Source organism: Miscanthus floridulus, chromosome 8, assembly GCF_019320115.1.
Source record: "Miscanthus floridulus cultivar M001 chromosome 8, ASM1932011v1, whole genome shotgun sequence".
NCBI lineage: Eukaryota > Viridiplantae > Streptophyta > Magnoliopsida > Poales > Poaceae > Miscanthus > Miscanthus floridulus.
The window spans coordinates 225,884,226-225,953,552 of record NC_089587.1 but is presented as its reverse complement, the minus strand read 5'-3'; the positions used below and the strand labels follow the sequence as shown (position 1 = coordinate 225,953,552).

General features: G+C 44.2%; 2 protein-coding genes and 3 pseudogenes across 8 annotated transcripts; 3 read left to right on the top strand and 2 right to left on the bottom strand.

Annotated features, from left to right (window-relative positions):
* The first annotated feature begins 24,897 nt into the window (after positions 1 to 24,897).
* Positions 24,898 to 27,791, top strand: LOC136475207 (uncharacterized; annotated as a pseudogene).
* Positions 27,792 to 29,827: 2,036 nt separating this feature from the next.
* On the bottom strand, positions 29,828 to 35,621 carry LOC136475206 (probable V-type proton ATPase subunit H). The gene is made up of 12 exons (XM_066472756.1): positions 35,410 to 35,621; positions 34,805 to 34,870; positions 33,636 to 33,761; positions 32,996 to 33,098; positions 32,821 to 32,891; positions 32,482 to 32,549; positions 32,293 to 32,410; positions 32,024 to 32,185; positions 31,737 to 31,862; positions 31,533 to 31,658; positions 30,444 to 30,623; positions 29,828 to 30,280 (listed from the first exon to the last, which is right to left on the bottom strand). The coding sequence occupies exons 1-12, from the start codon at positions 35,422 to 35,424 to the stop codon at positions 30,032 to 30,034; spliced, it is 1,410 nt and encodes a 469-aa protein (XP_066328853.1). The 5' UTR covers positions 35,425 to 35,621; the 3' UTR covers positions 29,828 to 30,031.
* Positions 35,622 to 42,031: 6,410 nt separating this feature from the next.
* On the bottom strand, positions 42,032 to 45,242 carry LOC136475204 (coronatine-insensitive protein homolog 1b-like). Of its 7 annotated transcripts, none has more exons than XR_010763124.1 (4): positions 43,658 to 44,498; positions 42,938 to 43,046; positions 42,783 to 42,849; positions 42,032 to 42,579 (listed from the first exon to the last, which is right to left on the bottom strand). XR_010763124.1 is itself a non-coding variant. In XM_066472754.1 (4 exons), the coding sequence occupies exons 1-4, from the start codon at positions 45,030 to 45,032 to the stop codon at positions 42,400 to 42,402; spliced, it is 387 nt and encodes a 128-aa protein (XP_066328851.1). In that variant the 5' UTR covers positions 45,033 to 45,198; the 3' UTR covers positions 42,032 to 42,399. The 7 variants fall into 7 exon arrangements, 2 of the variants coding, with proteins under 2 accessions (XP_066328851.1, XP_066328852.1); XR_010763123.1 differs by lacking the exon at positions 43,658 to 44,498 and adding an exon at positions 43,137 to 43,567; XM_066472754.1 differs by lacking the exon at positions 43,658 to 44,498 and adding an exon at positions 45,002 to 45,198.
* Positions 45,230 to 62,274, top strand: LOC136470740 (CBS domain-containing protein CBSX5-like; annotated as a pseudogene).
* A 2,918-nt stretch (positions 62,275 to 65,192) lies between these two features.
* Positions 65,193 to 67,267, top strand: LOC136470739 (uncharacterized; annotated as a pseudogene).
* Positions 67,268 to 69,327: the final 2,060 nt, after the last annotated feature.

The following is a 69,327-nucleotide window of genomic DNA, read 5'->3' as shown; positions in this document are numbered from 1 at the left end:
CCTTGCAATGTATTGAGTCTAGGACTCAGGGGCGGGGGTTTGGAGTCCCAGTTTGGACGGGGACCTAGACCTTATGACAGGAGGGTAGTGGGTTGGTCCTGCTTGTGCCTGGGGTACAAGCGGAGCGTGTGTTTTCATGGTACTCAGCTGGGGGCATTGATTCGTGAATTGTCGGCGTTCCGGTACGACTTGTCTAAACTCTAGTATTGTAGTAAGAACTGGAAGATGAAAGATGGTAAAAGAAAATCTAATTGCTTACCACCTGCTTGAAAGTAGCATAGGTGCTTACATAGAATGATTAGTTAATGAACTAATACACTGCTAATAAAAATTGAATATAAGGACGCACTTTTAGTAATGCTCCTGTAGATGCAATAAACCCACAAGCCAAATAGCATTGCATATCCTTGGAGTCTTTTCTTTCCTCCTATTGGGTAAGTTTTGCAGAGTACAATTGAGTACTCAAGGTTTTATTTCCCCTGTTGCAGGTGACAGGTGGATGCTAGAGCTGACCTTTGTGTGTGGATTCCTCCTGGTGGGCTCAAAGAGGATTTTCTTTACGTTGTGATCATAGTTTTTATTTATAACTCTCACTAAATGTTTTTTTTCTAAATATAAGTTTTATAATCTATCGTCGTAGTTAGATATCACTGCTTCATCATGCCATGAATAGATATTTATTTCCGCTGTAATTCTGATCACGTGTTTATATTCCGCTGTTCAATTAAATTATTCATAACTTTGATAATATGATTACATTCCGTTGTATAACAATAAATATTATACTCTGATGTTGTATTAAAAGTGATGTAAGAAATGGTTAAAAATGATGTAAGCTTTATTCTCTTATTTGTGATCCTGATAGAAAAATATGGATTTTTGGGTTCTCCCTTGGGGTGTGCTCGACGAAACCGCGCAATTTGGTGTCCTCCCTTGAGTACTTAGTGTCTAATGGAAGACAAGTACTCCTGGAAGGCATTAGATTAGGCGGTTCTGCCACATGGGCTCGACTCGAGGTTAGGATCAAACGAGAAGGTCGAGATGATCCTGTCCGCTTCTGAGCGGGTCAAGCAAAGGACGCTGGGGCTCATCTATGTTTTCTCCCCTGGCTCTGTTCGACACGAGGCGGCCTCGGGCCCTTCGCGGGCCAGCCTTTGAACCCCGGTCAGGTGGTTTCCTGAGTTCGGGTCAGGCGGCTCAAGCCCCCAAGCCCCATGGGGTCGGTAGGGGTCAGCCAGATTTCATGCGTCACCCCATCCTCATTTTCCGCAATCGGATGGGCTGAGCTAATGAAAGTTGGCTCGAGTGTCGCGCTCGGTGAGCTCGCTAACGGGCACGTCCGAGTGGAATCCGGGTGCGTCATCCGCTGACGGGGTCGGCATAGCCCTCATGTGGCATTCCACTACTCCTTAACCCGCCTCCCGGCAGATGCTCTGTTTGATTCGCTCAGGTGGCCCGCTGGCCTCTCCTCAATGGAGATTCTATGGGCTTGACTCGAGGTTAGGATCAAACGAGAAAGGTCTAGATGTCCCTGTCCGCTTCTGAGCGGGGTCGGGCAAGGTCGTTGGGGCTCATCTAAGTTTTTCTCCCTTGGCTCTGTTTGATGCGAGGCGGCATCGAGCCCTTCGCAGGCCGGCCTTTGAACCTCGGTCGGTCGCCGCTCATGTCAAATGAGACGACTACCGCTTTGTGATGCGGCACGAAGCGTTGTGATGCAATAATTTGCATATGCAATGCTTGGATGCATGAGATGAATGTATGAATGACTGAATGTATGAATGCATGCATGGGAATGGATGAATGAATGCTCATGTATTGGAAAAGTAAAGTGGGGGTTCGGTAAAGTTACCTCCATGGTTTTAGTGACGGGTTCGGAGAGCTCTTACCAGATATGTCCGTGTGGGGTCCAGGTCCGTCGCTCATGACAAAGTTTGTGTGACCTACATGGGACATTCCGCTGCTTCCTACCCGTCTCAGGCGTGGCCCGAGCCATCCGATCGACTTTGGGTGACCTGCTGGTCTCTCCTCGATGGAAATTCTGTAGGTGGGCCCCTCCAAACCCTTCACGAGAAGGTGGAGGCTAAAACTCAGGGCGCGGGGACAAAAACTCTGATCACGCTGGTGAGCAAAGACGCCATAGCGGTCGAGGTGTGGGTCTGTCATAGTCCGACCAGGTTGACCCAGTGTTTGTTCCTGCACACCTTACTTCTAGTTTTTTAACATGAGAAGGGGTCAGGCATAGAGAATGTCTACCGAATAGACACTCTTGCTAGCCCCCGAGCAAGACCCGACCCCTTGCCGTTGCTGGGGTCGAGGGTTCGATAGCGAAATTAATGTGCGTAAAGTAAGGTGACCCATCTGTCAGCAGCGGTCCAAGCCGTCCGACCGACCTAGGCGACCTGTCGGCCTCTCCTCGATGAAGATTACGTAGGTGGGCCCCTCCGAACCCTTCCCGAGAAGGCGGAGGCTAAATCTCGGGGTGCAGGGAACAAATTCCGATCATGCTGGTGAGCAAAACACGTCGTAGCCGCCGGGGCGTAGATTTCTTGTAGTCTGACCAATTTGACCCAGCGTTCATTTCCACACACCTTGCCTTTAGGTTTTAGCGCGAGAAAGGGGTCGGGCATCGAGAATATCTACTGAATAGACACCCTTGCCAGCCCCCGAGCGTGACCCGACCCCTTACTGTTGTTGGGGTCAGGGGCTCGATAGCGAAATTGATAAGAGAAAATGTGCGTAAATAAAGGGTGACCTGCTAGCACAGGACCTACCTTGATGGCACGAGTGATGAGTTTGGGCAGCTCTTATCGGACATGTTCGAGCGGAATCCGGGTCTGTTGTTTGTGATGGGGTCAGCATAACCTACGTGAGGCATCCTGCTCCTTCCTACCTGTCCCTCGGTAGCGGCTAAGCCGTCTGGTCGACTTGTATGATCCGCTGGGACAAGACTTACCTACGGAGACAGGGGATGAGAACATCCCACGCAAGAATTTAGCTAGGCAGATAAGCTAGGCTGTGGACTTGTAATAAATGGACAAGCTCTTGAATTCCGTTGTAGCCTAACATATTTTTAGCCCTTCTCCCCTTTCTGTATAAAAAGGTTAGCGTGTTTTGACCCTTTCCGTCGTCAAGGCCATAAAGCTCGGGGTGTGGGTGAGCAAACTCTGATCACGCTGGTGAGCAAAGGCGCTATAGCCGCCGAGGCGTAGGCTTCTCGCAGTCTGACCAGTTTTACTCAGAGTTTGTTTCCGTATCCTTAGCTTCTAGGTCTCAACGTGAGAGGGGGTCAGGCACGGAAAATGTTTGACAGGTGGATATACTCTTAGACGCGTACCAACCTCTTCGGTAGCTAAGGCCAAAAAGCTCAGGGTGCGGAAAAAAACTCTGATCACGCTGGTGAGCAAAGGCCCCGTAGCCACCGAGGCATAGGTTTCTCGCAGTCCGATCAGTTTTACTCAGCATTTGTTTTTGCAAGCTTTGCTTATGGGTCTTAACGTGAGAGAAGGTCAGATGTAGAGAATGTCTATCGGATAGATATGCTCTTATTAGCCCCCGAGTGAGGCCTGACCCCTGCCGTTGCTAGGGTCGAGCGTCACCTAAAAATTAAGGCGTTGATAACAAAACTGATAAGAGAAACTATGCATATATTAAGGGTAAAAAGTGACATAGCTGCTCGATGTTACAGGCATTGACGAAAACTTCACCATCAATGGCCTTAAGCATGTAGGCTGAAAGGACTAGGATGCCGCCTAGAGGGGGTGAATAGGCGTTTCTAAAATTAACACCTTTAAATGCGGAAATGATTAGTAAAGGGAGTTTCCAAAATGGAAACTCCAAATAAAGAGTAGTACCACCCCTCACAAGTTAGCCACAGAGTATACAAGGTATAAAGAATATATCTAGAAGCTACAACCCTGCAACACAAAGTTAGAACAGAGAATGAATATATTCAGCACTGAGCTCAAATACCGGACGTGTCCGGTATGAACGTGTTCTACAAAGTAGCCTGGCACAATTATCAATACCGGACGTGTCCGGTATACACGATTTTTGTAAAGCAGCCCCAAACTTATTTTTGTAAAGCAGCCTCAAACTTGCTCCTTTCGATTTCTATCTTCAAGCCAAACTGCAGGTACCTACAAGAGATAACAATACACACAGAGAACCTGCACAAGAGCTAGAGCAACACAAATATCGAATGAAATGCAAATTGAAACACGATATTTATTTACCGAAGTTCGGACTCATTTGAGTCCTACTCTCCATTGAGGGGGCTGCGGGTGACCCAGCAAAGGTCAGCCCTAGAGGGTACCATGAAGGTCACTCTAGCCGGAGTCTTTTCCAACTCTTTTTCCTCCTTCCACTAGATGATTCCGAGGTAGCGGAATCGACTGTTACAAACTTTCCGAGGCACACCACAATCTCTTAGGTGCTCTCCGGCGACGGCTAACCGTCTAGGACCAAAGAGTCCAAGAGTAACAAATGCGAATCACGAGATTGACAATATGCACAAGTGCTTAAGTGGTTGGATTGCTCTCTTTTTGAATTTCACTCAACCCACAATTTGATTTGGCAAATTTGATCAATCACTCACTAAGAGAGGGTTGGGAGAGTTGGCAAGACTCAAAAACATGTGTGTGTATCAGCAGAATCAGCAGCCTCCAAAGGTGGAGGCTTGGGGTTATTTATAGCCCCCTTGAAAACTAGCCGTTTTATAGCCGTTGCCATACCGGACACGTCCGGTATGACTTACACTGCCCTAACGGTAACTAAGTTACAGTGAAGTTGTGAGGCGTCGGAACTCCCGATGAATGCCGGAACTCCCGATCGTCGGAACTCTCGACTCACGTCGGAACTCCCGACCCTCAGCAATTTTGAAAACCATGTAACCGAGTTAAAGTTTATGAGGTGTCGGAACTCCCGACACATGCCGGAACTCCCGACCGTCGGAACTCCCGACTTACGTCGGAACTCCCGACGAACCAACCCGAGAACAATAATTTTACCACTGCTGGGTAAATACCGGACACGTCCGGTATTGCCAGACCAGCAAAAATAAAGTTAGCTCTTTTGTCGCTCAAATACTCAAAACTCACATGGGTTGGCTTGAGCACTTATGAAACATTATCCATCAACATGATGCATCCCTCTTAATAGTACGGCATACCTATTAAACTCAAGATAAAAGGAAAAATGAATTTATACCACTTGAGTTGACATCTTTTGAATTAATGCCGTCTTTTTCAATCTTCACCAAATAAGTGTGCCAACATGTTGATATTGATCTTTACGCTTGAGCATAGCTATCTTGAGCATGTGACTTGATTCCATTCATCAAATAGGAATAACTCCAAAATGTATCAAGTCACTTCCATCAAACACTCCAATAGTGATTTGATCCTCCACATAAACGTGGCTATCATAGCTTGATTAGTACCTCAACTAAATGCAAGTACTTCCTTCTTCACCCTAGATAGGTTCTTCGGTCGCCAAGCCGTCGCTTACCCTTCACCCTTGCTTAGTACCTCAAAGCCTTTCCTTGCTATTTTCACCATCTCAAGCCATCAAGTCACATCTTGTGTTGAATCATCTATTCATGTATTGTTATCTTTTTTTTCATTTCAATTTAGCAAGCTTCAAATATGAGACCAAACCATATGCAATCCCTTACGTCTCATTAATTAATTCTTACAAGCTTACTTTCACATAGTACATGGAAATCCCACAATAATTAAGCCTTTGCATGAATTCTATTTGCATTGTTGTCTTGTGCTTGAACTAGATTGTTTACACAACAACACATCATTTTGACTTTATTAAGTACCTGTGAGATAACCTATTACCTGTCCACACTTAGCAAACAGGTTAGTCCTTTAATCACGTTGTCATTCAATCATTCAAAACCCACTAAAGGGCTAGATGCACTTTCAATCTCCCCCTTTTTGGTGATTGATGACAACTTGATTAAAGCTTACAAAATGATATAAACATTTAAACTTTTGGGTTCAATAATTTATGAGAGGCTCCCCCTTAATATATGCTTATGATTAGAATTCACAAAATGACCTCAAATATCAATTGCACATACTAAAACATATAGGAGACCCCCCCTAAATCATTGCATCCGTGGGGTGCATGTGTGTGTGACAAAGTGAAACCGTGATGCATATGACAAGATATATCACACAAGAATAAATATAAAGGCATCACATTAAATATTTTCATTCTAGCATGCATAGTCTTTATGAAAATAAATATAACACATGTAATTCACACATAGCACTCATTACACATTTTCTCGAGTCCACAAGCCACTAATATACAAATAAAGATCATGTCTCAAGAGATACATAGATAAAGCATAAGTAAGTCTCATCTCTCACATGATACAATCTATCTTAAATCCAAGATATATCAATGAAGCTCAAAAACAAGAAACGACAGCCTACAGTACATATCTTCAGGTACAAAGATAAGCAAATGAAACTATCCTGAAGCTTTAATCAGTCTCTCTCCCCCTTTGTCATCTATCACCATAAAGGTCCAACAATGACATACTAAGGACAAAGGGGCTACAAGCTGTCACTGAAAGCTGAGATCACTCATCATCATCTTCATCTCTACCAGCATCCTCGTCATCTGAGCATGTAACACCGGCTGGACGAGAACCACCCACACCAGATGGGTCATAGCCACTAGACCCGTAGTAGCCGCCACCACCTGTGAGGTCACTCCACCAATCTAAAGCATAGTCGTCTGTAGTACTGGGACGTGGCTGAGAGTGAGTAGGCACACGAGCCTGAAGTGGTAGAGTGTTAGGGTGCTCAGGTGCCTGCTGCTGCTGTCGTTGTTGCTAAATGAACTCAACATACTCTATCATATCTGGCCTGCTACTCCTCCTTAGTCTCAGGCTCACTAGCTGCCTCATCTGATAGAGGAGACCTAGAAGGATCAAGCTCGAGCCTAGAAGTAATTTGCTTTAAGGTTCGAGTATCCTTCCTCCTAGCCTCCCTCTCCTTCTACTGCCTGGTCTAGATGTCCCGGCACATCCCAAATATGGAGCTGAAAAGCCTACGGATAGGCAAGGGAGGACTGCCATGGCATGAAGTAGAACATGAAGGAGCACGTGGTGGAGGTGAAGCTCCTGCTGCTGCACCACTCTTAGGTGCATCTGCCTCAGTTGTATGTGCTCCTCCTCCTCCTAGACCTACTGGAGGTAACCCTGTCTCAGGCAAGTCTACAACAATCTTCAGGGCCTTATGAATCTTATCATACTTGAATGTGTGCCCTATCACCTGCTCAATCATATACATGATATAAGGAGCAAAACCATAGCCCTTGAGGGGCCTCTCTCCCACACTCTTGATCTCGGACCAAATAAAGTCAAACACGCTGAAGGGCCGAGCATCAGGTGCCATCCTGTGGAGTAGGTTCCTGGAATAATTAGCAATGTTGCCCTTATCTCCACCCTTGTAGTCAATAGTCTTCCTGAACATCCTGTCCAGGTATCTATAGGTAGGGTGAAGACCTAGAACCTTCCTCACTGCTGCTCTCTCACCTCCTGGTGGATACATATAGGCAAGCTGCTCAGGGGGTAACACCTTCTCGGTGTGAATCCTATCTCTCTAGAGGTCATCCTCTGAGAAGCCAAGCTAAACAGCAAACACATCATAATCTACACTGTACCACTGGCCCTCAAGCATCTAGTGCATCCGCCTCTCATCCTCCTCAACGAACAGAGTAGCATAGAACTGAGCTACTACCTCTGTATTCTAGTCATGCTAGAACTCCATGATCTCATAAACCCTAGTGCGCTGGCAAATAGCAATGGCATGATCAACTGAGGCCTTCTGCAACTCTCTAACGTACTGCCAGTCAATCCACTGCGACCTAGCAATAACTAGGTTCCTGGTGAGAATTACACTAGAGTAGAAGTCAAGGTGAAAAGCTATCTAGAAGCGGTGATCATACTAAACCTTAGGTAAGCCTCTTGGATCAACCCTTCACTCATCTCTAGCTTTCCTGGTCATACCCTTTCCCCTGTAGTCAACTCTGGGAACATAAGAGGGCACATTGGGCAAACGTGTCTCGAGGAGACCATAATGCATCCCTTGACTAGGCTGGTGCTGAACTAGAGGAGCTAGCTCCTCCCCTCAATCTCCTGCTCCTCATCTGAGCTGTCACCATCTGATCGTCTGTGAGTGCTCTTCCTCTTTCTTTCTTTTGGACTCCACTCTGAACTCATCAGTGCTAGTGTCAGAAGAAGAGCTCCCAGACCCCTCTGCATACTGAGGTGCTGCACTAGAGGCAGCTCTGGGAGGCCTCCTGCTGCTCGGCTTGAATCCAGGATGCATCTCCTATCTTGCCTTCTTATACTTTTCTAGTGCTGGATCATGCATGTGCTTGGACCTAGGCTCCTATCGTCCACTCATGGTTGATGTCCTGTATCCAAAGATTTGCAAGAAATTTCAGATATATGCCCAAAACTTAATCTCGAATTGCGATTAGACATAGAATCTTTTATCCATGGTTTTACAATCATCTTGACATACAACTGTCAAAAAGCTTGCAAAACGTAGATACAAAAGAAGCTAAGCCTAACAAACAATTCTAGGATAGGATTGAATCAAAGGAGAGCAGAGAGCCTGCTCTGCTGGGCCATACCGGACACGTCCGGTAGCATACCGGACACGTCCGATATGGGTGCCCAGCAACCCTAACCAGGGTTCCTAGATTCAAACCATCATGAATCAATTCCAAACTTTGGGCATTGCTTCTATATCACCAATGTAGCATATTCACCGAAGGAATTTCAATATCAAGCATTAACCATGTAGATTGGACGAGGTCTGCGATTAGGGTACCTTGAGAGAACAGATGAGAAACCCAAATCCTCGGGCCTTCAATCTTGATGCAAGCCTTCTCCAATGCGATCTCCTTCTCTCTCTTTTGTTGGTGAAAGTCTCGGTCGCCCTAGGTGAGGAGAAGAGTGCCAGCAGGGTTGGTTGGAAGGAGACAGACAAGTCTAGGCCAAAGGGGTACATCTGGTTTTATAGTCCCGCTCATATCGGACACGTCCGGTAGCATACTGGACACGTTTGGTATACGCGGGCTGGCCCAAATAATTCTAAAAAGTGTTTTCTCTCTTCCAATCCCCTTTTCTGTTATTTCTAAGTCCAAAAAGGTATATAATCTTGATCCAAACCGAGTATCATCACTTTCCTTATCCAATGCCATAAAATGATTTTCTCTTTTCCAAATATTTGGCATATACAAGATTTCGCTTACTTGAGAGAGAGAGAGACATAGTAGATTGTGGACTTAAGAAAGCCATGTCATGTGTGATTAGCCAATCAAACAATCAAGAAGAGCTATAATCACCACATGACAAGGCTAGGTCACAAAGACCAAGATTCAAATAGTTTTTCAAATTCACACCACCTACACATGCTAGTTATGGGTTTTGAAAAATATCTCTCCTATATCACATAAATGCACATTCTAACATATAAAGGGCCTTAGATGCACTTATAATGTATGTATGTAAACACATACCTTTGCCTTGAGCCCACAAGAATACCACCAAGAAGATAAATAGCATGATGATCTTTATGTTGACCTCAATTGCCAAATAATCATGCTAGATAAATTTGTTAGTCCACAATGGTGAAAAATAGAAACTTAGCTCCCCCTAAATAAGTGCCTCATGTAATTTGAATGACTTTCAACAAGCACTTTATTCTATTAAGAATTTGGGAGTCAATTTTCTATTTTGAACCACAACCAAATAATTTGCCATAAGTAAATTTGAGTATAAGAGATGCTCACAATCCACTTAGATTTGGTAAACCACATGCTTCTGAATAAATTGAGGATATATGAAAATATATGGGTAAAAACTCAGTTGCTTATCCAATTAGTGTTCTGGTTCCTACACTATCGGACACGTCTGGTAGGTATACCGGACACGTCCAAAATACAAAGAACAGAAACACTCAATTTCTGTCCCTCGTCATACCAAACACGTCTGATAGTAATATCAGACACGTCCGGTAGGTGCAGGACATACACAATTAATTCGTTGCTTGTGATTCTTTGTTTAGCTCTAGTATTTATTGTAAACTTGCACCTCAACAAATGAATTGGTTTACTAGAGAGCCGTTAAAAGCATCATATGGCAAAGTAAATTTCTTTTTAATTGAATCTAATTAGCCACTTTCATTATTTCACAAATGTACCTATTTGTGAACTATAGAACACGAAACGAACAAAGTGACTATCCTAAAAGGTTTAGGTACTTGTTACCAATGGTGAGGATGAAATATATGATATGTTCATTGAATTATCTTCGGGTCAACCATATAAGGGATTATGATAAGAATTAGTTGATAGATTGAGTGAATATTGTCAAATTGCTTGCTCAACCACCCCGAAGCCTTCATATCATCACCAAGTACCTACATCATTAACCTAAGCACACTTTGGTACCCAACTCTTGTTGGGTCCTTTTGAGTTAGTCAACAAGTGCTTAGGCACCCAAATGACTTTAGCACTAGTTTGTGGTGAACACATCACCTTACTAGTGCTAACTCCATTTGTGGTCTTCCTAAGCTTATCATTATAAACATATGTGTTTGGCTTAGGAGTGTTACCATTTGGGCATTCATAGCTTAGATGCCCCTTTCTTCTACAAGCATAGCATATGCGGCCTTTGTTTGCTCTATGCTTGCTTTGCTTGTATGGACATCTATCAACCTTGTGGCCCATCTTATTGCATCCATAGCATCTTCTTGTTGCAACTTGGGCTTTCTTTCTTGCCTCTTTGTACATTTGGCATTTCTTGGTGGGATGCCCCAATTTCTTGCTCATGAGACAAGTGCTTTGTTCATCATTTTTCTTTTGGTTGGCCAACTTGTTAGATTCCTTTTGTTCGGCCGCTTCACACTTGTCGGCCCAACTCTTGTGTGGACACATAGCCCACTCATGCCCATACAATCCACAACCATAGCACATCCTTTTTTTATGTTTTTTGCTCTTGGTTGTGTTGGCCTTGCTTGAAATGTGATTCTTTTGTTGGGTTTTGGAGGAAGTAAAGTTTGAACCCTTCTCAAGCTTCTTCACCATGTTATCACGGTTATCTTGAGAATGTTGTGCTTTCTTTTTACCCTTCAATTGAATCACATCTTTCTTTAATATTTCCACCTCTTCTTTGAGCTCTATGTTTTCTATGAGATTTAGCTCAATCGAAGATTGGCTTGCTTGAGGAGCACACTCATTAGTACAAGAAATATTTAATTGAGATGGTGTACTAGTGAGTAAATGTGTAAGAGGTTGAGAAAATTTTACCGATGTGATCACAACCTCATGAGCTACCTCAAGCATGATGCTTGATTCTACTACTTCCTCATGAGAGCACTTTAGATGAACATAGTTTGCTTGTAGCACATTATACTTGCTTGATAGTCCATCTAGCCTTGCCTTGAGCTCAAGGTTTTCCTTCTCTAGTTGTGAAACACTAGAAGAGGAGTTAGTAACTAAAGCATGCTCAATTGACAATTTTTCATACCTTTCACTTAGAGCCTTTAGTTCTTCCATCTTGGAGATGAGAAACAATTCTTGCTTTTGAAGTGATTGCTCTTGTTTCTCAATCTCTTCTTTAAGCTCATCATTCTTTTCAACTATCTTCATGATGATGAACTTGTCTTTGTGGTTGAGATGATCAAGGTTGTAGTTGTCTTCAACTTCAACATCACTCTCATCTTGATCATCTACTTGTGCTTTCTCCTTTTCTTGATCTTTCTTGTTACTCTTTTTCTTGCTTTTCTTGGCCATGAGACACAAGTGATGAGTATCATGTGATACTGAGGTTGACTCATCACTTGGTCACCACCAGGCTTGAGCATTGTTGCAAACAACTGCTTGCTGGTCTGCTACCTCGGCCATACCAGACATGTCCGGTAGGCATACCGGACATGTCTGGTACATGCAGGCAGATAACAGGTCATGCACTGCTTGCACTTCTTGCTCTGGCTCGACGCTCTTGAGGTCTTGTGAGGCTTCTTTGTTGTATGATGACACAATGGACATACTTTCCATTGACTCGATCTCAAGTGCATCATCACATTTGGATTTTCCATATAAATCAAAAAGTCTAGTCCAAATGAGATGAGCACTCTCCGGAGGTGGTTGTCCATTGAAGATTGCCTCATCTTGAACCTCTACACTCAATGTACTCAAAATAATATTAATAGCTTGAGCATTGAGTTGCACGCATATCTCTTCCTCTTTTGACAAATTTTTATAGTTGCTCCAATCAACTATAGAAAGAAGTATGCTTGCATCCACAATATGCTCAACAAGAGGACTAATGTCTCTAAAAGCATTGAGTACATGTATTGATCAAGGTAGAAAGTTTGAACCATCATTTTGGAGAAGCACCGGCTCCAACTCGATAGGCGTCGACATCCTTTTTCTCACGGCGGTGAAGCTTTAGGTGAGAACCTTGCTCTGATACCAATTGAAAGGACCTAGGATGCCGCCTAGAGGGGGGTGAATAAGCATTTCTAAAATTAACACCTTTAAATGCGGAAATGATTAGTAAAGGGAGTTTCTAAAATGAAAACTCTAAATAAAGAGTAGTACCACCCCTCACAAGTTAGCCACAGAGTATACAAGTTATAAAGAATATATCTAGAAGCTACAACCCTACAACACAAAATTAGAACAGAGAATGAATATATTCAGCACTGAGCTCAAATACCGGACGTGTTCGGTAGTTATACCGGACATGTCCGGTATGAACATGTTCTACAAAGCAGCCTGGCACAGTTATCAATACCAGACGTGTCCGGTATACACGATTTCTGCAAAGCAGCCCTAAACTTGCTCCTTTTGATTTCTATCTTCAAGCCAAACTGCAGGTACCTACAAGAGGTGACAATATACATAGAGAACCTGCACAAGAGCTAGAGCAACACAAATATCGAATGAAATGCAAATTGAAACACGATATTTGTTTTACCAAAGTTCGGACTCGTTCGAGTCCTACTCTCCGTTGAGGGGGCTACGGGCGACCCAACGAAGGTCAGCCCTAGAGGGTACCACGAAGGTCACTCTAGCCGGAGTCTTTTCCAACTCTTTTTCCTCCTTCCACTAGATGATTCCGAGGTAGCGGAATCGACTGTTACAAACTTTTCGAGGCACACCACAATCTCTCAGGTGCTCTCCGGCGACGCCTAACCGTCTAGGACCGAAGAGTCCAAGAGTAACAAATGCGAATCACGAGATTGACAATATGCACAAGTGCTCAAGTGGTTGGATTGCTCTCTTTTTGAATTTCACTCAACCCACAATTTGATTTGGCAAATTTGATCAATCACTCACTAAAAGAGGGTTGGGAGAGTTGGCAAGGCTCAAAAATGTGTGTGTGTATCAGCAGAATCAGCAGCCTCCAAAGGTGGAGGCTTGGGGTTATTTATAGCCCCCTTGAAAAACTAGCCGTTTTATAGCCGTTGCCATACCGGACACGTTCGGTATGACTTACACTACCCCAACGGTAACTAAGTTACAGTGAAGTTGTGAGGCGTCGGAACTCCCGATGAATGCCGGAACTCCCGACCGTCGGAACTTCTGACTCACGTCAGAACTCTCGACCCTCAGCAATTTTGAAAACCATGTAACTGAGTTGAAGTTTGTGAGGTATTGGAACTCCCGACACATGCCGGAACTCTTGACCGTCGGAACTCCCGACTTACGTCGAAACTCTCGACGAACCAACCCGAGAACAATAATTTTACCACTGCTGGGTAAATACCGACCAGCAAAAATAAAGTTAGCTCTTTTGTCGCTCAAATACTCAAAACTCACATGGGTTGGCTTGAGCACTTATGAAACATTATCCATCAACATGATGCATCCCTCTTAATAGTACGACATACCTATTAAACTCAAGATAAAAGGAAAAATGAATTTATACCACTTGAGTTGACCTCTTTTGAATTAATGCTGTCTTTTTCAATCTTCACCAAATAAGGGTGCCAACATGTTGATATTGATCTTTACACTTGAGCATAGCTATCTTGAGCACGTGACTTGATTCCATTCATCAAATAGGAATAACTCTAAAATGTATCAAGTCACTTCCATCAAACACTCCAATAGTGATTTGATCCTCCACATAAACGTGGCCATCATAGCTTGATTAGTGCCTCAACTAAATGCAAGTACTTCCTTCTTCACCCTAGCTAGGTTCTTCGGCCGCCAAGGTGATGAGTACAGGCCCGATCTTCCGAGAGGTAGCCGGTAAGTTCGATTTGTGGAGATCTTGACGTTGGCGATCCGGCTTCAAATCAGACACGATTCAAACCCTGCAACCGTTACACCACTGCTCCGTTGGTTATCAACCAAGCACAACTTGATTGACCTTGCCAAGAAGGCTTTTCCTGCAAGCGAATCGAAGAGCACAAGCAAGAAGGTAAAACACGCAATCTGATATTGCAAATATGAATGACGCAAATATCAATAGAGGGTTCTAGAACTCGGTTCCAAAGGACTAATCGACACAGTGGAGGAGATCAAGAATGGGGGCCCTGGATCACTGTAAAAGGATTTGTCACCACAGTTACAACGAACGATTTAGTTTCTTGATGGAAAACTAAACTCTAAACAAAACCCAATTGTGTAGCAGCGGTGGCGGCTATGTTTATAGTCTAAGACTCGACCTAGGGTTGGGGACGGCCAGGGGTTGGGCGCCCACAACTTGGGCTTAAGGCCCGACACGATACATGGCCAAGTTGGCCCAAATAGGTGACGCAGCACCTTGCCGTGGTCACACAGAATGATCCACGGACCTTCTAGAGCTGGGACCAGATCCAAAATGATGGCGTCATCGTCCCCTTTCCAACACATCCAAGAACGGCCTGTTTCGACGTCGTATGAGAAAGTTATGACCGAAACAGTGACGACGTGTCTGCTGAATCCGAGGGCGACGTGGCAGCTGAGTTGGGAACGAATTGCAACTTGGAGAAGACCATGGCGTCGGTGTGTCCAGCATGGCGATGTCCTCATCAGACTCCCCTTCTCGAATTGGAGTCATCCTCGACTCCATCTTGGCGATGTCCTCATCATCCCCTCCTTCTAGAATTGGAGTCGTCCTCGACTCCATCCCATCATCAGCGAACTCCTGCAAAAGGTTAGTGACAGCAGGCAATGCACCAGACATAAAAGGTTGACAAAACATAGTATAACATGGTGCATCAGGATTATCACATAACTCAGCAGTAGCAGAAGTTGTAGCAAGAAAAGCACCTCCTTTTAACTTAATCCCATTATTTTTAGCAATGTCTGTTGGAGGTTTATTTTTAATCTCATTAGCATGTTTAATAATATCCGTAGGAGACAAAGGCAGCAATGTAATTTTCTTGTCCTTATGTATGATAGTGTATGTATTAGTTCTTCCATGGTGTAAAGCATCATTATCAAATTCCCATGGTCGACCTAACAAAATGGAACAAGCTTGCATAGGGACAACATCAAAATCAGCAGTATCATGATAAGAGCCTGTGAAAAAGCTAATGCGTGCTGATTTAGTTACCTTAGTCTTACCACTATTATTGAACCATTGAAGTTTATATGGATACGAATGTTGTCGTGTGGTCAAGCCAAGCTTGTCAACCAAATCTGAACTCACCAAGTTGTTGCAACTCCCGCCATCAATGATAGTGAGAACACGACAACCCTGCACAATGAGATACATGTGGAACAAATTGTGGCGTTGGATCTTCATCTCTTCTTCATGTCCCACACGTGTACTCAACACACGCTGCACAAGAAGGCTAGGGTAGTCCGCGGCAGCAGCCACGGAGTCAATGGTGATGGCCTCCTTGTCTTGATCGCCCTCGGTGGGATCTGCATCAATGTTAGCAGCAAGGGCTAAATCATCTTCAACATCACTAGCACTTACATATCCATCCTTGGTAGCAATGAAAGCGCGACGACTGGGGCACTCCTTCATGACATGTCCCATGCCTTTGCATCGGTGGCAAATGATTTTAGAACTGGACGAGGAGGAGCTAGTAGAAGCACTCGGAGTGGCACCTTTCTTCAGCTATGGAAACTGCACATTAGACAATTTACTTACCCCGGAAGAAAATTGAGGTGTAGATGGCTGTGGTGCAACAGGAAGCTTGGGTGTCTTCGGCTCGGAACGCTGCTGAAAATTCCTCCCATTGTTAGACCTGAAAGGCTGGTGTTGTTTGCGTCCCTGTACTTCTCGTTCTGCCTTAATAGCAAGATGATACAATTGGGAAAAATTGTGCCATTCTTTGTAATCAAGTATGTTCTGTATATCATGGTTTAAACCACCAAAAAATCTAGCACTAGCATCATTATCATCTTCATTTATACCACAACGTGCTAAACCAATAAGCAATTCTTGATAGTATGCTTCTACTCCTTTATCACCTTGTTTTAAAGTTTGTAGTTTCAAACGTAAATCACGTTGGTAATAAGGAGGAACAAAACGAGATTTCATACGTTGCTTTAAAACATTCCAAGTTTGAGGCACAGCAGCAGCATTATTGGCATTGCAAAGATCACTCCACCAGAACAAAGCAAAATTAGTAAACTCACTAGTAGCAAGTCTAACTCTATGCTCAGCAGGAACATTATGAGAATCAAATTTTTGTTGAACAGCAAGCTCCCAATCTAAATATGCCTCTAGATCAACATTACCAGCAAAAGGAGGTAGACTAAATTTAATTTTAGCAAAAGGATCATTATTACCATGATTATTACCTTCCATACCGCGACGATTGAAGTTGAGGCGGCGACGGCCACCACCGTCAGCATACGCATCTTCATCACCAAAAGCATCCGCATCTTCATCATCAACACGATAAGGTGGAGGGCGTTGCTCAAGCTGTTCAATGCGGGTGACCAGATTGTTCACGTTGCGCGTCAGCTCGGTCATAAGATTGCGTTGTTCAGTCATGAACGTTGTAAGCTCGCCCTTGGACACGCACTCATTGAAGTCCGTCGGAGTTCCTGCCATGGTTAGAAGATAGAAAAAGACAACACCAAAGTATTATCCCTATCAACTAAAAGGAAACAAGTGGTGGTGGTGGTGATGGTGGTGAAAGTGGAATGCAAAATCACAAGTGGCTTACCACCGTCTTGCCTGTATTCTTACCAACGCCAAACATGAGCAAAACCAAAGTGGCGAAGCAATCTGTTGTGGAGCGTGGGTAACAGTTGCAAGATGAACCTGTGCTGACAGAAGAATATGTGGAGCTATGGGTAGGCACACAATATGACAGCAAGGATTAGCAATTAATGAATGCAGATTAATGATTGCTCAATCTAGATCCAAAGTACAAATCATAGGTGCTGGCTAAGACGTGACGAGACGTAGCGCAACAAGGTGAAAACAAAGGATGATCGAAAGAACTCACGGAACAAGCAGCCCAGATTTCTCCTTTTTTTTCCAAAAGGCACTAATAGGAAACGAACTTTTTTACTTTTTTCACTATTTTTTATATACTTTTCTCTGAACAAGGATCACAAAAGATGCAACCACAAAAATTGGCACCTACAACTGAGGTGGGATGTGGTCTACAGAAATTCAGCACGTTCTCTGAAAAGTGTGCAAAAACTTTGACAATTTTTTTTCTATATATTCCCGATTTTTTTGGCAATTCTGATGAAACCAAACAGGGCGAAGCCGAGTTTGGGTCGGCTCTAAATGGTGTCAAGAAGCTGCTGAAAAAATTTCAGATTTTTCGGATAAACGAGCGAAAAGTTATGCCAGTTTTACCGAAGGTATCTCAAGGTATGTTTTTCGGGAGGCACAACACAGCGGCGGCAGTTAGGGCAAAGCATCCCAAAACTCTAACACCGATCACAGGATCGTCACTGTGACTAACAGCAGTAGGTATTCACCTGATGATGTAAGGAGGGCTGCGATGCAGGCAAAATAAGAGCGGCTGGCAACCTGTCTAGGGTTTGCGCGGCGGCGAGAAGTGACACAAGGCGGCTAGCGGGGCTAGTTGAGTAATGTGGTGGCTTCGACTTGTTGTTTGGGAACGGTGGATGGGATAGCGGCGGAAAACAAAAATCTCAGCAATGGGCGATTGAACTACGACCATGAACACAATCCTAAACCAGCAACAAGACTCGACCACGGACACAAACTCAACAACACGAATCTGAAACGAAATTGCAAAGGCACAAAGGGCGATAGGACAACAGAAATTGAAATATTTTTGGGCTTTTTGTAGACTCTAGGTAATGAACAAATATGAATCTAAGGCAAACGAGATTATACCTCGCGGTAAACCTGAAATCTCTGATACCAATTGATGAGTACAGGCCCGATCTTCCGAGAGGTAGCCGGTAAGTTCGATTTGTGGAGATCTCGACGTTGGCGATCTGGCTTCAAATCAGACGCAATTCGAACCCTGCAACCGTTACACCACTGCTCCGTTGGTTATCAACCAAGCATAACTTGATTGACCTTGCCAAGAAGGCTTTTCCTGCAAGCGAATCGAAGAGCACAAGCAAGAAGGTAAAACACGCAATCTGATATTGCAAATATGAATGACGCGAATATCAATAGAGGGTTCTAGAACTTGGATCCAAAGGACTAATCGACACAGTGGAGGAGATCAAGAACGGGGGCCCTGGATCACTGTAAAAGGATTTGTCACCACAGTTACAACGAACGATTCAGTTTCTTGATGGAAAACTAAACTCTAAACAAAACCCAATTGTGTAGCAGCGGCAGCGGCTGTGTTTATAGTCTAAGACTCGACCTAGGGTTGGGGACGGCCAGGGGTTGGGCGCCCACAACTTGGGCTTAAGGCCCGACACGATACATGGCCAAGTTGGCCCAAATAGGTGACGCAGCACCTTGCTGTGGTCACACAGAATGATCCACGGACCTTCTGGAGCTGGGACCAGATCCAAAACGACGGCGTCGTCGTCCCCTTTCCAACACATCCAAGAACGGCCCGTTTCGACGTCGTATGAGAAAGTTATGACCGAAACAGCGACGACGTGTCTGCTGAATCCGAGGGCGACGTGGCAGCTGAGTTGGGAACGAATTGCAACTTGGGGAAGACCATGGCGTCGGTGTGTCCAGCGTGGCGATGTCCTCATCAGACTCCCCTTCTCGAATTGGAGTCATCCTCGACTCCATCTTGGCGATGTCCTCATCACAAGGCGTCGCTTGCCCTTCACCCTTGCTTAGTACCTCAAAGCCTTTCCTTGCTATTTTCACCATCTCAAGCCATCAAGTCACATCTTGTGTTGAATCATCCATTCATGTATTGTTATCTTTTTTCATTTCAATTTAGCAAGCTTCAAATATGAGACCAAACCATATGCAATCCCTTACGTCTCATTAATTAATTCTTACAAGCTTGCTTTCACATAGTACATGGAAATCCCACAATAATTAAGCCTTTGCATGAATTTTATTTGCATTGTTGTCTTGTGCTTGAACTAGATTGTTTACACAACAACACATCATTTTGGCTTTCATTAAGTACCTGTGAGATAACCTATTACCTATCCACACTTAGCAAACAGGTTAGTCCTTTAATCACGTTGTCATTCAATCATCCAAAACCCACTAAAGGGCTAGATGCACTTTCATAGACGCCTGGTCGGAGCACCCCCACGACGACGTGTGGTCCCTCCTACGACGGAGAGAACTTGTGGTGGTTCTTATTGCTCTGGACGAAGCGGAGTAGCAGGTCCCCGACGTTGAAGGCCGACCACACACTCGACAGCTGTGGTACCGGTGCAACGCTTGCTGGTACTTGACCGAGCGAAGGAGGGCGACGTCGCGCACTTCATCTAGCTGGTCTCCTTCATGTGCTCTCCCTTATTGAAGCCCTCGGATAAGAACCGCTTTAAGAGGCCATGGTCCTTGCATAGGTGCTCGATGGGGAAAGAAGGGTTCAGGCATGGCCCTTCGAGCAGCCTCTCGAAGTGGTTTGGGGTACCCTCAGTGGGCTTCCGGCCTCCCTTACGGTCGGTAGTGGCTACGAGCGAGCCCTCGTGCCGCTGTTTGTTCTTCTTGTTGGGACGGTTGGAGGTGCCTTTGTTAGCGTCCTCGTCCCGCTTCGCCTTGCCTTTGAGGATGCGTCGGCCAAAGGCCTGAGGTCTCAACAAGTCAAGGCTTGGGCTTCGGTCCTTGCTGCTGTCATAGCATTCGCCACGATATGGGTGGTAGCCGCGGCTAGCCCCCTCCCTCACATCGCCACAAGTACGCCTGCGGGCGTCGTGGGTGTCGCGTGTGTCGCGGTGGAGGCCAAGACGCTCATGCACTGGAATCACGGTGCACGGCCTACCACCTTGATGCACATGGTGGATCGACATGTCCTCATCGGGTTGTTCTAAGGGCGCGTTACACCTGTGGGCGTCGAGGGTGTCGTGTGCGTCATGGTGGGGGCTGAGACGCTCATGCACCGGAACCGCGCTGCGCGGCCTGCACGGGAGCGCTGTCGAGGCACTCCGAATGAGGTATTCTGGAGAGAGCGGCTCTCCTCCAGCAAGCTGCGTCATGATGTTGGCGAACGAAAAAGTGAGGTGACGCAGGTCCTCATGGGACGGTCGGGGTCCTTGGAAGGTGCTGAGCTGGCGCTTTAACCTCACGTAGATGAAGCCGACGGGCTAGTCGCTCCTAGGGGCGCGGGCCTCTGGTGCGTGCAGCTGTAGCTCATCTAGTGCCTCGACGATCGCACCGAGGCTGGTGGATTGGGGAGGTTGGACGGTGGTGGAAGCCCGTACCAGCTCTCCCTCCGTCGTGATGATGAAGTTCGGATCCTCGAGGCGCACGTGTGCGCCCAGGACCCGGCTGACGTTGTGATTAGCCATCCGAGGTCTGATGTGGATGTCAAGACGCGCAAAAGGCCCCTACCTGGTCTGCCAATTGTCGGTGTTTCGAGTTGCCACTAACAAATAAATTTCTAATATTGCGCGTCTAGCTCGGATGGTGTGCTAAGAGGACTCGAGGTTTATACTGGATTGGGTAGAATGTCCCTACGTCCAGTTCGTTGCTGCTGCTTGTGTTACTAGCACTGAAAGTTCATAGTAGGGGTTACCAACGGTCGAGAGAGAGACAGGTTCCAAGTCTCGGGTGAGGGGAGCGAACAGGCACCGAGGGCTCGGTCGCTTCTCTGCTATGCGCTCATGTGTTCTTATTGGTTCGAGGTTCAAGTCCGAATCGGTGTGATGTGCTATGATGCGATCGACTCGAGTCGAGTTGAGTCGGATGTAGCGTCCGATGCACCTTGTGGGACGCCCTGCTTTCCCTTTTATAGGCCAAGGGAAAGCACGGGTTACAGTGGAGGAAGAGAAGAGAACGAGAGGAAGAAGTCCTTCAGGATTGCTGGGTCCTTCTCCTATATGTGGGTCCCGCCAACCCTGTAGATGTCAACAAGGATAGCTCTCTGTCGCGGTCCATTCCATCACTGGCGCCATGTGCAGGCGTCATTTACTGGTCATGGCGCTCCACTCCATCTTGGCGGATGTCATAGCAAACTGACGCACCTATCAATGTTCATACGGGGGTTAGGCAGAACAGTACCGATACGCCCGATGCTGTTCCTGACGTGAACCCCTAGGTATGTCCTGTCGTGGGTCATGGGCTACATTGAGGCATGCCAGTCTCTTCCCTAGCGTCGGAGCTTTGATCTAGGCCCATACGCTTGGACCTGGAGTGGTTGGCGGCGGTATGGGTCTTCGTCGGGTGAGATGGAGTCCCCGGCCTCAGGGTCAGGCGAGGCGGAGTTCCTCCCTAGAGGCCGGTCAAGGCGGAGCGTGAACCCAAGGCTCGGGCGAGGCGAAGCCCAAACCCAAGGGTCGGGTGAGGCGGAGCCAGCCCTTAGAGGTCAAGCGAGGCGGAGCCCACGGCCTTGGTGTCGGGCGAGATAGAGCCTGCCCCCAGAGGTCGGGCGAGGTGGAGTCCACCCTTAGGGGTCGGGCGAGGCAGAGCCCATTGCCTTGGTGTCAGGTGAGGTAGAGCCAACCCTTAGGGGTCGGGTGAGGCAGAGCCCGTGGCCTCGGTGTAGGGCGAGGCAGAGCCAACCCTCAGGGGTTGGGCGAGGCGGAGCATGTGGCCTCAGTGTCGGGTGAGGCGTCGCCACTCTCAGGGGTCGAGCAAGGCGGAGTCTATGGCCTTGGGGTCAAGCGAAGCAGAGTCCACCCCTAGAGGTCGGGCGAGGCGAAGTGCAGACCCATGGGTAGGGCAAGGTGAAGCGCAGACCCGAGGGTCAGGCGAGGTGGAGCCCACCCTTAGAGGCCGGGCGAGGTGGAGTGTAGACCCAAGGGTTGGGCGAGGTGGAGTGCAGACCCAAGGATCGGGCGAGGCAGAGCATACACCCGAGGGTCGAGAGAGGCGGAGCCCGCCCTTAGAGGCTGGGCGAGGTGGAGCCAAACCTTAGAGGTTGGGCAAGACGAAGCCCACTGCCTTGGTGTTGGGCGAGGCGGAGTCCTCCCTTAGAGGTTGGGCGAGGCGGAGCCCGTGGCCTCGGTGTCGGCGAGGTAGAGTCCTCCCTTAGAGGCCAAGCGAGGCAGTGCACAACCCTCAGAGGTCAGGCGAGGTGGAGCGCAGCCCTCAGAGGTTGAGCGAGGTGGAGCTTGTGCACTTAGGGGTTGGTTGGAGCTGTAGTCACGCTCTTGACTGCTCGGACGTATCAATGTTGATGGTTATTAACCCCTTCTCTTTGGGTACCCTAGTATTGGTCCCCGACAGGTAGCCTATGAGTATATCAAAATCAAGGATGGCAAAGATGTGGAAGTCCACGCAAACCTTGGTTTTCTCTATTATGATTGGCACGGCCCTAGCCATCCCACATCACTAAAAAATTAGTCCTGATGGACTTTTGAAGAGCTTGTTGGTCGAGACTAGCGGCATGTTGCCTAAAAGAGTTTTCGCTAAGAATTCTGACATGATATTTGTCCCAACCGTGGGGTTATGTAGGGCTTCTAGGATAGTTTCCCTTAACGAGCAAGGTATGGTCGTGGATGGTGAAAGAATCCGAATTGCTTCAGGAGAATGTTTCACTTCCATTAACCATTCCTTCGACGGTTCTTTGGGGGGAACTTCCTCGAGAGGATATGTAAGATTTCCATGCCTAAAGAGTTTTGAGGTATTGCCATAATCCTCGAATTGGATAGGGAACTTCGAAGGATGAATTACTCTTTCCTTCGGTGTTCGAGGTTTGGGTGATGTCTCATGAGTCGAACCTAAGGATGGTAAGGGTTTGGATTCGACTAATGAGGACTCCTCAACACTCGACATGACTTTCGTCTGGAGGGTTCTAGTTCCTATGATGGAAGAAGTGCAACTTTCTAGGAAGTTTTCAAGGAATGCTACTTGTTCTGTCATAGGTTTGTGTGTAAAACGACCTTTGGTAGTCACGTCTAGGCATATGTCAGCTTCTATGTCAATACCCAAACAAAAGAGTCACATCAATATGTTGTCGGGTAAAGACGAGTCTGGGTCAGTGTGTATTAATGTTGAGAACCTAGCCCAAACTGTACCTATAGACTCCTCACGCTGCTCAAAGTCGAGGATTGTCCATTGGTAGAGAGACAATACGGGACATAGGGGAAAATGCAAGACAAAACTTGTCTTTAAGTTCATCCCAATCCCCATTCTTACTTTCTATGACTTGTGTGTACCATTGCTTCGCCTTTCCCATGAGAGAGAAGGGAAACAATTTACACCTTAGTGTTTCCTATGTCACGCCCGAGATGCCTAGGCACGAACACATCTCCTTGAACTCGTGCAGGTGTTGGCAGGGGTTTTCGTTATCACGCCCTGAGAAGGGTTGCGCCCAAAGCCAGGGTAGAGTTCATAGCCAGATGAAAGTTTTGGTTTTGAAGGTGGCTCAGGGAACTCGCCCTTCGAAGCCATAAGGGTTGGATTTGAAGTTGGCTTCATGATGGAAAAAGTAAAAGAAATAACTATTTTTTGTAAAAAGATATAGATACGAGGATGAACTAGGTTCAAAGAAATAGCAACCGTTCCCCGACAATGGTACCAGAAATGCTTGTTGGTATTTCTTAATGCAAACAGAAATAATCTGCAAGTGCATGGAATTACAGAGCAGACCTTGAACTCTTTTGTTTGAAATCGCCCGCAACAATTTTGGATGGAAACACAATCGTTCAACAATTTTGAAATCTGCCACTGAAGTCAGATGTGACTTTTGTTGAGCAAAGTCAGCGTAACCTGCCCCAAAGCAATTAGTAAGCATCCGAGACACTTTGAAATATGACAATTTGGTGTGAGTTTTGGAAATGAACTCGACAGAATTGAACACTTCTCGTTGTCAAATAATGAACTCAGAACTCGGCTAGGGTAAGGTTGTGCCCGCACTCATGAATATACTACTTCCATCTAAAGACGATGCAATTATAGATTTGAAACGGTAAGATATCCTAAAGTTTGATAACCTACTTAGAAAATACCATCAACGTCTATGTTTTTAAAATACATCTAATACAAAAAACATATTCCATAATTAATCTTACGATACTTATTTAGTATCATAAATATTAGTACTTTTTATCGATTTATGGCGTGTTTGGATACCAAAGCTAATTGTTAGTAGCTAGCTAATTTTAGCTGAAATTAGCTCTAGTGCATCAAATAGGAGGGCTAATTTTTAGCCAAGTCTTCAAGTAATTGTTAGCCAACTAGCTTGCGAACTATAGCTAATATTTAACCTAACCAGTAAGTAGCCATGTGTATCAAACATGCCCGTAGTTAAAGTAATTATTTTTTTTGAGACTCTAAAGTTAAAGTTATGAAATTTGTATATGCTTTTGTTTTCAACAGTGGCTATACATTTGCTTGGTGGCCCGTGAGAAAGTTTAGTAGGCCACTAAACAAAAGTTGTGGAACCCAAAGCTGTCTGGATCTCAACTCTCAAGCAAACAGCCCTCGCTCTCCAGCCCAGCCCAGCCCAGCCCAGCCCTCACCGCATCAACGCCGCCACGAAGCCCAAAGCCAACCTTTGCATCCGATCCCACTCCACTCTGCAGCCCATGACCCCAGAGACCTCGATCCTCGATTCCCTTTCCTCCCTCCCGCCGGCAGCGGGAGGCACGTCGGCCATGGCGTCGCGTGCTCACCCGGTCCTCCCCAGCCTCGATGCCATGGAGCCAGAGCGGCCGCCGCCGGCACTCATCAGCGAGCTCCTCGAGGAGATCTTCCTCCGCGTCGCCTCCCCTGCGGACCTCGCCCGCGCCTCCGCGGTGTGCGTCTCCTTCCGCCGCCTCATCGCTGACCACTCCTTCCTCCGCCGGTACCGCTCCACTCACCCGCCCCTACCCCTTGGCTTAGTCAGCTCCTCTGGCTTCCAACCTGTCGAGGCGCCCCATCCCTCTGCTGCTGTCGCCCGTGCTGTCGCGTTTTCCTTCGACTACCTCCCTCGCACCACCAAATTGAACCGCTGGCATCCGTGCGATGTCCGTGACGGCCGCGTCCTCTTCTTTTGAGAAAGGCCTCGTCGGGACCTCGCGGTGTGTGACCCGTTGTCCCGGCGATACCTGCTGCTGCCTCTCATAACCGACGACCTACTCGCTTCCATCGGGATCCACAAAAGTCTTTTCCATTTCGGGGCCTCTTTTATCCCTTCGGGAGGCGTAGAGGAGGATGCATCATTCGGTGTGATCAGCTGGATACAATCCAAGTCAAGGCTGGGGGTATTTATCTTCTCTTCGGGCTCTGGCTGCTGGAGTGTCAGCACGTCTATCACTTGGGGCGATCTAGGCTTGGACCAAATTGATATGTTGATTTCAGGCCAATGTGCGTATGACTGCTTCTATTGGAAATTATACAACATGAGCACGGTGATCAAGCTCGACATGAATAGTTTGCAGTTTTGCACTGTTGACCTCCCGCCTGGCCACGATGATCGGGAAATCGTCGTTGTGGAGTCAGGGGGAAGCAAGGTTACAATGTTTAGTCTTCTGATTTTTGAAGGCACGTCTGTGGATTATTACACATTTCCACAAAATGGCAGTGAGAAGTCCCATGAGTGGCATATGAAGAGTACCATCCCCTTGCCTGCCCATTGTATTTGTGAATGCAGCATTGGTGGTCCAGCTGAAGGATACATTTTCATAGAATGCACTCCAGAAGAAGAGGATACAACATATTCAACATTTTTCTCACTTGAGATTAAGTCTTTTAATATTGAGAGCCGGTAGGACGAGTTTTCCGTCTGGCACCTATCCATATTTTGGTTTCCCACCATCTCTGTCACCAAGGAGGATTTAAGGATATGGAGTGGTATACTTTTTTATTGTAACTTTGTAAGTATTGCCTCTTGCATTTCATAGACCTGTACATTTGGGCACTGGCTGTGTGAATGAGCGATTAGTATGCAAGCACCCAGCGCAGTCCGCCTGCATTGTTGGCCTACATATGGCCTGTTGAGCATATTTTCCGTGAAAAAACTGGCTCACGAGATAGCTTAAGAGGAGCAAATAAGTCTTTGTTTATAATGACCTTGAGCCAGTTCTTCTAATGCATGTGCCAGGACTCCAGTCTTGTTCTTTGTCCAGCCTAGCTAGGGTTGGCTGCAGAAGTCAATTTGTTGGAGCAACGTCAGTTCAAAATTTTCACTTTTTGTCATTGCAAATTATTATAATTCTTACTGCGATCCATTTTGTTGTGTTCTCTGTGAGACCAAAACAAAGTGGTGTGCACCTTTGCTTTTCAGTACTACATTTGTGCAATTCAGTTAAATTTTGCCCTCCATGCTTTCAGAAGTTCAAACTACGCATTGGCCCTGAAAGTTTGAAATGCGACTATTCTTGCTGCATTTGCAGTGGTAATTTTGTAAGTTCTAACTTCATCCCTTCAGTTGCAGGACTGGATTTGAATCCTGGTCAGTGACTCAGTGGTTTAATCGGTGCCATGCTGCTTGTTTGTGGTAGTGGAGCTAGGCGATGATGATGCAGATGCCTTTAGTGTCGCACTTCTACTATATTTTCCTCGTTATTCTGTACTCTGCTGATATTGTCTGTTGAACTATGTTCAGTTCGATGTAGGTATCAAACTTGTTCTATATATTTCAAGTGTTATTACTTATCTGTGTGACTGTATCGCATGGATGACGAGACTAAGGCATGTTGTGTGCCGCTTGACAACATGGCTAAGTTTTGAGTCATTTGTAGTTTCTATACTAGTGAACAATGACGGTTTTTACGGAGGCTAACTTATCTATCCTATGTCTGTCTTAGGGAAGTCGATCAATAAGTGGATCTTTCCTTATTGTATTTATTTTATCCCCATCCACATTCAGTTGTTGTAATATACTTATTTATAATTCCAAAAAAATAAAAACCAACCAAGAAAAAGGGTGTTCCTGAAGTCGTTGTGACTTGTGTGGGGTGGCTTTAGTTGCAGCAGGCTATTTGTGTGTATCTGTGTCCCCATCCACACTATTTCAACTTTCTCATCTTTTTGTAACAGCAAACTGAAATTGATGATGTGTATTTGTGTGTTTTCTACATTAGTGCTTGCTGCAATAAGGTTGTCACCTCTCGGATAAAAACACATGCTAGTTTTTTCACCTTTTCCCTTCTGAGTCAAAACTATTTCTGAGCCATTGACATTGTGTTGAACTGAAATGTGGACAGTCCACCCTTCAAATTATGCCTTGGCACTTTAACTGTGGAAAACACTTCAGTTAAATGTTTTGGAAGCATCTGCTTTCTTCAATGGTGGTTTCTATGTTCTATAAGTTCTAACTGCATCTATTCGGTTGCAGGGCTAGTACTCATCCAGGTTGGGGGCTCTTAGGCGCCTCACTGCTGTTTTGGAGCATTGGAGCAGATGCATCCTTATGTATCTCACTTTCTCTGTTCTACAGTCCTACTAGGTGCTTTCGGTTGCCTTGGACTCTGCTGATGTCGGGCCAAATGCTGTTTGGTTTGACGCAATGGAAACGCTGCTTGTCTAAGTTGCATTATGATGTAGGAGTAAGAAGCAAGGCATCATAGACATGCGGTCTATTATCGAGTGAAACACTCCAAAAAAAAATGTACTTATCTAGGAGAGTGTGGGAGGAATAGCACAAGTATAAGATCTGGTAAGTGATGAGATTAGTGCTCCAAGTTTGTGAACAATTCCATAATGGATTTCGATAAACTTTATTACAATTGTATTACTAGGAGAACCTGCTTCGGTCGTTTTTGTTGGTGCTGTAGTCTTTTACATGTCTTCTGATCCTTTTTTTCCCCCTCAAAAACTACACTTTCCACTGCAATGTTCATCCATAATACTGCCCTCAAAAGCTATGTTGTTGGCCATCTTTTCTTTTCTCGAAAACTACAGATTGTGAACTGCAATTTTGGCCCCTGATACTTCCCTCAAAACTATTGTTGCCAACCATTTCTTCTGTGCCTAACACCAATCAATTTTTTTCTTGTGTTCTTTTGTCTTGTTCTACAAAAGAAAATGATACATGTGTACTAGTGTTGTACAACTTGAGTTCTCTGTAAAATACTTGACAAAGCTCACTGAACATCCTTTGATGGATGCCATGCTTACTTGAGTTTTCTGTTGTTGGAGCCTTTGAGGTATACCATTTCAGTTAATTAGCATGTTTATGTTAATCTGTAATGATGCACTAGTATGAATCTATAATGACCAGACATTACATTCGAAATTACAAGCTTATATGGCAATCTGTGTTAATACAACATTGTATTAACGAAAGCATGATGCACCATACACATCTTATCACTTAGATTGCACGATAACACATTGGAACAATGATATACTTCGAAAATTTATAGAACTGACACCAGTCAAGCTCCCAATGGAACAAATCATTCATATTATAGAAACACCCATGCTCGTGCCAGCACGCATCACATTTAGTTTTGATATTTAGCTGTCTTCAAATCCTCTAGGGTGGCGTGTCTCTTCCAAGTCTTCAATTGTACCATCGTCTTCTCCTTAAAGTTGAGACAGATCATAGCTTTGCAGCAAACTTCATATCTTCCATGAATTCTGCCTTCTTCAACCTCCCTCAAACGGTCAAACCTTGCCTATGACAAACAAAGTTCTTCCACAAGGAAACACAATCTATCTGACTTTTTTTTTTTTTTTGAAACACAATCTATCTGACTTAACGTGTGGAACTCTAGCTGCTCTCATCTAATATATTTTGTGCTCACTCCATTCCGAATCTAAACTATAAGTTGTTTCAGATGTCCTAAGGCAAACTTATCTGGTCATCGAACTTTACCGTATTCTTATATTTTCCACTCACTTCATTCCGAATACAAACTATAAGTCATTTTAGACTTTCCTAAGTTAAATTAAACAATTTTAATCAATTTTATAAAAAAAATACAGAAATATCTACGACATCAGACAGGATTCATCGGACACACCATACTATAAAATATACTCCCTCCGTTTCAAATTATAAAACATTTTGGCATTTCTAGATACATGGCTTTTACTATGTATCTAGACATAATTTATATCTAGATCCATAACAAAAGTTATAAATCTAGAAAAGACAAAACATCTTATAATTTTGAACAGAGAGAGTATTATGGTAACACATTTATTTGGAACAATAATACAGGATAAACTGAACGATGTGGATGGTTGTAGCGCAACAAGGCAAAATCAAGGCGCAGGATGTTCTAAAATTTAAGGAGAATGAACTGACATAAAAACCTGTGGAAGAATTGCAAACATGTAACAAGTCAGGTAATGTTGTCTAAGTAGAAGAATAATGGAATAACAAAAAAAGAGGTTTGCTAAAGTTACAAGGCAAAATTCACATAAATGAGTCAACAAGCCCATGGACACTTTATTACATCGAGCATGGTATGGCTCTGATTATTTATTATACATCGGTTTCAGGAATCAAATAACAATAGGATATACTGGACAAGAATTTTCAAGGTTTTTCGTTCTCAACAGCCATTCTGAAAAATGGCCAGGGATCTCTGGATCTAAATACAAAAGACTCAGTTTCTCTCAAGCCTGGAGGAAACTTGCATACTTTGCGCCAAGGAAGAGCCTCTGCACACACAGCAGCGCATTTTTCCTCACTTCAGTGTTCTCATGATTCATGAGCTTCATGACTTGGTCCTTGGCCTTGAGGTCTGCCACCACGATTCGACCAGATGGATGGTACTGGAGGAACTGTGAGAGGTCATAGCAGGCCACGGCAAGGGCGGTGGTGTCGCTTGATGTGTCAATGATTGTCATGAGAACTCGTAGAATCTGCCAAGTTATAGGTGCAATTTCATCACAACCACAGAGCCGAATGCTTATGAGCCTATCTAATCTAGATTGAATTGTCCAGAATAGCTTATCTATGAATTTGAGTGTTGAACTACTTAGTCCAATTGTGCAACAAGTTTATTCAAGAAAGGACAAGGCATACCTGGAAATCATTTTCTTCAAAATTGTTAATGTTCTCACGCCAGAAACTTGGATCTTTGTGCATTGGAGACCAGTCAAGATGACCAAGAAGAACTTGCTGTTTGTACTTGTCAAAGGAACTCAACTTCTTGAGGTTTTCTTTGAGTCCCACCTCTAATTGATTCAGAGCATCTAACAGATCCTGGGTGCATAAATAATAGGAAATTGCTGTTAGCACAAAAAGGTGCAAAAACATACAAGCTCAACCTGAGCACATAATAGACTAGATACATTCACTTTTTTTTTTCTCAAACGCTCAAAAGCTGTGCATCACTACATTAAAGGAGATATAGTCACATTTATTTATGCTTGCATGAAAATTCACGAGTCCCAATTTTGAAGCAGCAACTACAGGAACCTCCAACATATCTTGCAGATAAAAATGATTCTTGTGCTTCACAATGCCTGATTAACTAACTCTTTGTAATGTTACCAAGCAAACTTCTGCTGTTCAATTACCAGGGTTTCCATGGGGATATGGGAGACCATATCACACAAAAAGGTTCAGCAAACAAAGAAACTAAAAGAGGGCTCACTATGTCATTACAATTCCACTTCTATATTTCAGGTGCCTGTATTTTTGTTGTTCAGGCGGCATGTAATTTTGTCATGGTTTGACTAGAAAAAAACTGTGACTTGTCTCTTGTGAGTTGTCCTTTTAATTGTACTAATTGATTGTCTAAGATTGTTGCCTGAAAATTCAGGCACCTGAAATATAGCAACTCCATATATTTTAGCAAATTGTGTCATTTTTCCTTAGACACTTGAAAGCCCAGGTTTAAGCGATATCTTCACCTAACCCTATCTACAAAGAAAAAAAATAGGACACTAAACTAAAAATCATAGGTAAAGTGCAACCTTTTTTTTACTTACTGAACAGTAAATACAAATATTTCAGACAGGTTGGTTTTCAAGAAAGCATATGCATGCCATTTTGCGATTCCTACATTTACTTCAATCGAAACAATGATTCAGATATAAAGATTCCAACATTCGATGCATATTTTCCTGTGGAATATTAAAAAAACCAAAGGTTTGGAAAGCTCCTCACCTCATCAGTCCATGCTTGAGCTTTCAAGTTTTGTACTATTTGTGGCAATCCAAGATCGATCATCTGTGCAGCAAATGCACCCTTTGCCAGCAAATTACGGAAGGACAACACAACAACTCTGACCACCTTCAATTTTATGCATAATGTTAACATTTCTAACGTAATTACAGTGACATAATATGACATGCAAATTTAGAACATTACCTTCTCTTTAGTAGAGCCCTTGACAGCCTCTACAAGTCTTGGCATAACCCTTGTGGTGGACAAACAATCAACTGCAGCATCATAAAAGGATAAAAGCCAGATGCAGAGGCAAGTTTCATAAAGGAGCTGCACAAGAAATAACAAAAAGGGACACAGATGGGGAAGTTAGTTCTAGAGTTGAAAGATGAACAGTGTATGCCTGTTATCTGCAATCAAACAGCTAAGACCTAATGAGACACTCTTCTCCAAGATACTTCCATTCTAGATTCTTAGGGCCAAGCAATCACCTGAATCGACTGTTGTGTGGAAGCTGGGGATATCAAAGGAATGAGCAGCTTGATGCCATCAGCTTGAACAAATAATGTCCTAACATATGGTTCTCTGAGCAAAGTGGAGAGGCAATGGATAGAAGTAGGAATAGAGCAGCTCGGGTGTGTAGGATTCCTCAGCTGCAAAACATATCATAATAAAATTTCAGAACGCACAAATGGTAGTTTCAAAGCATATAACAAACAAAAAGTGGTAATGAACTAAAAAGACCATTCACATTTCTAACCTGTAAACAGAGCCAATCAACCAAACCTCTCAATACATCATGTGTTGAAGTAAGTTTGCTCTTTGAATTTGAAGCATCTCCATTTGGAAGCATGTCATTCTGAAGCTTTGGTCGTGCACTATAGTCAAAGTAGAGTAAGATCTACAAATAATTTTACATGATGAGCATTTGAATACTAGCCAAACTTACCTAATTATATCAGTCAATATCTTACAACTTTTTTCTTGTACAAACCAGTTGCCTTTCCACAACAACCTGAAAATTATAATTTTGTTAGCTAAATTTGGTAGTCAGAGAACAAGATAAACAGGCCTAGCATGGTGTGCATGAACTCTTTCTAGCATGAGGGTATTCCCGAAACAAAACAGGCTAAGGTACAGAAGGTGACTATTCTAATTATAAAGTCTTGTCATCAGGATGCGGAATGGGCAATATATGTCAATATATTTGCTGAACAACGAAATAAGCAGATTCCTTAAATTAATAAGATAAAAATAAAAGAATTAAACAAGCATAGTACACTTAACTTAAGAAAGGCTCATAAATATCTTCACCAGACAGAGATTGGTCATAAAACAGTGCTGCGCGCTTAGGATTTGCTGAAAACAAAGGTATCACCAATGTAACATAAATAAGTGATAATCTAATGGTTTAATGATGGAAGTGAATAGTTTTCATCTGAAAGAAAAAAAGGCTGGCATACTTGCAAGCATTTCATCAATGAGAGCAAGCACGTATTCCACAGTCTCTTCCTTGGAGATGCTCCGCAGGATATTCAGGAAAACTCGGACATACGCTGGCCCATCCTAAAAGAACAGAGTTTTAAGGATCTTTGTGTTATACTGTTATATAAAACTAGTTGAGTAACCAAACATTTAATAGAAATTTACACAAATAGATAAACAATGTAAAAGTAAATTCAAGTAAATATAGTACAAGGCAATATAGGCAGTAAGAGTTATTTGTGGGGAAAAGAGGAAAAGGGAAATTAGTCAACTAGATCCTGTTACAGTAAACCTATGCAAGGTTGAGTACACACCCTATTAATGCACTGAATCAATTCAGATATTGATTAAAAAAAAGAGTGCATTACAAATATGCATATCTGATAACCTCTTGTAAGCTAAAAGCATTGATCTTGAAACACCAAAAAACGTAAGGATAAGATAGTTTACTAAAGAGTAAGAAAACAGGAAGAAACCAGAAAAATTGTGATGCAAAGATGAAGACATCAATCATAACAAGATAGTAGCAAATCTGAAAGATGGAAAAAGAAGGCAGTGATACAATGGTCTTTAATCATTTTTATCCACAAATAATTTAGGTTGAGAAAGCAACTCTACCTCCTCAAGCAAAGGAGCTCGCTGACTCTCTGGTTTGTGGTCATATCGCCGTAAAAGCTGAAGGCACGTTCCGGAGATAAGCTTAGTTGACATGTAATGCTCCCATGGAATATCTCGCTTGAGAACCTTGATATACAAAACCACAATACAAAAATTAATTAAAAAGAATTATACTTTTCCTTCCTGCTAACATAATGCAACAAAAACTTCCACAATCCACTGATGCTTGCAACAATTTTATGAAATGCATCCTAGCCTAGAAAGAAGGCATGCTAATGCATGAAAACTACTATGCCAGTGCTAGAAAAGTGTAATTTTCCATAACAGCAAAAACGGACAGTCTCAGTAATTCAGCACCTAGTATCAAAATTAGCAAGACATTTTATTTACAAATTCACGACAAATTTGCTAAATGTCAGTTTATAACATTAGAACCTATAAAGCATATGATGTCAGTTGTCAGGTAACATATCAAGAGTTTCTAATTGGTTGGAAGTTAGAACATATATCCATCTCTGGACATGGATGGAAGGAAGATTTGCCCCAAGAAATATAAACATAATGTGATGCAATCGTCTGCAATTTCCAGTAGTTATTTCTAACTCTTCCCGCCAAAGTTAAAACTTCATCTGCTAACTGATACAAATATAAATGCAGCAGTAAGCAGTCACCAGCTTTATGTAAGCAGGAAACATTTTCCCTGGAAACCCAACTGCCTACAAAATCAGGTAAACAAGAACTAGATAGCCAAAGATATTTGCATGGACTGATTCACTAGCATGATAGTGTATTAGGCCCGGAGTGTGTGCATCCATCATTTTAACACAGCGAAAGGGTGGCTCTAGCAGCTGCTCTATGGACTCCGTAGATGAACACAGCAAAACGTCAGCCTAGGATGCAAGTTCCCATAAAGTAACTCTGACATGAGTGGAAATTTTGATCTACTTCAAGCAACATTGCAACAGATTTTACGGACTTTTACCCGTCCTGTCAATCAATACAGTAGAATCACAATTGGAAAAATGCATACTTCATACCACACTAAAGCCACTTAATGCGGCCCAATAAACCAGCCCGCACCCCCAGAGATTGTAAACACTAGGCACGCGGAAGCTAGCAAGCATCAACAGTTGAAACACAGAAGCGGGTAAGCAACCCCAGGCACTGACCTGCTCGGTGGTGAGCTCGGCGCGATCCATGACGGGGGCAGTCCAAGCACCATCCGCGAGCCGGCCCTGCAATTCAACCCCGGATCAGATCGGAACCCCCTTCTCTCACCGCTCGCAAATCAGGTCGACGCGACAGATAAAAAAAAGATCTGACTAGCCAACAACTGGTTGTTTTATTGGACAGAGTGATGTAATTTGGGGACAACTGCATATCTTAAACAAATATATGCCAATTTTTTCAAAAAAAATTACAATTTTTTTTCTATGAAATCTAAATACTAGAGAAATATATGTCAAATTGTTGACAAATGTCATCAAACTGTTCACAAATTTCAGAACAAATTACAAATTATTCCCAAAATTCGGTGGGATCCACCCTCCCCCAACCTTATCCCTTCTTCCCTTCCCTTCCCATCAGGGGCGGATCTAGTAAAGGGACGTGGGTGTACATGTGTACACCCAATAATTTTTGCAAAATGTTAGAAGTTAGTAGGCATCAAATAGCCAAATAGTAGGTTACAGTTTGACAACTCAATTTTTTTTAAAAAAAAATCGAAAACTCGGTTTCGCACAGCAGACAGGAAAAAGAAAAGGGGTGGGAATACCTGGTCGGCGCTCATCGCCGGCGAAGAGGTAGGCAAAGGCCTCACCACCTGGGGTAGGGCGGCGGCGGCGCCTGTGCGGGAGCTGGGTGCAGGAAGGAGCGGGGTGCAGACGGCGTCGCCTGTGCGGGAGCGGGATCCGGGGGCGTGCGTCTGCGGCACGGGAGGGGATCCGGGGGCGTCCGTGCCTCTGTGGCCGCGCTTGGTGCGGCTTTTTTCACTGCATGGGGTGTTTGGTTACAACTCCCTGTCATATTTAAACACTATTTAAAATATTAAATATAGATTAGTTATAAAACTAAGAACAGACTAATTTGCGAGATAAATCTATTAAGCCTAATTAATTCATAATTTAACAAAGTTGTGCTACAGTAAATATGTGCTAACGATGGGTTAATTAGGTTTAATAAATCCATCTCATGAATTAGGCACGGTTCCTGTAATTAGTTTTTATAATTAGATCATGTTTAGTCCTCCTAATTGGCATTCGAACCTCCGATGTCACACGGACTAAACTTAGTCCCTAAACCCAAACACCCCCTTACATTTCAGGTCCAAGACACCCGCGGGGGAGAGTTAAGACCCGCCCCCACTTCACCCGTTTCGGGTACCTCAACCCGCAAACCCGCGGGGTGAAATCTAGACCCGCCCCTGCCGGGTCTGAAACCCGTAGGGTCCAGACCCTCCCAGCTGTCATCTTTAGGTGGACGAAGGTTGGGAACGAGATGTTTTTATTAATTTGCTATATACTCCACCCTAAGTTTTTTTATATACATCTACGAGATTTTACTGGTTCGTCAGCCACATCATCCCCATCTATTTCTCTAAAATATTCGCTTTGATCATGGCAAAGGTGACCGAGTAAGACAGTTTATATTTAGTGTTGTGTTATCCTAAACGCTAAATGGTAAACAGTCGATCACCTACCGTTTAGCCTATTATTCGGGCAAAACGGGTGTTTAAACGGGAAAACGACCGTTTAAACGGTCAAAACAACCGATTAAACGGAAACGGTGTACCACCGTGTAGCGTTTAAACGGTGTATAAACGGGCTAAACGGTCGTTTAGGCGAACAGTGAGGTAACTAAAAATATATTGGTTTATTAGCCACCTTTTTATTGTAAATCTATAGACATAATAAAACAGTTGAAGCCTAGTAATAATATGGACACATCTATAAAGACTACATGATTCATGCATATCATTCTGGTTTTTTATCCTAATAAGAAGTTAAACGTCCGATTCGTCTCGTTTGCTACCTCGAGTCAGCTCGTAATCGAGGAGAAAGAATCAATAATGAAGCATGGTCAAATTATCAACATGATTTCATTGAAGACCGGAAGGTAGTATTGCCTGCTAGTGCCCCATAGTAGCAGTGGCATGTTGTTGCTCGGCGGGTAGCCATTGTGAGAGCGTAGAGGAACAAAACAAGGATAATAGTGGAGAGAATACATGAATCTTGAGTGATGATGTAGCGATAGGCGTCTCTGTACTACAAGGGATGGTAGGCGATTACATGTACTACTAGTAGTGGATGCACCATCAGAAAAAAAAACTCATCATGGATCCACATGCTGAGGACACATCATGCTTTTAGCATGCCTCGCTCATAGGGCTCAACCTTGACAGATGTGGATGCCCATCGTGTGCTTCAGTCTCACACCTATCCTAGTGATCTACATGCTATAGGCAACGAATTGAGAAGAAGAGAGGCAGCAACAACGGTAGATAGACGAGGAAGGAAGAGATGGAGGTGGAGGTGATGATGCTAAGAAAGGGAGTGAGAAAAAGAGAGATAGCCTATTATATGTGGGGCCACGCTGGTAGGTGGGTCTAAATTGCCTGAAAACCATCAAAACCAAGTTGAGAGGCCAAAATTGAATGGACTGAGAATTGGCATGACAAATTTACAAGGTTTTATAGTTTTAGGGTTAAAAATAGAAAAAACATAAGAGTTGGGAAAACAAATGAGCTCAATCCAAATAACAATAATGGATATCTGAAGTTGCACGGACCTATGAACACTGGTGCAAAATCTTAACTTCTAAAGTGTATCAGAACTTCCAATGAAAACTTTGGAACATCCAAAACTCAAAAAAGCAGCACAAGTCACTTTACAAAAAAATTGCCATAACTTTTAGCTCCAAACTCTAATTTCAATGATCTTGGACTTCTTGGAAAGCTTATTCAAAAGGCTAACCATTGAAAACAAGCTCTAAGACTAACAAGTGAAAGTGTTGTGGCATGTGTTTATATCTCATGTCAGCACTCAGATTTTGGTTGGTTTGAGCACTTGAGACTTTCAAATTGTTCATATTGCATCCCTCTTAATAGTACAACATACATATTCTCAAGATAAAAAAGACATGTATATTTCCATCACTTCAGTCTTCAATATTTTCATATGTCAATTCTTCTCAATATATCTTCATAATGGTTTTCAACAATCTTTGTCTCATTCTTCTCGAGAAAATCCACCTTAAGCTTGTAACTTTAACCATTTCAACACATTTAAGTTTAATTCAATTGCTTCAAGCCACTTCACTTGTGATATAACAAATATTTGATGCTTCACCCATAATGACTTCTTGTGGCTTGATTAGTCCTTTAGGATTAACTAGTGCTTCTTCACCTTAGCCTTAATCCCTCGATGTCAAGCCATTGTTTTCCCTTCATCTACGCTTAGCACCTCGGAAGCCCAACTTAGTAGATTCCTTCACTCATCTACCACACCTTATCAATCTTGATTTGCACAAACAATAGGCGCACATTGAAATCTCACTTCATTAGCATTGTTCTCGCTTGAACTAGATTGTTTCAACGAACTTAGTACTCAACAATGCTTATATTGAATTACTATTGCACAACTTGACCGAGCTTCACATTTGAGACTTCATTTGATACCCATCAACACACATGTCCTTTTTATGTATCCATATCATGCTTGTCAAGTTGCTTAGTTCAATGACATTTCACAATGTAGATGCAAGCCAACATAATGAGACCATATATATGCATAAGTCCATGTCTCTTCTCCTTTGTACACTTTGGTTTGCTATTTCTCCACTTATTTTTTTTCATTCATTCTTCGACCTTGATCAATACTAGTCAACCATCAATCTCTTCTTATTCATGTAAGAAAGCCATCGTTGAGATCAAATCATACCCATTTCTCTTTATCTCATTTTGCTTTATCAATTTGCTTATCTTTTCTTTATTGATATGAGTTTTATATGATGCAATGAAACCTATCCAAATTCTATCAAACTCATTAGTCATTTAATTGGTTTTTTCAAAATCCACTAGGGGGCCTAGATGCACTTTCATTGTTCTAACAGAAGGGAAAAAATATTCTTTGAATTGAAGAGGAAAAAATATCCTCATAGAATAAAAAATTAGGTGTGACCGGTTTGCTTCCACATATGCAATAGGCAACATTCACATGAGGAACTTTCTGTATAAAAGGCAAGAAAGCATAAGACGTGTTTGCCATGCTTTAAGGCTGAACCAGCGGGAACTTGCACTTTCTGTGGGAAGAAGAAACTATGTTTCATACTCTTACACACGGTGTACACATCCTGTCAGCTTCTGGGCCAAGCTCAAAATTGCCACAGGTATTAAACTCCCGGACAAGAGATCTCCTGGAAGATTCGTACTACAAGGAAGAGGACAGAGGCGTAATCCTATTTGGAATACGGTCCTTGTATAGTAGAAATGACCGTCGTCATGGGAAAACACCCATAGACCCCGATGGAATGGGTGCTAGAGGCTTGCTTCCAGCTTTCTAGCTCTAGGCATGGCGGCACTGAGAGATCAACTAATTCACCTGTGCGTTGGAAGCCACCAAAGTAGAGAGCTCTAAAGACCAATACGGATGGGACCTTCACCTTCCTATATGAGAGTTGCACAGGTGCAACAGGTGCGGTGCTGTGAGGCAGTGACGGCGGATTTCGAGCGGCTTCAGCTCAGTGGATGAACTCGGTGAGATCGACACTCTTCGCTGAAGCGGAGGCATTATGGGATGGTATTTGGCTCCACCCGGATGGAACAAGAGCTCATGTCATTGTAGAGACTGATGATTCCCTGGAAATGGCCTCGCTGTGGAAGAGCAGAGGGAACCATCGCTCGGAAATCACTGTGATCTTGGATGATGTCGGGGGATTGATGTAGTAGTAAACTCTCAAATTATTGCTCTTGAGAGCTCAAGGAAAAATCTGATTCCTAAGGTTGCAACCACTAGCTCCTTCTTTTATAAAGCTTGGTGCATTTTCTTTGGATGTGAAGCAAATGATGAAGGCCGGAAATATAGACAATATGGTTACTTTGCCAGCCAAGCTAATATTTCGAGGAGATAATTTTCAGAAAATAGAAGCAACAAAGCAAAGGTGTTTTATTCAATCTGGTTATGTGCCCTTCTCGTGAGATGATGACATCGGGTGGCGATCAAGGAGGTTAAGGAAATATATTTTGTTGCAGTCCGATCGTGCAAGTGGCTAGATTTGTTTAGAAAGCCTAAATATGTTGATTAGCATCCTTGCCGGACTATTTTATTATTTCCATGTGTGAGTTGTGTTAGTCGGATTGCCTAGCTAGCTAAGTCTGGTTTGTTTGAGTCCAGTCAGCCACGTAATGGTTCCTGCATGCATGTGTGCTGGATCGAACCATGTCTTCAGTTCGGTCGGACTAGGAGTCCTTGTGTCTGTGCCTGCCAGCACATATATGGCCTAGGGTCGGCCGTGTAAAAGACTAGATTGGAATTTTATTGAGTCTTGTTTGGTTGAGGGTTCTCCCACGAGTGCGACCTCCTCTCATCTATCTTGCCGTTCTAGATTGGATCGAGATTGAGTACGTGATCATCAGGGATTATTTCCTGGGTGCGTTTCTTCGGAATTCTTGGAGTTCCTCGTCTTCTGATCGTGTTCCTCGGAAGCACAGGTGGAAGAATTATTTTAGGGTTTAGATTGCATCATCTATTGTAAGCCGATTCCTTTATATATCATTGCTACTTCTCGTATTTGGTTTTTTACGAAGAACTGTTTGATCCGGCTGGAGTTATACCCCATATTGTTTGAGATAATATTCTTGGCCGTGGCTTCCTGTGATTGTCAGAGAAAAAAAAATCTTCTGTATTTTAATCTTTGGTTGTTGCAGTGAGCAACACTACTGGAGACGGCCTCTTTGCCGAGGGCCTGAGGCCCTCGGCAAAGGCCCATTAACCCTCGGCAAAGGCTTTGCCGAGGGCGGCCCTCGGCAAAGAGCTCTCGGGGAATTTTGAGTCGGCGAAGAGGGTTTTTGCCAAGGGCCCTTTATCGGGCACTCGGCAAAGCCTTTGCCGAGGGCTGGAGCGGCACTCGGCAAAGAAAAGCAGCCGTCACGGTACCGGCGCCTGGGACGGAGTCTTTGCCGAGGGCCGTCTCTTGGGGCCCTCGGCAAAGAATTATTCTTTTTTTTTTGAAAAATCTTTGCCGAGGGCCTCCAACCATGGCCCTCGGCAAAGAAATGTTGCAGAATTTTTCCAAAAAATCTTTGCCGAGGGCAATGGGACGGCCCTCGGCAAAGAATTATTCTTTTTTTTTGAAAAAATCTTTGCCGAGGGCTTCCCCGCAGGCCCTCGGCAAAGAATTTTATTTTTTTTAAAAAAGTCTTTGCCGAGGGCCTCCAACCATGGCCCTCGGCAAAGAAATGATTGCAGAATTTTTCCAAAAAATCTTTGCCGAGGGCAATGGGACGGCCCTCAGGCAAAGAATTATTCTTTTTTTTTTGAAAAAGTCTTTGCCGAGGGCCTCCAACCATGGCCCTCGGCAAAGAAATGTTGCAGAATTTTTGCAAAAAATCTTTGCCGAGGGCTTTCCCGTGCAGGCCCTCGGCAAAGAATTATTCTTTTTTTTTGAAAAAATCTTCGCCGAGGGCTTCCCCGCAGGCCCTCGGCAAAGAAATTTTAATTTTTTTTAAAAAAGTCTTTGCCGAGGGCCTCCAACCATGGCCCTCGGCAACGAAATGTTCCAGAATTTTTCCAATAAATCTTTGCCGAGGGCAATGGGACGGCCCTCGGCAAAGGACCCTTCTTTGCCGAGGGCCTTGGTCATTGCCCTCGGCAAAGAGGCATAAATTTAATTTTTTTTTGTTTTTTGCATTCCATCGACACAAGCATTTCATATATATACATATATATATCAACCATCACATATATATATCACACAGAACCCATTTTCTCACAATATATCACAACCATAATTGTGAACCACAAATCACAATATATTACAACGACAAGTCACATGTTCATCATCATTCACATGTTTATTACGACAAGTTCATGAAATCCAAGCACAAGTCAGAACCATAAACCACAAATATTACAATAAAGTCCAACCACATCACCTAGCACTAGTCCTCATCAAGGTAGCCTATGAGACGGTGGTGAAGGAAAGGCGGGATCACCCGGTGACGCACTACCGGGATGATTGGAACCCGCGGACAGGAGGCTGCACAAAGGAGCAGAGATTGCATGTGTGAGTAATCCGGGAAAACAGTTTTGGAACTTAGAGATTGCATCTAGTAATCTAGGAATACAAAAAGATTAGACTCAATTGAAAAAAGGTAAAGAGGCATTTCCTCTCTGCATTTCATGATCCTGCATCCAAAGTTCCAAACATCCCAAAAAGGTAAAGAGCATAAGCTCACATTGTCATGAAAGAATGCCCACTTTCCTCAATGCACAGTTTCAATCGTAGGAGTTTCACTTATTCTTTACTTATTCTTGAGGTTAATATATATACAGGTGGTAGTTTATGACTAGATACAAATGATAAGATCCATCACATCATCCATTGATGGTCATTCAGATGATCTGAAATCAGTTTCACTTGTTATTGTTCTCGAGGAAAAATCAAACATCTAAAGATTTCACATATGGGACATTTTATTTCATGTTCACAATAGAAGCATGCATCTGATTTTGAGGCCAAATGAACTTCTGCTGTGTGGCGGAGAAGCTCAAGTGGGTTCATCAGCAGGAGGTAAAATTTCAAGCGGAGAATGTAACAAACAGCTATAAGTCCATATAAGAATAACAAACATTAGGAAATTAAGCAATACCTCCTCTCCAAAAGAATCAAGGTATAGAGACGGCCAAAAGGCCAGACGAGCAGATCGCTGCAACAGGATTGTTGTTTTCTGCGTAGAAGACCATCAAAATTGAAGCATATTCACATAAGAAAGAACAGAGGACGTTATACTGGACAAAATAGTATCATGTGTAATGAGATAGGGTGGTTCTTTGTTATTTGGGGTTTCTCATGCCCCTTTTCTTCTTAATATAAAAGATATGCAGCTCTCCTGCATGTTCAAGGGAAAAAAAGTAATGAGCTAGTACGTACCCTCACTAGAAGAAATATGCCAATACCAGCACCACATTGCAATGCATGATTCTGGCATTTACCAGTCCTACAAACAAATAAAATTAGGACAGGCGTTTGATAAATTATGGCACAACACAAGGTAATAGGAACTTTTACAAGCAAAGTTCTATCACCTGCAGCATGCATGGTTTCCAACTAGGCGAACATAGTTTGCCACAAAGCAAACACAGTGCCGGTTCATCAGGCACTGAGCCACAATCAGGGCATTGCATCTTGACATATCTAGATGGAAAAATAATAAGCCATCAGTTCCAGGAAAAAAGGCGGAGCTCGCATAAAATCTCATCCCAGCTTAGAAGAACCAGACCAAACCTTTCTAGGAGAACCTGGTATACATCTGGTAGTTGCATCAGCCTAAATGGAACTGCAGGGGTAGAAAAGAGAGTGCCTCTATATTTACGGGGATTGTAATCTTCACAGAAATGCTGAGACCATTTTAAGGCCGGGGGCAGGGCCGGCCGGGAGTGTAAATTGAAAATTGTGGGCGGATTCAGTACAATAAAAAGAACCATAACCTATCTTCATTCCTATTTAGCGCCAAAGTCATCATTTTCTCACACTATATCCTCAGCATTACAATTTTCAAAAATAGTGTGTGACTACAATCGTATCACCAAATAGGGAACTTAAAAAATCCAAAAATAAATTCTGAATCCAAACAATTTTTGCAAGATTATATTATTTTGGTTCCTCGTGGTAAGGTAAGTCAAAATTTTAGGTTTATCCTCTGCATGAAAATAGTGAACACAAGCACTCTTAATATAAACATCATACACATGGTAGCACAAAACATGAGAGCAACAATAGGAAAGTGAAAAAAAAGGCTGCTTAACCTTTTCCGGATCAAGAACCATAAGGCAAAAGGCATCTACTGGGCCAGCTAATGGATCGAGATGAACGCCCTTAACGTGCTCGTCATCTAGAACTGGAATGCCTGGCTGTGGTCCTAAGTACTGCAATCTCGACTTCACTGAACTTGAAAACCATGCTTTCTCCCTGTGCTGTGAAAGAAGTGACAACCATTGTTTACCACGGATTGAACAGAAAACTCTATTTTACATGAGAATACAACAAGGTAAGCGATAGGGCTATTCGAAGCAGCATATACAAAAATTTTGACAGGTTGTTGAGGTGACAAGAACATATGGTTGAACCTAATAAATGAGCAAAACCCAGGTATGAACTTGAAGTAAAGCTATACTAAGCTAAACTACTAGAAACAAAGTTCTCAGTGATCTGATGAAATTTAGCACCACAAGTTAGTGTGATGATTTCGTCACAATATTAGCAGCTAAAAGAATACTAAAGGGGAAAACCAAATAACAAAAGGATGCACTACAGCCTACAGGCAAATAAATGTAACCCCCTTTTTAAGCAATCAACGAATAACAATCCCTGTCCTGACACCTAAAACAGTATGTCACGGGGGTGATCAGGAAACACCAAAAGCTCCTAGCAGCATACAGAAAATGAAAGACCTACGCACTGTTTACATGTTGCTTGGGCATTTTGTTAGAATTTTAGAACCAAGAGAATCACAGAAGTTCAACTCAGCCAGTGGATATTATCCTTGTTTTAATTTAACTGGACTTGCATTAAATATTCCCATCAATCATGCTACACGTAAATTTGGGGTCATTTAAAGACTCCTTTTCTGGTAGATCTATCCAAAGACAAAACACAGCCCAACTTTCCATGTTCCCAGTGGTTTGCTCGATGACTCAACTTTTCTTTATATATATAATATATATCGAATAAGGCATCCCATAATCAAATTATTCACAATTAACACCATCAATTAAACTTTCTTTTTTGGAGAAATCTACAGCAGAAGCCACGAACTGTAATGATACAGGTTTGAAGATGCACTCCTAAGACTTCTGCGGATCTTCTATGATTATTAGTTAGGATCTCTAATCATTTGAGGGCAGTCCACCCAATTTTTAGCGCTAGATCTCAAACCTGCTTTTTGGTAAAAACTCTCCGTAAGGCAGCACAAGTTTCTACTTGCAGAAAGTGATGGGTGCTATGACTCCACAACCGTTTCGGGGAATCAACGACTAGACAGTAGCTACGCCCCCTCATTGTCACCATCTCAGTAACCCCAATTCGATCTTACTTCCTCCAGCACCCAGATCGGAGCTAACAAGAGCAAGAGAATCGAGGAGTACGAGTACCTGCAGGAGTGGGCAACGAGGCGGAGTCCATCCGTGGAGAAGCCGGTGCACTTGTCGAGCTTGAGCTCCTGCAGCATGTGGCCCTTGGCACGGACGAGCTCAGCGAGGTCGTTGTCCGTGACGACCATGCGGCGGAGGTGGAGCGCCTTGAGGCACTCGAGCGGCGCGGCGAGCTCGGTGACCCAGGGGCGGACGTAGGCGCCCCAGTCGTCAGGTATGAGGCCATACATGGCCGCGCGGGGCTTCCCGTTCACGGCCAGCGACCCGAGCCGCGGGAACTACGCGAGCAGGCGCGCCGGGGCGGCGCGGAGGTCGGGCGGTGCGGTGGTGGGGCGGCGGGGCGTGCAGCGGCGGCAGGCCGCGCGGGGCGGCGGGGCGCGGGGCGGCGGTGGGGCGAGCAGCGGCGGCGGCACGCAGCAGTGGCGTATGAAATGTGGGCGGCGATTTTGGGCCAGGCCGTTGGCCGATTTAGGGTTGGGCCCTTTGCCGAGGGCCCAGATCCAGGGCCCTCGGCAAAGATTTTTTATTTTTTTTTTAATTTTCTTTGCCAAGGGTCATTGGCCAGGCCCTCGGCAAAGATCCCCTTTGTCGAGGGCCAGGCTAGGCCCTTGGCAAAGATTTTTTATTTTTTTTTGTTTTGTGAATCCAGTTTTTTTGTGGTGCTATAATACATTATTTAAAACTCAATTTTAAAATTTGGGACAATTTTGACTTTGTTTGATATATTTTCCTAATTTATTGCTTTTCCTTGATTTTTTTCGAATATTTCAAATTTGAACTGCAGGTGGATGGAATAATGCAATTTAGTGATTCGAAAAATGTTATTCATGGTATTTGGTGTATGTTGAGTCCCTATCCACGAACTCACATCAAATTTCGGGCATCTTCTTCACGTAACATGACGAGGAACTTGTCGGAAAACTATTTTTAAATTATATAAAATCCATACGAAGTTCAAAAATCACGAAACTTGTCGAGGTGTCATGTTATCGCATGTGTAGGCTGTGGTAAAAAATTGAGAAGGTTTCGAGCAAGTGGGGACATCGGATGTCTAAAACCCAGACATCTCCACATGTGATCACATGTGGAGATGTCTGGGTTTCAGGCATCCGACGTCGCAACTCGCTCGAAACCTTCTTAATTTTTTACCACAGCCTACACATGCGATAACATGACATCTCGCTAAGTTTCATGATTTTCGGACTTCGTATAGATTTTATATAATTTTAAAACACTTTTCCGGCAAGTCGGTCGTCATGTTACGTGAAGAAGATGCGCGAAATTTGATGCGAGTTCATGGATAGGGACTCAACATGCACCAATTAACATGAATAACATTTTTCGAAACACTACATTGCAATATTCCATGCACCTGCAGTTCAAATTTGACATATTCGAAAAAAATCAAAGAATCGAAATAAATTAAGGAAATATACAAAAAAAGTCAAAATTTGTCCAAATTTTAAAATTGAGTTCAAAACAATATATTGTAGCACCACAAAAAAACTGAGCTAAAAAAACCAAAAAAAAAAAATCTTTGCCGAGGGCCTAGCCTGGCCCTCGGCAAAGGGCTTCTTTGCCGAGGGCCTCGCCTCGGGCCCTCGACAAAGACGATTTATAAAAAAAAAATTTGGCCGATAAACTGGTTCCAAAAAAATCTTTGCCGAGGGCCTGGTCTAGGGCCCTCGGCAAAGACTTTTTTTTAAAAAAAAAATTGCCAAAAAAAAAACCTTTGCCGAGGGCCTAACGGGTGGCCCTCGGCAAAGCTCGGGAATGGCCGCCGTGACCCAACGGGCCTAATTTGCCGAGGGCATCTTTGCCGAGGGCCGCGGCCCTCGGCAAAGATTTGATTTGCCGTGGGCCTGTCTTTGCCGAGGGTCGGACCCTCGGCAAAGGCCTCTTTGCCGAGGGCTGTTCTTTGCCGAGGGCTCCTGTGGCTGGCCCTCGGCAAAGAGTGTCTTTGCCGAGTGCCCGAGATTTGGCCCTCGACAAATCCTCAGGCCCTCAGCAAAGCACGCGTTTCCAGTAGTGCAAGCTGTGTCTCTTTTTGCTGCTACTTTCTGAAAGTTGGAGACGCTGCTGTATACCTGCTCGTTTATTGTTGGATCGTCATTTAGCCTGCTGTTGCTTGGCTGGTTACTGACAAGTACTATTTACAGTCCGAAAATACTAGCTGTTGCAGTACTGCTGATTGTTAGGGGGTCCATCTACTATATTTATATTCCTGAAAAATCAGTCGATTGCCCCTCTGTGCTGAGAGAATATTTGTTAACATTGTTGCTGTTTAGCATTGCACGGGCTTGAAGGAATAAAAATTCAGATTATATTAATTTTTGATAATTTGTACCGTGAAAGATTGAGCAATTTTTCGGACATCGTAGGCGTGTCCTTATTAGGGATGGTGGCTGTCGATATTTGACCACCGATAGCCTGCCACGGGGGTCCCCGGGACAGTATGTTCGGGCTTCAGCGTATGCGGAACTCGACGGTTAACACAAGAGACAGTCGATTTATCCTGGTTCGGACCCTCGATCGTTGATCGAGTAATAGCCCTACGTCCGGTCGGCGTTAGCCTTTGCGTTGGATTGATCGTAAAGTGTTGTGTTGTACAATTGTTCTCTGAACTCCCCATCCAAGGAGCTCTGCCCTCCTTTATATAGTCAGGAGGCCAGAGTCCTAGTCGGTTTATAATAAGAGTTCCTAGTAGGATTACAGAATAATACTACTATTAAGATTACAGGGGAAGAATCCTAGTTAGGCTAGTTCTTCTCCCTTCCTTGCGGGGTATCCCGTGGGTCCCGCACCGACAAGCCCCCGAGCACTTCATGGTTGAGTTCTGGAAGCCTCGTCTTGTTCCTTCAAGTCTTGTCGAGTAGGAACAAGCGTCGTCCGAGTGCTTTCTTGAGCGAAACCGTGCAGCGCTTCGTGAGATCTTCGCGTGGTGTGTACCTTTTTGAAGAAAAAAGTACTTCCATTTGGATATAGCCCCCGAGCCTCTTGCTGTTTGGCACAAGGAGCTTGATGGTCTTTTCTTGAAATCTCCTTGATTCTTCGTCGAAAGGCTCCCGAGCATATACACGGTTTCTTTGTTAAAAAGAGCTTGAATTTAGCTATGTCCGGGTTCTTTTTGTCGAAAAGAGCTCGGATATAGCTATGTCCGGGTTCTTTTTATCTTGTGGCCTTGAAGTCGTCTGTCTTGAAGAAGTCTTCTGAGTGACGTGCGCTTTTTTGAAAGAAAAAGTGCACTCACTGAGTGTAGCCCCCGAGCCTCTTGCTATTTGAAACAAAAAGTTGGAGGGTCTTGAATCTGATTTGTTCGAAAGAACTGTATACCTTTCCTGTTGCAGCCCCCGAGCATATATCTGGGTTGTTTTGTTCAGGAAGAACTCGGATGCAGGATCTTGACGTATTCTCCGGTGGTCTGCTGTTGTCAGATGTAGTTGAAAGGTGGTGGTTGAGTGTAAATGTCTTTTGTTCACGGGTTGTACTGTGTTGGTATATTCTCCCGAATATGCTTGTTGTTGAGTACTGTTCCTTCACGCATGAGTCCTCTTTCATTGAATTCTGTCTTTTCACTGTGTCCTTTGTTAGGCTTGTTTCGTTGGTGCTCCTGGTCCATGTGCACCGCTCCTTCGGTCTATAAATACCCTCCTGGAGTGCCGTTTTGATTCATTGAGCATTTTGTTGCTTGTTCTGAAGTCTCTGTAGTCATGAATATGGTAGTTTGTGAAGTAGAGCAGCCCCCGAGTTTATTTTGCATTTCTTGTGTGTCTTGCCGCAGCTGAAGGGAGTCTTGTGATAGGGATTAGAGGTAGGCTAATCCTGCAGCAGCAATGTACCAGGATGTATGTGGCGGTAGTTGGAGGAAGTCTTATGATGTGGGCTTCGTTTCTTCATCTGGCAGTTCTGGGTTGATCCTCGTCGCCTGTCCTGAGACTGTCCAGTGCAGATCAATACCATATCCAGCATCACATCAGTCTTGGGTAGACAGATGCCTGCCAGCCTTCTCTGCTCCATGTTGTCCTGCCGTGCTGCTGATTTTCGCCTTGGATGCACTGCGTCCGTCCTTTGAAGAAAATAGTGTAGCCAAGGGCGGTTTGTCCTTCCGAGTAGCAATTTGGGACATGTAGTCGTTCTAGAGCCTAGCCGTGTCCGGGTTTCTCTTTGCTACTTTGGTTTTCGTGGTACTGAGTTCGTTGGGTCTTGTAAGATTTGTAATCTTCTATTTTTGAAGTCGCTTGTATTGGAAAGAATCTTGTTTTCTGAGTTGTCATTTATTTTTCTGCTGTAGTCCTGGTTGTTCATGAGATTCCCGAGTTCTTTCCGTAAGAACCGGGTTCTTATGTTCCTTGTGAGGTAGCCCTTCGTTTCTTCATGGTTGACGGGTTGTTCTTGTAGTTATCTGATAACTCCGCCGTAGTGTTGGATGGATAATTCTAAAATCTGCCCGTTAAATTATACCGTTGTGTGGATTTGTGCCCTTCGTCATTTTAGCTGTGTCAGTAAATGGACCGTTGCGTTCTCACACCGTGCTTTAACAGGCCTGGCGGGCCATTTTTATTGCTGTAAAATATATTTAAAGACCTTTCATCTTCTTTTTCTTTACTGCCCTTCTCTTGCCTTGAAACCCTACCTTTCAGAAATCCGCCGTCGCCATTGCCTTCACCATCTTAGCGTCGCTGTCCAAGCCTTCTCTTCCCCTAGTTCCTTCTCGCCTCCGTTCATACATGGGTAGGAAGAAGGCTACGAGCAAGTCCCAGGTAACCTTCGTGGACGAGGAGTCATCTCTTTCTGTGATTGAGAACCAGGAGTTTGTGGCCATGAGGGCTGCCCAGAAAGCTTGACTGGCTCCGACAACAACTGAAGACTAGCTTCGCGAGCTTGCCGGCGATGGTCTGATCTAGAGCAAGGGCATTGCTGAATGGAGAGTTCTAGGCGAGCATCGAGTCCCTGCTCCAGGTCCTGGTGAGATTATCCTTTTCGTCTCCTTTATCCATGCCGGACTTTGCCTTCCTGCTTCCGCCTTCCTTCATCAATTTCTTGGTTATTTTGGGGTTAGTTTGAACCATCTAACTCCCAATGCCGTTCTCCATCTTTCTGTTTTCATACATCTCTGTGAAGTTTTCCTTGGAATTCCTCCTTCTCTTTCTCTTTTCCGTCACTTCTTTCATTTGAAGCCTCAACCCTGCCGTGAAGACACCAACGTTCTTGGAGGCTGTGGGATTAAGTTTCGCCAGGGTCTTAAAAGCAAGTTCTTTGACTATGACCTGGTTGATTCTGTGAGGGATTGGCATGTTGATTGGTTCTATGCCGCCAATTTGATTCCTTCTCTTGCCGTGCATTCTGGATCTGGTCCCTCGGTTAACGACCGGTGGGAAAAGAACTCCCTGATGCTAGACGAGCTCCAGGTGATCTAGCCGTTCCTTGAGCGGATAAGCACTCTGAAGCAGCAGGGCTTGACCATTTTCAGAATCATCTCGAGCTTTTTTCGTCATCATGTTCAGCCTCTGAAGGAGCGAGAGAACCTTGGTTTCGAGTACTTTGGGGCTAAGGATCCTTCGCGCATGGTCCCTGCCCTTGAGTTGACCAATGAGGAGGTACTCGAGCATCTCCAGAAGATGCTAAAAGGAGCAAGCGTTGTCCCGCTTACTATCTCCGAGTACTCTGCCAACAACCCGCCTCCAGCTGTAAGTCGTTTTCTCTTCGTGCGGGTTCTTTCTATATTTCTTTTGCTGCATCCATTTTTGCTTAATTTTCCTTGTCTTGTTGTTTTATTCGTTTCATAGGAATTGGGGCGCAATTTTGTTGACCCGATTCCCCTTGATGTTCTCCCTACCGTGGTGAATACTGGGGAGAACCTTGCTGGGGCTTCTATAACTAGTAAGTTCCCAATCACCATCGTGTTTCCTGGAGTTTCTTCCAGAGTTGTTGATGTATATGAAGAATATGTTCCTCGTCCAGTCTCTCGAGGTCCTCATAGTGTCTCAAAGAGGGGGCGAGCGGATAGTTCTTCATCTGGTTTACCTGCTTCTAAGAAGTCTCGCCAGCCAAGTACTCGTCTAGGTACTCTAGTTGGAGCTAGCATGCTCTTAGGTGAGCATATTAATACACTCTGTCCCTTTGTCTTTTTGTTTTTGTCTTGAACCGAGTACTTTTGTTCTTTTTTTAGCTGGTGCTATGGTGGCCTTGGTCGAGACTGAGGAAGAAGAGGGCGATGATGCACCCCTTATCATGCGGCGGTGAGTTGTTTTCTTATTTTGCTGCTGCTAAATTTCTCCTCTTTGTTTTGACTTCGGTCTTGATCTTTTTGTAGTAAGCGGTCGTCGGGTATGAGTTCTTCTGAGGCTCCTGCATCGGGTTCTTCTATGGCTCCGGTGCCGAGTTCTTCCGTAGCTCTGGTACCGAGTTCTTCTAGGGCTCCGGTACCGGCTATACCGCTCCTACCGCCTAGTGGCGGGGACGTTTTTGCTGCCGTGGTTCCTCCTGCGAGGTCTTCTTTTTGTTTTACGAAGAAGAAGATAGCTGGGTGAGTGGATTCTGGTTTTGTCTCTTTGCTTCTGTTCTCCTTTTCTCTTGTTCTCATTGGCGAGTTCTTTTATCAACTTTCAGGCCTTCGTCTTCTCTCGTCCCTCCGTTGACTTCTTGCTAGCCCTCTGGTGTGCCACCGAGTACTAAGCCTCAGGACTCGCAGCGCACTGTCGGTGAAGTGGTTGTGGGGGTGACAAGGCTTTCTGGTGACGATGCTGCTGCTGACTTGGTTGCCTCGGAGGTGACTATGGCCATTGCAGTGGATTCATCTAGGGAGGTAGCCAGGACTTCCCATGATGTGTCCTTGATCTTGCCTTCTCCGCATCGGCCGTCTTCTCCCTCCGCTCCTCTTTCTACTAAAGATGTGGTTCATCAATTTGATGCCACTCATCGGTTGTCAGAGTTGACCGCTTCTTGGGGGGACTTCGCGACCTTTGCAACTTCTTTTGGAGAAAAACTCCAAGTAAGTTTTCTGAAGTTCTTTCTTTAGATGTTCATCTTTCTCCTGTTCTTATGCCTTTTTTCTCTCTTTCATTTTTGTTCAGTCCTTCTCTTAGGACCATACCGGCTTCTTTTTCTCGTCGAAAACGGAGAAGAAGTTGTCTTCTGAGTTGAGCGCCCTAAAGGCAGAGCTGGATCTCTGCCAGGCCAAGATGGAGGCTGAGCGTCAAACGCATCAGAAGGAGGAACAAGGTCTTCGTGCCCGGGTTGTTGAGGCCGAGAAGCAGAGGGATGCTGCAATCCAGGAGGCTTTAAAGAATTTAGAGGCCATGAAGAACTTGGAGGCCGTGAAGAAAGAGTGCAATGGTATTACGGGTTCTTTTTGTTTCCTTCTGTATTTAAACTTTCCTTTCTGCTGACTCATTGTTTGGTGTCTTGTTTAGCTCTCCGAGTTGAAAAGCAGAAGCTCTCGGAGGGCATTGATGAAATGAAGACTCTTGTTCATTCTAGTCAGAATAAGGCTGAGGAGGTAATTACTCTTGCTGAGGAAGAACTTGCGCTTGCTAAGTTGATTAGGTGTGGAGCTGATAGAGATCTTGTGCAGGCCCAAAAAACTATTATAGACTTGTCTGGCAAGTTGGCGATGGCTACTGAAAACTAGAAAGCTTTGTGGAAATCCTTTTGTTTAGTAGCTGATGTTCTCTGAACTTCAGCAGATGATGGGCAATCTTGGGCTTAGTTAATTCCTCGAATTCCGACTCATTTCCAAGAGTTCGTGAAGAGGTGTGCCCAACTGTGTACCAAAAATGTCCTGGCCCAGGTCTGGATTCTTGCTCTAGAGGCGCCTTTGTCCAAGATAGCAGAGGAAGCTGATAGTCAAGAGTACATTGATGCCGTTGAGAGGATGGAGCCTGAGGTCGAAGACTTAGCTAGTAGAATTGTATATAATCTTAGCATTGTTATCTCTTCTCCTGATGATGATGTTTGATGTAATTGACCTTTATGCTCGCGCCTTGTAATATGGCATTATACTTCTTTTTGAATGAAGATTTTTTGTTGATGTCTTCTTTGCCTATATGCCTTGTTTATTCTTTGGATGAGTTGTCCAAGTGATCAGAGTTATTTGTCTTACCGAATTCTTTGTCTTGCTTTCATCTTTGCCATGTAAACAACTCCGCGTGTTATCTTGATAAACTTTCTTAATTTGTCGAGTACTTTTCTGTCCTTCTTCTATGCCATGTAAACAACTTGTTATATGTAGATCTTTGTGTTGACAACCTTTCTTGGTCTGTCGAGTGTTTGTCTGGCCTTCGTCTATGCCCTGTAAACAACTCGATATAGAATGTTGTCTTGACAAACTTTGGGCTCTTGTTAGTACTAAAAGGACTTAGGACCAGAGATCTCAAGCGTCTTCAGCTTCTTCTTTTCAGCTTTTTCGCTTAACTCGAACTGTGTTCAGCATCTGTCTCTTTCCTTAGTTGCAAAAAACTTCTTAGGATCGGTAGGCCCCTGAGCACTTCATAGTTGAGTTCTGGAAGCCTCATCTTGCTCCTTCAGGTCCTACCAAGAGGTACAAGCGTCGTTGGAGTGCTTTGCTGAGCGAAATTGTGTAGCGCTTCTTGGAGTCTTTGAGTAGTTTGTGCTTTTTTTTTGAAGAAAAAGTACATCCATCTGAGTGTAGCCCTCGAGCCTCTTGCTTCTTGGCACAAGGAGCTAGAGGGTCTTGTCCTAAAATTGCTCTGATTTATGCTTCAGGCTTAGTTTCAGTCGCTTTGCTTTTTGTTTCGGGTGTTAGCTTGTTAGCTACCCTCATCGGCAGGCTCAAGCAACTTTTCAGCTATTTTGCTCTTGTCCGGGATGCTCAGGCGTATTTTTAGCCATTTTACTTTTTGGTTCGGGTGTTAGCTTGTTAGCTACCCTCATCGGCGAGCTTAAGCATCTTTTCAGCTATTTTGCTCTCGGCCGGGATGCTCAGGCATATTTTCAGCCATTTTGCTTTTTGGTTCGGGTGTTAGCTTGTTAGCTACCCTCATCGGTGGACTCAATCATCTTTTCAACTATTTTGCTCTCGGCCGGGATGCTCAGGCGTATTTTCAGCCATTTTGCTTTTTGGTTCGGGTGTTAGCTTGTTAGCTACCCTCATCGGTGGGCTCAAGCATCTTTTTAGCTATTTTGCTCTTGGCCGGGATGCTCAGGCATATTTTCAGCCATTTTGCTTTTTGGTTCGGGTGTTAGCTTGTTAGCTACCCTCATCGGTGAGCTCAAGCATCTTTTAAGCTATTTTGCTCTTGGCCGGGATGCTCAGATGTATTTTCAGCCATTTTGCTTTTTTGTTCGGGTGTTAGCTTGTTAGCTACCCTTATCGACGGGCTCAAGCATCTTTTCAGCTATTTTGCTCTTGGCTGGGATGCTCAGGCGTATTTTTAGCCATTTTGCTTTTTGGTTCGGGTGTTAGCTTGTTAGCTACCCTCATCGGCGGGCTCAAGCATCTTTTTAGCTATTTTGCTCTCGGTCGGGATGCTCAGGTGTATTTTCAGCCATTTTGCTTTTAAGAAACAACTCGAGGAAAGCCATAATGCAACATATGTTTGTCGAGAAAGAAGCATCTTTGTTGATCATGAATATTGATATGTCACAATGGTACATATGTTTTTGGTGAGCGCTATCTTTGTTGATCATGAACGTTGATCTCTTGTGTCTTGTATACATATTTTCCCTTGAGTTGTTTTCATACGTAGAATCTTCGTAGCTGACTGATGTGCCATGTATTGCTGACTTCTTTTCTGTCTTCGGTTATGAGCTTGTATGTGCCCGGTCCGATGACTTTTGTGACGATAAAAGGACCTTCCCATGGACTGAGTAGTTTGTGGCGTCCGTCAGTTTTTTGTATTCTTCTTAGTACTAGGTCTCTGACTTGTAATGTTCAAGACTGGGTATTCTTGTTGTAGTGGCGCCTTAGTCCTTGGAGGTATCTTGCTGATTGCAAGGTAGCGTTTACTCTGACTTCTTCTGTACTGTCGAGTTCTAATCTTCGGGTGTGTTCTGCTTCTCCATCGTCGTATTGCTCTATCCTTGGTGACGTCCAGATCAAGTCTGCGGGTAGTATGGCTTCTGATCCATACACTAGGAAGAAAGGTGAGTATCCGGTGGCTCTGCTTGTTTGAGTCCGTAGCCCCCATACAACCTTGGGTAATTCTTTAATCCATTTTGATCCATAGTCTACTAGTTCTTCATACAGTCTTGGTTTTAATCCAGCTAGTATGAGTCCGTTTGCCCTTTCTACCTGTCCGTTAGCTTCTGGATGTGCGACTGATGCGTAATCTATGCTGAAGCCACAATCCTGTGCCTAACTTTTGAATTCTGTAGCTATGAAGAGAGAGCCCAAATCTATGATGATTCGATTGGGCATGCCGAAGCGGTGCATAATGTCTTGGATGAACTCGACTACTTTGGCTACGCTGTATTTTGTGAGTGGTTTGTATTCGATCCACTTGGTGAACTTGTCAATTGCTACAAAGATGTACTCAAAACCGCCCTTTGCTTTCTTGAGAGGTCCTACTTGATCTAGCCCCCAGCAGGAGAAAGGCCAAGCGGGTGGGATGCAGATGAGATTGTGAGCTGGCATATGAGCTTGTCTTGTGAACATCTAACAACTTTTGCATCTTCTGACGAGTTCTTCTGCGTCTTTCAAAGCGGTTGGCCAGTAGAAACCAGTGTGAAATGCTTTGACGACTAGTGTTCTTGAAGCGGCGTGATTTCCACAGCAACCTGAGTGTATTTCGTCTAGGATTTGTTCGCCTTCTTCAAATGAGACGCATTTTAAGAGTACTCCTGATGATGTGGCTCTTCTGTAGAGCTTGTCTCCTACTAGGACGTAATTCTTACTTCTGCGAACAACTCATGTGGCTTCCTATTTTTCCACTGACAACTTATTCTCTTTGATGTAATCAATAAAAACCTGTGTCCATGAAGTGTTGATTACCAGAATCTGGTTGCCTTTAGCTGTGAGTTCTGGGGTTGTCTCACCGGGTTGTTTGATAGAAGGAGCTGATAACTCCTCTATGAATACGCCGGGTGGGACCTTTGCCCTGTCTGATTCGAGCTTGGCGAGGACATCTGCTGCAATGTTGGAATCATGCAGGACATGTAGAATTTCCAATCCTTAGAAATGTTTTTCGAGTTTTCTGATTTCAGCACAGTAAGCACCCATGTTTTCTTTGGTGCAATCCCAATCTTTGTTGACTTGGTTGATGACTACTGCTGAATCGCTGTATACGAGTAATCGCTTGATTCCAAGGGTAATTGCCACTCACAGCCCGTGGATGAGAGCTTCGTATTCTGTTTCATTGTTGATAGCTTGCCATAATATCTAAAGGACATACTTGAGTTGTTTTCTGTCCGGAGAGATTAGGAGAACGCCCGCACCGGCTCCGCCTAGCTTGAGTGATCCATCAAAGTACATCTTCTAGTGGTCAAGGATTGTATTTGATATAGGTTGTTGAATCTCTGTCCATTCGGCAACAAAATTAGCAAGGGCTTGAGATTTAATTGCTTTCCGTGGGGTGAAATCAATGTTGAGAGCGCCGAGTTCAACCGCCCACTTAGATATGCGCCCTGTTGCATCTTTGTTGTGTAAGATGTCTCCTAGTGGAAAATCTATCACCACGGTAATCTTGTGGCTCTCAAAATAGTGACGAAGCTTGCGTGAAGTGATCAGTAGGGCGTAGAGTAGTTTTTGCACATACGGGTACCGGATTTTTGATTCTAATAGTACTTCGCTGATGTAGTATACTGTGCGTTGTACTTTATACACGCGCCCTTCTTCTCTTTCTACTACTATCGCCGTGCTGACTACAGTAGAAGTTGCCGCAATGTATAGCATCATGTCTTCGTCTTTCTTTGGAGGTGTGAGGACTGGTGAGGATGTGAGGTATGCCTTAAGTTTCTTAAAAGCTTCATTGGCTTCTTTCGTCCACTCAAACTTGTCTGTCTTCTTTAGTAGTTTAAAGAAAGATAACCCTTTTTCGCTGAGTCTTGAAATGAAACGATTGAGTGCCACCATGCAGCCTATTAGTTTTTGTACATCTTTGATGCTTCGAGGAGGGCCCATCTCTGTTATGGCTCAAATTTGCTTGGCGTTTGCTTCGATTCCACGATGACTGACCAAGAATCTGAGTAGTTGTCCTGAAGGAATTCTGAATACACACTTGTTTGGGTTTAATTTCCATCTCCACCTTTTCAGATTCTCGAAGGTTTGTTTTAAGTCTTGAATCAGTGCGTCCGGGTTCTTTGTTTTTACAACCACGTCATCCACGTATGCTTCTACATTTTCGCCGATCTGATCACCAAGTCATGTTTGGATAGCTCTTTGGTAAGTGGCTCCAGCATTCTTGAATCCAAACGACATGGTCTTGTAGTAGTAGGCGTCGAACGGAGTGATAAAAGATGTCTTGCTTAGGTCTTGTTCCTTTAGTGTGATCTGGTGATATCCTGAATAGCAATCAAGGAAGGATAATAGGACAGATCCTGCTGTTGAATCAACTATCTGATCAATGCATGGTAGCCCAAACGGATCTTTTGGGCAGTGTTTGTTGAGATCTGTGTAGTCGACACACATGCACCACTCGTCTGTATTCTTTTTCTGTACCAGAACTGGATTTGCTAGCCAATCTGGATGGAGAATTTTTCTGATGAATCTAGCTGCCATTAGTTTTGTAATTTCCTTTTTAATTACCGCCTTCTTGTTGGGAGAAAATCATCGTAGTCGTTGCTTCACAGGCTTGGAGCCTTCATTGATATCAATTCTATGCTCAGCCAACTCTCTTGGGACCCCTGGCATGTCGGCTGGCTTCCAAGCGAAGATATCCTTGTTGTCCCAAAGAAAGTTGGTGAGCACGAGTTCCCATTTGGCTGATAGGTGGGCGCTGATGGTTGCTGTTTTGGAGGGATCGCCGGTGCCCAAGTCGATTTGCTTGATGTCGGCTTCTTTTGGTGGTGTGAGGATGCTAGGCTTTTTAGCCGATATCTCTAGTTCTTCTTAGCTTATTTCTACGGCAATAGTAGCTATTTCTTTTCTACCATTGTCGGCTTGTGCTTTGGCTGCAATTTGGATTGCCTGAACACCGCAGTCAAAAGCGCGCTTCAAATCACTTCGAAGAGAAAGGACACCGTTAGGTCCTGGCATCTTAAGCAGTAGGTACGGATAATGCGGTATTGCCATGAATTTTGCTAGTGCTGGGTGCCTGAGGATTGCATGGTATGATGAATCGAAGTCCGCAACCTCAAACTTGATGAACTCTGTACGGTAGTTCGAGGGAGTTTCAAAAGTAACTGGTAGAGTAATTTGTCCGAGTGACATGGCTGCCTTGCCGGGTACTATGTCATAAAAAGGTGTACTTGTTGGTATAATCATCCCGGCGAGTTGTAGTCCCATCTTCCTTAGAGTTTCTGAAAAAATGATGTTGAGTTCGGCTCCTCCGTCGATTAGTACTTTCGTAACAGTCATACCGGCAATGGTTGGATCTAAAACTAGTGGGTAATGGCCTACGTTTCCTACGCTGGTCCATTGGCCTTCTCTTGAAAATTGGATTGGATACTCTGACCAATTGAGATATCTTGGTGTAGCAGGTTCTGCTGCCATGATGGTTCGTAACGCTAGTTTTTCTTGATGTTTGCTTCTAGAATCTAGAACCCCGGCAAAGATTACTGCCACTGTCCCTTTGGATTTTTGGAATCCCTTGTCTTCATGGTTGTCTCCTTCTTTTTTCTGATTGTCTTCTTTATTGTTTCCCTTGCTATCTTTTCTAGTGTATCTTTCGTTGAAGGTGTAGCAATTCCCGATGGTGTGCTTTCCATTGGGGTGCAAGGGCCAACGTATGTTCTCAATGTCATCATACCTTCTGGGCTTGGTAAATTTCTTTGATTTATCAGCCATTGCTACTGTGTTGTCTGGACCACGCTTTCTCTCTTGATTTCTGTTGTTTCGTGGATTTTGCCTGTCTGGGTTGTCTCTGTTGTTTCTATCCGAGAATCTTTCTCGTGTCTTCTCCTTTGCAGTAATCATCTTTTCCACTGTCCGTCTGAATTCTTCGTTGTTTATTGGATTTTCTTTGTAGAAGTCTTGAAATTGCCACCTAGCCATGATTCCGTGAGAGAAAGCTTCGATTACTTCTCGTTGTGTGATGTCATGTACTTGAGCTCGTAGTTCGCCAAATCGTCGATAGTAATTTCTGAGACTTTCACCTCCTTTCTGCTTGAGTCCTTTTAACTCTACGTAGGTGATTGAGTGTGTAATAATACTCGTGAAATTTTTACAGAAAGCTCTTTGCAAGTCCTCCCAATTTCTGATTGATCCTGGATTAATTTATCAAACCATTGAAGTGACATGGTTTCTAGGGCCATGGGAAAGAACAAGGTTTTGATGTCATCGTCTCCTCCGGCTAATTCAATCGATTGCGAGTAAATCTTGAGCCATTGCTTTGGTTTGGTCTTGCCGTCATACTTGGAGTGGTTGGACGGCTTGAACTTGTGAGGTAGTCATATTAAAGCAAGTCTTTTTACGAAACAAGGGAATCTATCGTGCGTTCTGGCTTCTGTGTATTCCGATTCGGTGCCCCCTTCTTGCCAACTGTCGTCTTAGTGAGAGTAGTTCTGCGTGGCTATCCGAGTAGGTGCTTTGCTTCTGTCCTTTCTTGGTTGTTCGACTCGGTTGTTTTGACTATGATTTCTTCGACTCTCTCCGTTGTAACTTCCACTTGGTCTCAGTCTTTCGAAAGCGGACTTCCTTTGATTTTGATCTCCCTGTTCATGAGATGTTGCCCTTCCGTCGTGCGTCCTAGGGACTATTGATCGGAGAAAGTCCCAAAGCTGTTCTTATTTTTCATTGGGATATGAGGTCGCCCTGAGTTCTTCTAGTGCTTCTCGGATCTTATCGTAGGGTGTATTCGCTGCTCGTCCTTCTCCGACCTCTCGCTCTGATTTTCTTCTGTTGTACTCGGCTAGATCTGACTCAGATTTGATCCAAGTGTCCTTTCGCTGCTTAGCACGGCGCTGACGTCCTTGTTTTAATTTGTTCTTTCTCTCTCTGGCTTGCCTCTGACTCTCAGTCTCACCATCGTGCCCCTGGATAAATGGTGATATGTTGGATTCAGATTCATCTGAAGACCTGACGTCAGGTGCCTCTGGAGGGGACTAATGGTGACCGAGAGCGGCGAATCATGAATACTTCTCTAGCGTGAGTTATTCTGTCATCGTCGTTGATTTCCGTACTGCCAGAGCTGTTGATAACTTCAGTAGAGTTTTTAAGGTCATAGATCGAATCTCCTTCTTGGTAGGGTAGAGTTGCTGTTGTCATATCGTTGACTAGTTGGATGCCGTCATCCTCAGGAACGGTACCTGGCCAGTGAACAATGCAGTCTTGAGATGTTATAGTTAAAACGAGACCTTCCTGGGCTCCCTTTAGTGGCATTCTAAGCACCGTATCGAGGAATCCTTTGGGCCGTGTCGGATAAGATGTTGCCATGTTGTGGAGTCCGAACGGAAGAGGACCCGACTTCTTTGAAGTTCTCCGAGTGTACTCCGGGTAGTATTCTTGATAGGTTGACGTCGTGGTCCGGAGCCTTGTTAGAAAAGAACTCGGTTTTCCGAAAGAACTCGGATAAGACTTCGTCTCAGAAGCGGAACTTGAGTTTGAATCAGATGCGTGAAGTCGCGGAATCCGAGTTGGATTGGACATTACGAGCTGCGTGAATCTTCTGGCAAGCTGATATGTCGTTGTCGCCGAAATGGAAAAGTTCTGATGATGATCTGAATCTTCGAGGAGACGGCCTTGGAGCTTGCCATCGTCGCCTGCCTCGCAGATCCATGAACCAAAGATGAAGATTGATCCCTTCGAGAAGATCATGTTGTCGAGGTCCATCGAGCTCTTGGATGCAAAGTCGCCGAAAGCCCCTATCTGGCGCGGCAGCTGTCGATGTTTGACCACCGATAGCCTGCCACGGGGGTCCCTGGGGCAATATGTTCGGGCTTCAGCGTATGCGGAACTCGACGGTTAACGCAAGAGACAGTCGATTTATCCTGGTTCGGACCCTCAATCGTTGATCGAGTAATAGCTCTACGTCCAGTCGGCGTTAGCCTTTGCGTTGGATTGATCGTAAAATGTTGTGTTGTACAATTGTTCTTTGAACTCCCCATCCAAGGAGCCCTGCCCTCCTTTATATAGTCAGGAGACCAGAGTCCTAGTCGGTTTACAATGAGAGTTCCTAGTAGGATTACAGAATAATATTACTACTAAGATTATAGGGGAAGAATCCTAGTTATGCTAGTTCTTCTCTCTTTCTTGCGGGGTATCCCGTGGGTCCCGCACCGACACTGGCGAACTTCACTTCCGTTAGAGTTGTACACACCAAGAAATCAGTGAATTTTGCAGCACACCTTTGTGCTCAACATGCTTTGGCGACAAAGCAGAATTTTAGTTGGCTTATCCCCTAGTTTCATGCAGCGTTGTCTGCAAACTGATGGTAATGATTCCTTTTAAGTTTTTAAATTCGAGATTACATAGTACAACGCAGACGTCCATAACGCACGCACACTCACCCTATGCACACACGCGCGCAAACCCTATCTCTGTGTGCATCTTTGAAGACTAGACTAGACAGCGGAAACGTCGAATGCCTCACTATCGATGGAAACGATGGGCTCGACGTGATCCCGCTCCTGCAGAGAGCCGTCTCGGACGGCACGGCCATGGCCGTCGTCGCCGACGACAGCGTGTTGGTCGGCGAGATCTGCCCCGGCGTGCTCGCCTCGTGTGACGTCGAGACGGTGTCGGCCGCCTTCGCGGCGCTCTCCGCTGGCGACACTATGGCGTACATCGACTACTCGCTGTTGCACTCGCCGTCGGAGTTCTTGGTCCGCGCCATCAGAGCTCAGCTCGCCGGGAAGGGACTGGACGCCATGGCCGAGCGCATGGAATGGGAAGGACGCCGCCTCCCTTCCCTTGTCCCCCCCCGTCGTCGTCGTTGTCGTCGACATCATCCTTGGACAAGGACTCGCCGTTGGGACGCGCACGACACCCAAGGAGGATGTCATCTGGGAGCTTCGGGTGGCGGTCCACAGAGGACGTGGTGGCATGCCATTCTGGGAGTTCGCTTGTGGTCGTCATGGCCCAGGCGCTTGCGCACCGTCTGGGTCGCTGATGAGACCAGCGGCGCACTCGTCGAGTCGTCGGGGTAGTGAGATTCGCCGACGTGCTCGCGGTACTCCGAGAGCATCTCCGGCCTCGGTCCCAGGTGCTATGCAGATAAATAGTGATGTGCGTGTCAATCCGTCTCACAAATTTGAACTGAAGATGTGCAAAGTTTGTTTCGACGAGAGCGAGCTAGAACTCGGCCCAAGATCACTTTTAGCCCAGAAGTTGGAAAGGCCCAAGATGTCAATTCAACCGGAAGGCCGGAAGCCAAAATACGGCCCCGTGAGATCGTGGCCTCTTTTTTGGGCAGTGGCGAAGCCGGGGAATCACCACGACTGGCTATTTGAAATTTTAATTCCATACCTTTTCTCAGCACTTCTCTCGTGTGCCTAAATTTTAAGATGATTTCAGTTAACACTTTTGTATAACAACTAATACAACTATTACTTTTGTAATTTTTTAGTTGTCTTTGTGTCATAACGTATCAAAAATTTATCGTTGTCTGACTATAGAAAGAATTGTATATTGTTAATTGTCTTTGTGCCAAACTGCCAATACAAATCAAATTTTGTCGGGTTTATGGTTTTGTCTAACTGGGATTTTATTCTCGGAATAAAAAATTGTAGATTATGCCTACAAAAATTGCAACAAACTGAATATATAATTTTAATATAAAATATATGCAATAACCGTCGTCTAAAAAGGAAACTAAAATTGAAGCACCTGAATTCTATCAAATGCGAGTCTTTTTATTACTCATAAATGACAGTGTTATATTCCTGACAAATTATTTACTCAACATATGTTGGCATGTTGAAATGTCACACCACAGAGTGCCCGTACAACAAACAAGATGAAAACATACAACTATTTATTAAAAAGATATCTATATCTATATCTATATCTCTTATAATTCTAAAACCCACTAGCTATATATCTCAACATGCAATCTGTCCACTCAGCAATGTACTATCATATGCAATTAAAACCAGTAGCACATGCAATTGTAATGTTCACGTCAACAAGACACACAAGCATTTTGTTGTCCACGTCAACATGTCACGCAATCCACTGATCTGCAATTCCTGAAACAATGCGCGGGCTTCTAGCTTAGCTAATGACGAATTGGTTTATTCTCGCGTCTTATATCTTCATCAATAATAGTATATATGTGGAGCTAAACCTACACATATAAGTAGGGTATTTAAAAGAAATTAGTCATGCAACATGCAAAACACAGTTAATTAATGAACAAAAATAATAATCAGGAATGCAATATATCAGTAGCACTAGTTTGATGTAATTAAACAATACCTTTTTATACGAGTTATAATCCTAAAACCCACTAGCTATATATCTCAACATGCAATCTGTCCACTCAGCAATGCACTATCATATGCAATTAAAACCAGTAGCACATGCAATTGTAATGTCCACGTCAATAAGACACACACGCATTTTGTTGTCCACGGCAACATGTCATGCAATCCACTGATCTGCAATTCCTGCAGTAATGCGCGGGCTTCTAGTTTAACTAATGACGAATTTATTCTCGCGTCTTATATCTTCATCAATAATAGTATACATGTGGAGCTAAAACAACACATATAAGTAGGGGTTTTAAAACAAATTAGCCATGCAACATGCAAAACACAGTTAATTAATGAACAAAAATAATAATCAGGAATGCAATATACCAGTAGCACTAGTTGGATGTAATTAAACAATACCTTTTTTAAACGTGACTTTTCAAAAAGGTGTCATCATCTTTAGTGCTTAAAAATATCTCGTTCATTATAGCATACGATTTTGTGGTTCAACCGATGGTTCCCATCGTTTTATTTATTTTTTAAAACGAAGTTCCCATATTTCAACTCAATCTTGATAGTTTTCATAGCCTAGAAGGCTCTTTTAACCATGGTGGTGGCAACAGGCACAATCATGGTTAAACCAATGAGACCATAAACCAATGGAAAAATCGTGTATATGTCAATTTGGACCATCTTAATAACAAGATTTCTAAGATTATGAGAATTTGCAAAACTAAAATAATCTCTCGCATCAACAATGAATATATCAACTTGTTCTCTAGGGTGTAAATGGTCTTGCCGCAAAAAGCCAGCATCATAAATCTTAGCCAATTCTATTATTTTTCCTTTATGAGAGCTGGCAAAAGAATCTCTTAGGTTTAGCCAAACAATGCATCTCAATAACTCAATAGGCCTTTAATCAAAATGATTGTTCAATTCCACAATGTTTTTTTCATGCATCGCATCTCTTCTCTCATAGCTAAAAAAGACAAAAAGTTAGACGCCATTTTGGTGCGACGAACCAACCTCGGGTCGTCGGTCTGCCTGCATGCGATCTCCGCTCCATCTCCCCGCTCGCGTCTCCCCCTCGCGCGAGATCCCATGTGGAATCAGGCCGACGCATGAGATCTCCGCTCCATCTCCCCGCTCGCTCACGCACGCCGACGCTCCCTCTCTCTCCCTACCCTCGCGCCGCCACTCCATCACCGTGCTCGCCCACGCCATCGCACTCCATGGCCGCCCTACCCCGACGAGGCTAGGGTTTTCTGCCCCCACCCCTCGAGGCAGCGCTACCATCGCTGGTAGCCACGGCGCCACCGACGCCGCGAAGCCGCCGCTCCGCCCTCGCCAGCTCCGATTCGCGACGCGTGCTCCACTCCTCCATCTACCCGGCTCCAATGGCCCGACCCTATGCTGCGCTACCACAGGGGCACCCGCGAGGGCAAACCCTAGCGGCGCGGTTGAGGCCTCCGACGCGACCAGGTCCTCCTCTACTCATCTCGCCCCATACGTCGCGCGGAGGAGGTACACACGAGCCTCGGCGTGTGGAGGCACCGCGGAAGAGGCCAGACAGCCCGGCATGCAACCCCGGTAGTGTGCAGCATCGGCGGCATAGGAGCACGCGAAGCCGGTGCGCAGCCCAGGCGGCACGGTAGCGCGCGGACCCGACGGTGCGGAAGCCGCGGCCCTAGCACACGAGCTTCCCCAGGCGGCCACGGTACGCATGGACATGGACCCCACGGGCGGGAGGTGGCGCGGCCGGTCCACGGTGCTTCGGCGAGGCTCCCGGTGTGCTACCCCGGTTCGTTATCTTTCTCCGTGGCGGCAGCTACCGGCCGCTTCGTCGATTGAACTCATCCGCTGCGCCGGCCTCTGTTTCCCTGCTGGAGGACGAGGTGATGGTTCTTCTCATTTACTGTTAATGTATTTTTACCTGTTTATAGATTCCTATAAAAATACTTTTGCACCTTCCTATAAAAATGCAATTATAGATTGTATTGTTAAAGGCCTTGATCCTAGGTTTGATATTACAAAGATTGCTAAGCCGTGAATACTTCCTGCATTACTAGCATCTCAATACTTTTTTCAAAAACATGCAAAGCTTGCACATCTTCGCTTTATTTTGTACTCTATATTTTTAACTTGACCTTTTCTGGTGCTGACTTGACATGTCTGTTAAATTTGCTAGATATGCCATGGAATTGCTAAGATTTAATGAAGCTGGTGTTGAAGTAGTTGTGATGGCATATCTCCGAAGTATTTTCATACTGAGAGTTTTAAGTGCTCTTGATTGCAATATTATGTCAGGATGCAAAGAGATGGGAAAGGTAGTCCCGTGCCTTTTACAATTTGTTCCGCCAACCAGACAGAGTTGAAAAGATTTAATGAACTGCTATTTTATAGGAGCAAGGTGAAGTCGTTCCATTTGATCATGTTTGAAGTTGCCTTCTATTCCCTACAAGTACTTATTAGTCCTCTAATTATTTTGACACTAATTTGGGCTGTGTCTCTTTTTGCTGCTACTTTCTGAAAGTTGGAGACGCTGCTGTATACCTGCTCGTTTATTGTTGGATCGTCATTTAGCCTGCTGTTGCTTGGCTGGTTACTGACAAGTACTATTTACAGTCCGAAAATACTAGCTGTTGCAGTACTGCTGATTGTTAGGGGCTCCATCTACTATATTTATATTCCTGAAAAATCAGTCGATTGCCCCTCTGTGCTGAGAGAATATTTGTTAACATTGTTGCTGTTTAGCATTGCACGGGCTCGAAGGAATAAAAATTCAGATTATATTAATTTTTGATAATTTGTACAGTGAAAGATTGGGCAATTTTTCGGACATCGCAGGCGTGTTATTAGGGATGGTGGCGAACTTCACTTCCGTTAGAGTTGTACACACCAAGAAATCAGTGAATTTTGCAGCACACCTTTGTGCTCAACATGCTTTGGCGACAAAGCAGAATTTTAGTTGGCTTATCCCCTAGTTTCATGCAGCGTTGTCTGCAAACTGATGGTAATGATTCCTTTTAAGTTTTTAAATTCGAGATTACATAGTACAACGCAGACGTCCATAACGCACGCACACTCACCCTATGCACACACGCGCGCAAACCCTATCTCTGTGTGCATCTTTGAAGACTAGACTAGACAGCGGAAACGTCGAATGCCTCACTATCGATGGAAACGATGGGCTCGACGTGATCCCGCTCCTGCAGAGAGCCGTCTCGGACGGCACGGCCATGGCCGTCGTCGCCGACGACAGCGTGTTGGTCGGCGAGATCTGCCCCGGCGTGCTCGCCTCGTGTGACGTCGAGACGGTGTCGGCCGCCTTCGCGGCGCTCTCCGCTGGCGACACTATGGCGTACATCGACTACTCGCTGTTGCACTCGCCGTCGGAGTTCTTGGTCCGCGCCATCAGAGCTCAGCTCGCCGGGAAGGGACTGGACGCCATGGCCGAGCGCATGGAATGGGAAGGACGCCGCCTCCCTTCCCTTGTCCCCCCCGTCGTCGTCGTTGTCGTCGACATCATCCTTGGACAAGGACTCGCCGTTGGGACGCGCACGACACCCAAGGAGGATGTCATCTGGGAGCTTCGGGTGGCGGTCCACAGAGGACGTGGTGGCATGCCATTCTGGGAGTTCGCTTGTGGTCGTCATGGCCCAGGCGCTTGCGCACCGTCTGGGTCGCTGATGAGACCAGCGGCGCACTCGTCGAGTCGTCGGGGTAGTGAGATTCGCCGACGTGCTCGCGGTACTCCGAGAGCATCTCCGGCCTCGGTCCCAGGTGCTATGCAGATAAATAGTGATGTGCGTGTCAATCCGTCTCACAAATTTGAACTGAAGATGTGCAAAGTTTGTTTCGACGAGAGCGAGCTAGAACTCGGCCCAAGATCACTTTTAGCCCAGAAGTTGGAAAGGCCCAAGATGTCAATTCAACCGGAAGGCCGGAAGCCAAAATACGGCCCCGTGAGATCGTGGCCTCTTTTTTGGGCAGTGGCGAAGCCGGGGAATCACCACGACTGGCTATTTGAAATTTTAATTCCATACCTTTTCTCAGCACTTCTCTCGTGTGCCTAAATTTTAAGATGATTTCAGTTAACACTTTTGTATAACAACTAATACAACTATTACTTTTGTAATTTTTTAGTTGTCTTTGTGTCATAACGTATCAAAAATTTATCGTTGTCTGACTATAGAAAGAATTGTATATTGTTAATTGTCTTTGTGCCAAACTGCCAATACAAATCAAATTTGTCGGGTTATGGTTTTCAAGTTTCTACTGATAAAAAATTGTAGATTTGCCTACAAAATTCCTGAATAATAATTGAAAAAAATTATACGTCTAAAACAGGAAACTAAAATTGAGCACCTGAATCACAAAAGTCTTGATTACTCATAAATGACAGTGTTATAGAAAAATACCAAATATGTCATGTGAAAGTAACCAGAGTGCGTACAAAAAAGAGAAAAATACAAATTGAAGCACCTTAATTCTATCAAATGCGAGTCTTAATTTATCATATACACATAAAAGTGACAGCAATGTAATGTTCACGTACAAAGACACACAAGCTTTTTTACGTCAACATAGAATCATGATTGCAATTCCTGAAATGTCACCAGCTTACAGAGATGACCCGTATCAATAAGTATATAGGGAGCAAACTACAGAGGGTGAATATCATGCAACATGCATTTAATTAAACAAAATATCAGATGCAATTATAGTAGCCTAGTTGATTAATTAAACCAATACCTTTTTATACGAGTTATATCTAAAACCCACTAGCTATATATCTCAACATGCAATCTGTCCACTCAGCAATGTACTATCATATGCAATTAAAACCAGTAGCACATGCAATTGTAATGTTCACGTCAACAAGACACACAAGCATTTTGTTGTCCACGGCAACATGTCATGCAATCCACTGATCTGCAATTCCTGCAGTAATGCGCGGGCTTCTAGTTTAACTAATGACGAATTTATTCTCGCGTCTTATATCTTCATCAATAATAGTATACATGTGGAGCTAAAACAACACATATAAGTAGGGGTTTTAAAACAAATTAGCCATGCAACATGCAAAACACAGTTAATTAATGAACAAAAATAATAATCAGGAATGCAATATACCAGTAGCACTAGTTGGATGTAATTAAACAATACCTTTTTTAAACGTGACTTTTCAAAAAGGTGTCATCATCTTTAGTGCTTAAAAATATCTCGTTCATTATAGCATACGATTTTGTGGTTCAACCGATGGTTCCCATCGTTTTATTTATTTTTTAAAACGAAGTTCCCATATTTCAACTCAATCTTGATAGTTTTCATAGCCTAGAAGGCTCTTTTAACCATGGTGGTGGCAACAGGCACAATCATGGTTAAACCAATGAGACCATAAACCAATGGAAAAATCGTGTATATGTCAATTTGGACCATCTTAATAACAAGATTTCTAAGATTATGAGAATTTGCAAAACTAAAATAATCTCTCGCATCAACAATGAATATATCAACTTGTTCTCTAGGGTGTAAATGGTCTTGCCGCAAAAAGCCAGCATCATAAATCTTAGCCAATTCTATTATTTTTCCTTTATGAGAGCTGGCAAAAGAATCTCTTAGGTTTAGCCAAACAATGCATCTCAATAACTCAATAGGCCTTTAATCAAAATGATTGTTCAATTCCACAATGTTTTTTTCATGCATCGCATCTCTTCTCTCATAGCTAAAAAAGACAAAAAGTTAGACGCCATTTTGGTGCGACGAACCAACCTCGGGTCGTCGGTCTGCCTGCATGCGATCTCCGCTCCATCTCCCCGCTCGCGTCTCCCCCTCGCGCGAGATCCCATGTGGAA

Excerpts from the sequence above, each read along its gene's own strand:
- LOC136475206 (XM_066472756.1), bottom strand. Across the intron at positions 32,892-32,995 it reads CATTGATGAAATGCTTGCAA|CAAATCCTAAGCGCGCAGCA; the intron begins GTATGCCAGCCT and ends CTTTGTTTTCAG. Across the intron at positions 32,186-32,292 it reads TTGATTGGCTCTGTTTACAG|CTGAGGAATCCTACACACCC; the intron begins GTTAGAAATGTG and ends TATGTTTTGCAG.
- LOC136475204 (XM_066472754.1), bottom strand. The coding sequence starts at position 45,032 with ATGGACTCCGCCTCGTTGCCCACTCCTGCAG. Across the intron at positions 42,850-42,937 it reads GGAAACCATGCATGCTGCAG|GACTGGTAAATGCCAGAATC; the intron begins GTGATAGAACTT and ends ATTTGTTTGTAG. Across the intron at positions 42,580-42,782 it reads GCATATTTCTTCTAGTGAGG|AAAACAACAATCCTGTTGCA; the intron begins GTACGTACTAGC and ends TCTTCTACGCAG.